Source organism: Culex quinquefasciatus, chromosome 2, assembly GCF_015732765.1.
Source record: "Culex quinquefasciatus strain JHB chromosome 2, VPISU_Cqui_1.0_pri_paternal, whole genome shotgun sequence".
In the NCBI taxonomy this organism is placed as follows: Eukaryota; Metazoa; Arthropoda; class Insecta; order Diptera; family Culicidae; genus Culex; species Culex quinquefasciatus.
The window spans coordinates 66,859,335-66,920,282 of NC_051862.1; the positions used below are offsets into that span (position 1 = coordinate 66,859,335).

The following is a 60,948-nucleotide window of genomic DNA, read 5'->3' on the forward strand; positions in this document are numbered from 1 at the left end:
ATTCCATGACGTTTGATATGTCGCATGATATGCTTTCCTGCATACTCCGGAAGTGTCCCCCAGTGGCCATCGGTAACTGGTTCCGGAGTGACCAGGTTGGGTCAGAGGATATCGGAATGACCTCAGATGGTCATAATTTTCAATTTCATGAAGTTTGATATGCAACATGACGGGTTTCTAGCGATACCATTATTGGAACCGTTTTGGTGGTACCCTGGAACCGGTTCCGGATTGGCCACAGTTGGCCGGAACGATCCCAAACAGTCAGAGGTAGTATGTAGTGTGCGTATGTAATGATTTACAAAAATCCGGTTGAAAAATTGACTAATGTGTTGATTTTATAACAAAAGCTGAAAAAATCATGTTTTTCGGATGTTCCGGGTTAACGGAACCGGTGTCCACTTTTGACAAATTATCTCTACGGGAGCTTAAAGTTGAGGTTATTACCCGTCAAATGCAACTGGAAGCAACCCGCTATGTGTTATCGTTCCGGAGATACAGGTCCTCAAAGTCGGGGCCTCAAAAAGGACTTTTTTCGGTTGTAGCAGGTTCCCGGTGGCCACAGTGCCCAAAACCGGTTCTGCCAGTCGGAATCGCAAAGTAGACATTCTAACCTTTCATTTGCGGCCAAGACATCCAAAATCGATCAAGATTCCGAATTTTGGCAGCCAAAAACATTTCTGGGTCATATAGACCCGAGTACCATAAGTGTATGTACGAAACGAAGACCATGGCCAGGTTAAACCAAACAAAAAAATATAAATAATAATGTTTAAATATTGTATTATGACCAATTACCAGCTCTTTAGCCACAAGCAATTAATATCGCAATTTAAAATGTATAATTTTTACTTATGTGAAGATTTGATGATTTGAAGATTTGAAGATTTGAAGATTTGAAGATTTGAAGATTTGAAGATTTGAAGATTTGAAGATTTGAAGATTTGAAGATTTGAAGATTTGAAGATTTGAAGATTTGAAGATTTGAAGATTTGAAGATTTGAAGATTTGAAGATTTGAAGATTTGAAGATTTGAAGATTTGAAGATTTGAAGATTTGAAGATTTGAAGATTTGAAGATTTGAAGATTTGAAGATTTGAAGATTTGAAGATTTGAAGATTTGAAGATTTGAAGATTTGAAGATTTGAAGATTTGAAGATTTGAAGATTTGAAGATTTGAAGATTTGAAGATTTGAAGATTTGAAGATTTGGTTTGAGGGAACGGTTCATTCTGGGGAATGGGAAACAAACAAAAAGCACCTTGTCAATCAATTTCTTTAAATGAAATTATTGCATATAAAACAAAATATTGATTTCAACTTCATAACCCCGCCATCACCAACCAAAGCCCATAATGATCCACTTTTTACGAGGCCAATAAAATTATCATAAGTTTCATTCAATTCTCAAAACACGCGGACCTCATACCCAGTTTTAATAGATCACATCGTTTAGAAGCCCAACAACTACGACATCAAATACAAAACGAATGACAACCAACCATCAGGCAGGCGTTTTGGTCCTAAACCTGCTAAACGGTTCCAGTCCCTGGCCATGCCAGAAGATAGAGAACTCACTCTCGTCGTCGTCGTCGTCGTCTTGAAGCAAATAAATACGACTCGTATTGGGTTTCGTTTTCCCATCAATATCGTGACATTTACGACTTCCAAATTATGACAATTTCAAATCGCCGTCGTCCCGTTTCATCGGGGCCACAATCCGGGCTCCGGGGTCCAAAACGGCGACGACAAGCGGACAAACAAACGGCCAGGTCGTCAAAAACTCACGCGAGTTGACAACCTCGACGGAGACGAAGCAGAAAAAACTCAAAACTATAACAACTTTTATTCCGAATAAACGGTAAATATATTCATAAATTTAAATCGAAATCGTATCCGTGTGAAGATCGGAGCAGATCTGGCCACGGCGATCCGGCAGCTAGTCCTTCTACCCCGCTCAAGATCTGCCTCGGACCCTCGCTCGCGCACACCAGCTAAGGTGTGAGATGAAATCGATCGTTGATCACCTTTTATTCGACCTCATATCGCTCGAAAATCGATTATCGTCAATATTTCCATAAATTTCCATCACGCGCGCGTCACCGGCGAAGAGTAGCGCGCATCTCCGCGGTGTCGTGATCTGGCCGTAGTTACGGCCATGCGCGCAGACAGGGTCCGTTTTTGGTGGGTCCTCATGGCAGGCAGGGCAGCCAAATGTATATAGGGATCGGATGGCAGATGATGGTGGCTGCTGCCTGGTGATGGGTAACGCTTTTGGTTGAAGCTTCGTGGTCTCAATACGGTGAAGAATTTGGAGTTGGGGAATTCTTGACGAAATTTGTAAAATATGATAAAGACTACCGAAACATTTTTTTTTCTAAAAGAGCTGTGTTTTCTTTAAATTCTTTAAATTCTTTAAATTCTTTAAATTCTTTAAATTCTTTAAATTCTTTAAATTCTTTAAATTCTTTAAATTCTTTAAATTCTTTAAATTCTTTAAATTCTTTAAATTCTTTAAATTCTTTAAATTCTTTAAATTCTTTAATTTCTTTAAATTCTTTAAATTCTTTAAATTCTTTAAATGCTTTAAATTCTTTAAATTCTTTAAATTCTTTAAATTCTTTAAATTCTTTAAATTCTTTAAATTCTTTAAATTCTTTAAATTCTTTAAATTCTTTAAATTCTTTAAATTCTTTAAATTCTTTAAATTCTTTAAATTCTTTAAATTCTTTAAATTCTTTAAATTCTTTAAATTCTTTAAATTCTTTAAATTCTTTAAATTCTTTAAATTCTTTAAATTCTTTAAATTCTTTAAATTCTTTAAATTCTTTAAATTCTTTAAATTCTTTAAATTCTTTAAATTCTTTAAATTCTTTAAATTCTTTAAATTCTTTAAATTCTTTAAATTCTTTAAATTCTTTAAATTCTTTAAATTCTTTAAATTCTTTAAATTCTTTAAATTCTTTAAATTCTTTAAATTCTTTAAATTCTTTAAATTCTTTAAATTCTTTAAATTCTTTAAATTCTTTAAATTCTTTAAATTCTTTAAATTCTTTAAATTCTTTAAATTCTTAAAATTCTTTAAATTCTTTAAATTCTTTAAATTCTTTAAATTCTTTAAATTCTTTAAATTCTTTAAATTCTTTAAATTCTTTAAATTCTTTAAATTCTTCAAATTCTTTAAATTCTTGAAATGCTTAAAATTCTTTAAATTCTTCAAATTCTTTAAATTCTTTAAATTCTTTAAATTTAATTTTTTTTTAGCATTTGACCACCCAAAAACAAAAGAAAAAAAAATATTTCAGATTTCTTCAAGAATTCCCAAGCTGCAAGACGAGGTGAACCCAACAAAAATAAAGAAACAACACCCCAATCGCACACCCCGCCCAGAGGCACGCAGGCGCAGGTGTAATTTAATCTTAAATAGCTGTAATTTAATAATGAAAATGAATCGTAAAACTCGTCGTGGAATTTTAAAAAGTGATTTTGGAAACAATATTTGCCCGCTGTTAAACAAACACAAGGCCCGGGACCCGGGCCGAATCGATTTATTAGTCACGCTCGCGATTCAACACTTTCGAAGTCGTCAGGTCGTCGAAGGAAAAAAAGAACACAACCAGACTCTCATCAACGCGCGCAGCCTCTTTGGGCGGTAATTTGTATTAAATTATTCACGTTTGCTGGTTTGGTATAATTTTCAGTACGTTCCACATAAAACTTAATTACCTTTGGAAGTCCACGGGCCTCCTCCTCCTCCCCATCAAGCATAATTTATTCCATTCTCAAAATTTGAAACGTTTTCCTTCCCTTCAACGTTCGAGCTTGCACATTAGCCACAATTAGCGTGGGTGGGTTTGCTTGCTTGCTATTAGCTGGTCCAAATTTCCTAAAATCGATCGTAAAATGCGCCTTCGGAGTTTGGGAAAACATTCCCACATCACAGTTTTCAAATTGTGCTAGCGCCACTCGAAATTGTGATTTGGCGATTCCGGCCACCCACGCTGTTGGGTAGATGAGTTTTAAATTTTGGTGTTTATAAGAGCTCAGTCATTGTAATGGATGACATCCTAAGTCTGAACCATGTCCGAACTTTTATGTGAAAGGGAAATTTAAGTTTCTTCTCGTTATGTATCAAAACTCTAATGTTGTCTGATTAAGTTATACATGAAAAGTAGCATAAAAAGCTTCATCCTACTAATTGCTCTAATCTTTGAAAGTACCCTTGCAACATTGTAACCAAAAGTCGCTTCTATTTAACGACATGATTTTACCCATTAATTCCGCGATTATAACACTCACTTAGTCCATTCCAGATCATCGACACCCCGAAGCTGCAACCGAAGCTTTCCCGCGCCCGTCGGCGAAATGCTCTAAATTTTATCGCCTTATCGATGGGACTCGGTTTGTAGCTCCCTCTCGGGGAGGATGTTCGGAGATATCCCCAGAATTGCGACCAAGTTAAAACCGCCTTGTATACCATGCATGGGATCAAGCGAGATATTATGGCCCAGAAGGGGGAAAAGTAAACGGACATAACCGTAATTCAGCGATTTGCAAACAAAAATATGAATATTATTCCTAATTAGCATTATCATAATCGTAAAATATAACATCTATTAATTTGAAATCGATTTTATTACCCTGAGTATTTAACACAAATATCAAACAGAGCAGCGGAAGAGCCTCTTTGGCAGTCGTTGGGGCAAACCAAACCGTATGGGAAGAAATGCCCTGGGTGTCATCTGCAAGGAAATCGAGTAGTGTCATGCAGTGCATTGTGGGATGTTGGGTTCGAAATTTTCACATTGAAATTTCATAACAGATTTTTGAAAAAAAAAAACCCTCTCAATATACTGCCCTTGTTCGCATAAATGTCCCATATGCATTTTAATCACTTTAGAACTATTGATGCTGGTTGGTTCAAAATAAACTTTGGGCAGGTCAACTCAATGCATTTATTCAAGAATAATTTATCACCCTGATGGAATAGTAATCGAGTACCTGTTTCACTGAAAATTGTTGAAACAATTATTATTAAGATTCATAACATGATGTCTCACTAAAAAAAATCACAATCAAATCTCGAGTTTTTTTAAAAAGAAAAAAGGACCAATAAACATATGAAAGACAATAGCTTATAGGTCATTTTCAAAAAAATCTCCAGAATGTGAATGTGTTTAGACCGTTAACATTATTTGTTGAAGTTTATATCCCTCGGCTTAGACCAAAAAAATATAAAAAAAATCAATTGCAAGCGGAGGGTTACAACACTTGGATAAGAATAGTGTTTTAAAACGCATTTTACACCAGTCAAGTTGTTTTACAATCATTGATTTTCAAAATATCTAAGTATTTCCAAAACACTTTTCAATACATAGATCAAGCATACTTAATATGAAAATATACGCAGGAAAATGCTTTTTAAATAAATTTTAGGTGATAAGACTCCTGAGCAATTCTCTGAGATTTCAGTAACTAGATTTTTTTGGATTTTTTAATCTTGCTGAAACTTTTTTGGTGCCTTCGGTATGCCCAAAGAGGCCATTTTGCATCATTAGTTTGTCCATATAATTTTCCATACAAATTTGGCAGCTGTCCTTACAAAAATGATACATGAAAATGCAAAAATCTGTATCTCTCGAAGGATTTTTTGATCGATTTGGTGTCTTCGGTAAAGTTGTAGGTATGGATAAGGACTACATGGAAAAAAATGATACACGGTAAACAATTTCAAGACCATTTCTAATTTCACTTTTTGTCACTAAAACTTGATTAGCAAAAAAACACTATTTTTTATTTTCTGATATGTTTAAGGGGACATAAAATGCCACCTTATCAGAAATTCAAAGAACGGGCAAAAATCTTTGAGCGAGTTATACATTTTATTTTTTTAAATCGAAACATTGGTCGCAAAATTTTCAACTTCTTTTTTCGATGTAAAATCAAATTTGCAATCAAAAAGTACTTTAGTAAAATTTTGATAAAGTTATAGCCGTTTTAAGATAACATTTTTTGAAAAAAAAATCGCTGTTATTCATTTTTTTTAAATTAGTGCCCATGTTTTCCCACCTTTGAAAAAAAAATTGAAGGGCTGAGATAATTCTCTTATTTTGTTTTTTTTTTTTAACTAAGTTGATACGAACTTGTGTTGCTGAGATATTGCCTTGCAAAGATTTTAAAACAAAAAAAAATGTTTTCTTAAGGGGTTACACAAAACTTCATATTACAGAAAATTTATTGAATCCACTAAAAAGATGATTTTCAATCACTCCTGAAAGTTTCATGAAGATATTACATGATTAAACTGAGTTAGAGACGATTTTAAGCTCAACATTTTGCCGTGCGCAAACCGGACTGTCAAACTTTTTGAGCGATTTTCTCGAAACAACGAGTTGACACGATATCTCGAGATGGGTTGAACCAAATTGGCTGAAATTCGGGGAGAAGATTCTCAAGGCATATCCCGTGTACATGACGAAGCCCGATTTTGAAATTTTGCTTTTTTAAAAAATACAAAAATCCAAAACTGGCGATTTTTTATATGAAAAACATAAAAATATTTTTATCTTTTTTAAAATAAACTTTTTGAAAATCGGCCTTCGTCATGCACACAGGACCGGTTTAACGAGTCTTCACCAAAATTTTGAGCCGATTTTGTCAAGGCAGTGTTAAGATATCGTGGCACCCGTTTTTTGAAAATGCTAACTTCAAATTGCTTTATCTCGGCAATGATACAACCAAATGTCTTCAAATTTGTTTTGATAATAGATGAAAATGTATATTTTAATGCCCTGAAAACAGATTTTAAATAAAATTAATTGTGTGCTCACACCAACCTCTCATTTTTTTGTCGATATACATGTATGTAACCCCTTAATCTCACCCAAACAACACAACATTTTCTAATGTCGATATCTCAGCAACTAATGGTCCGAATTTCAATGTTAAAATATGAACCAATCGTGATATACTCCGATTTTTTCCAAAACAATATTTTCAAAAAAAAATAAGTCAAGACTAACATTTCAAAAGGGCCAAACATTTAATATTACGCCCTTTTGAAATGTTTAAAATATTGTTTGGCAAAATATCGATCAAAAATATCGAAAATCGGCCAGAAGAAAATCTTACAGTTCTGGATTGTTAGATAAATATAAATTAGTTCAAAAATTTGTAGAATTCTTTAAGAAAGACACATTCGGGATCATCCATCAAGTATCACGCTAAAATCCGCCAAATACTTGAAAAATCTGGCATTCCCAGATTTATCTGGTAACCGGGCAACCTGGCAATCCTGCCCTTGATGACGGTTAGTACACAAAAAAAATGTGTCAAAAAAATGAATAATTTTTCATCAGGAATTGATGAATATCAGGTTCACATTTTTACACATTTTTAGGTAATATTCCACAACAAAAGAGGCTATATTCAACCAACAAAATTTTCAACATTCCAAAATTCCACGTTTTTTTGCTGTGTAGAAAGTTGATGCTTTGTTGTATGAATAAAAATATTCTATCGGAGAAAATCACGTTTTTCCTAAATTATTGGGGTTTTGTATCTATTTTTCAGATTTTTTACTAATCTGGCCATACATTTTTTCTCGTTACACAGAAGAAAAAAAATCATGGTTATATTCATCAGGAAATGGTGACAGATTTTGGGTCAAAAAATGTGTAATATTACATCAGAAAATGATAAATTTTCATCAGTTTCTGGTGAATATTCATCAGGTTCACATTTTTATACATTTTTAAGTAATATTACTACCAAATTTTTTGCGGTGAGTCCGGATTTGAAGAGAAAATTCCTATCTTTAACACCTTTCTATAGTTTGTAAATCCGCTTTGATTGTCAAAAGATATTCCAATTTTAACACAATCATGTTTAAGCTCTTGTTTTTGAGTGACACATATGGTACCAGAGAATCGTATGACACTAAATGAAACAAAAACTCAAGCTTTTTGCCTTTTTCATCTCACTGCTGAGTAATACCTCGAAAAATGAAAATTAAATAAGTAATGCAGCTGTTGAAAGGTAATCCATATATCAGCTCAGGGTAACAACTGCACCAATATATTTGTTAAAGCAACCAAATAAATGAAATGAAATGAAAAAATAAGTAATGCCTAATTGGAATACCCAAAAGTAAGCATTCTTAAAAAAAAATTATCCAAATCAATTAATAATTATAAAAAAGCAAAGAATATGAGAATTGCTCTTCTGATATTTTTAAAAAAAATTCTTGTCTCAAATAAAATTTAATTTAGAATTAGGATTTTTTTTTATAAATTGAAATGCTAAATACCGAATATAAAATCATTTCATACAATTTTTTTTTATTAATTGTGACCACCTTTCCAAAAACAACCTGTAATATCAGTCCACTGTGCGACGCGGTTCTCATGGCAAATCCACCACCTTGCCAACGATACCTTATGGGCTCATGGGAAGCAACAGGAACACAGTAACAGTTGCCTGGTGCCATTCGTGTGCATATTCTGGGTCCACCACTGGCTGTGGTGTGACATAAAGAAGGCGATCAGTGCATGAAAAATGTGTCCCCCGCTCGTGTGAGACTGCTGCAAGCAAGCAGGGAGCCCAAAGCTACCCCTTTCGGGGATGGCACTTGTGGCGTCTGTTTAACCCTTTCAGAGTTTGAGGTTTGAAATTAATTTTGAAGAGAATTTATTTGTAGTTGTAGATACAAAAAAAATATTTACAAATAAAAACTAATTATGAAATTTTTTATTATCAATTTTCAAAAACACAGAGTAAAAGGGTCAACTCAAGAAGCAATTACCGATCTTACGGAACGGTCAACGCGGCTGAAAACAACGACAACGGGGATGACAATATGTCTCTGCATCGGCAGATCCACTAAATCCCATCCTCTGGGGGTCCCCCCAAATGAGCCATACTTTTTCCCCCAAGGAGCCCCCGCCAGAAACAGGATCACATTATTTTTCATCTTGATGACTTTTTCTCCACCGGTGAGCCCGTTTTCGATGTTGTTCCAGGGCGGCTTAAGGCTCATCATTGCTGGCATAATATGCTATCGCGCAGTCCAGCCGAGTAAAGGGGCACTTTTATGTGTCCGATATGTTTCGATAAATAAAAGCTATTATGCCTGTCATTACAGATTAAGCCACCTCCTGGGGAATTGGAAAAGAAGCTGAATCGTAGCTTATCAAAAGTAAACGATCATTAGCAGAATCAAATAAGTATTTGGAGCTATTCTTCGGTTTCAAAATCGATTTCTTTGTTATTTCAAATGAAAATTTGACCGTCAATGTCTTAATGCCACTACTACCAAGGATTTTTTTTTTGTTTTTGGATCTTCCTAGTGCCAAAAGTAAATTTAATTTTAAGATTTCACCAGTTCAACCTGGACAAATGCAGATAGTGGCAGTTATTTGCTGAACACACCCGCACACTTGCAGCAGGACCCTTCGAGATAACTTCGTGCAAAACCCAGCTGTAATGCACGAGTGCTTGCGAATAAATATTTATGAAGATGATGAGCTCGCCGTACGACGTCTACGGTCGCAATGGTGTTTATAAATATGGGCACACAAGTTCGAGGTCATTTTAATAGTGACCTTTCATCCGCAAAGTCATCGCTACGCATGAAGCCTGGATAGTCTGGGCGCACTGCTTTATCGGGATGCACAGCTTAAGCTGCTAAGATTTGCAGACTCCTATTTTTCGCGTGACTTGAATGAGGGTTTGGGCAGACCATGGGCGCATAGCGATTTTCAATTTTATTTGTTAGAAAATCGTATATTTTACAATTGTCAACACTTTTGAGAAATTAAATTATGTATTTCAAAAATTTCTTGAAATCAAGTATTTTAGATGATTAAAGAAAAATACTTTGTTAATGGTCCCTTAACAACGCCAATGCTCAGCAGTGCTTTATGGGAGCGCCACCTAGCCTCGTGAGAAGAACTTCCAAAGGTGGCACAATTTTTGCATTCCTGAGACGCGCACCGCTCTTCCTTAGAGTTTCCTCCTGCCGACTTCGGGTTGGACATAAGGAAGTATGTAAAAGGAAAAGTATTAAAAAAAACATTTTGAGTGATAGCATTTAGAACAATCCTTGGAAAAAATAGGTTTTTTGTGAAAATTTTAGTATTAAAAAAACTCTAATAATATGAAAATTCATAACCAGTTTTGCTTCTTTTGATACCCATATTGCAAATTTTCGTAATTAGAGTATTTTCGAAAAAAATACGGAATTTTGTGAAAATTTTAGTATTTTCCAAAAACTTTGAAAAGGTAAAAAAGCATACAAAATTTCGATAAGTTTGGTACCCATATTGCAAATATTGAAAATTTTAGTACTAATTCTGACAAAATACAAATTTTGTGAAAACTCTAGTATTTTCCATAAAAAACTTCAACAAGGTGAAAAAGCATACCAATTTTCACTTCGTTTGATACCCATATCGAAAATTTTGAAAATTTGAGTATTTTCGATAAACACGGTATTGTGAAAATTTAGGTATCATAAAAAAAACTTTAATGAAGTGAATAAGAATAAAAAATGTTGCATCGTTTAATACCCATATTACAAATTATTAAAAATTTGAGTGTTTTCGAAAAATAAGGTATTTTGTGAAAATGTTAGTAGGTGTTAACAAAAAAAAACTCTAATAAAGTGAAAAGCATACAAAATTATGCTTTGTTTGATATCCATATTGCAATTTATTAAAATTTGAGTATTTTCGTAAAATACGATATTTTAGAAAATTTAGAATTTTCCAAAAATTCTAATAAAGTAGTAAGGTGAGAAAGCATACAAAATTTCGCTTAGTATTTTCGAAAAAAAATACCATATTTTGAGAAAATAAAAAAGACTTCGTTCCAAATTATGAAAATTAGAGCATTTAAAGAAAAATACTTCAACATTTTCAAAAAATATTTTCTGTGAAAGTATTGAAAATTTAACATGATATGGTTGAATTAAGTCGATTTTAGAAAGATTTTAAAAATGTGTTATCGTCCATTATCGGCGATAAGATTATTGCCGATAGAATTATCAAAATAACGATAACGATAGAACTATCGTTATCGAGCCTCGATCATTTTATCGTTAACAACCTTTACGAACATATATTAAAAGAGTTCATCTCCTTCATACGAGCTCTCTAGTTGGACAAGGTCAAGAGAAGAAGAGCCCGATCTTCGTCGCCTTCGTCGTCGATCCGTTTGACCAGGGCGCGATAATCCTTCCCCCGCCGAAAGCCTGACCAAGTGCGAACTTATTGTGCGAGTGGAGAGAGGATCAGACTGATAAAAAATATTCAAATTACCTCGATTCCAATAAGCATAAAGATTGGGACTGGTACATGGCGTTTGTTGCACGGCCCCAGCCAGTTCCTGCCTCTGCAGCCTGTTGTGAATTATTTATGACCAGGGCAGGGATTGAACTTTTCTCACCGGCTTATATTAAACTTATGTTTAATGCTAGTATGCATTACATGTTCCATTCAAATTTGTTAACGTCCACTTTTGGAGGGATTAACCATTTTTGAACCAATTTGTTTAGCGGAATTGACTTTTTGCGCGAAGCCAGCAGAGGTATTTTTATGATAATTGATCATTATTCAAATAAGTGGTCCACGATAGCAAATCTCGCCAAAAATCCCGCCAAGTAGGAAATGAATAAGCCTTTTTCCTGCCAACTTTGGCGATTTATCTAATTTTCTCGACCGAGCTCGCGAGCTTCGAGGAGTGCATTTCTCTTTCGATGCAGCAGCAGCCTCCGGCAGGCGGCCAAACGATGGCCAATATGCGCTTAGACAATGGGTCCCTGGTCCAAGTTGTTGCTCATATCAGACCAAATCGATATATAAGTGAGAGCGACTAAGCTGAACGTTTCTATTTCGAGAGGAGGAAGAAAAAAGGGCGCAATTCGCGGCGCTGCATTTCCGTGATAATCGCCTCAAGGGAGGAAGCAAAGTTTATCTGCAAAAGTATCCACCAGGGCCAGTTCAGGAATGTGGATGCTGCTGGTGCTACTAAAATGTGGCACTCTGCTGAAATACATCGCGAAAACAAAAGCAGCGTCGATCGTGAGAAAATGAAATCTAGCTGCGGTGACGTTGACAGGGTGTGATGATGAGATTTGTGGGGTGATATGATGAGGGGCAGTCGATCAAGAGACAATGTTGCAACGGAGATAGTGATGATGACGAAATAGAGTAGGAGAAATTCTCATGTTGGACAAATAGAGGATTCTGTGTTTTATCCAATTTTACGATACTCACTCTTTTAAATAATTAAATCTCCCAGACATATTTTATTTTATTTGTCTGAAATTTTGGAGAACCACTTTTTTCATTGGCTCTTCCATACTAGTTCCCATATAGTTTTTTCATCTGCCCTGTCCATACCAAAATTATATGTTTTTATTGAAAAATCTGTAGCTAGAGCAGAAATTATCTGATCGATTAGGTGTATTCCGCAAAATTGTAAGTTTCAGTAAGGAGAATTAATAAAAAAAAATAGGTATTTACTCCCTCTGGTCCCGCCCGTGTGGATCAATCGGACTGCGCACTGGACTCACGATCCAGAGGTCGCCAGTTTGAATCCCGCGGCGGGCGCTCTAAAATTCTTTGTGTAAATATGGGTATTCGGCGCCGTCGCTCCGTGCCATACTTTAATACACTTAGGAGCCCAGGGCGGCGAAGTCCTAGTAGATAAAAGGAAGACACTAGTGGTTGGTACTAGCAATGATGGCCAACAGCTATAAAGTCAACTTCGTTTTTATTTACTCTCTAAAACACATTTTTTTTAGTTTTTCATCTCCAAAATAAAATATATTTTTTCAAATTATTTGCAATGTTTTAGCAGCCATAAAATGGCCACTGTTGAGCTCATGAACATTTTTTCACAAAGTGATGCCTTCGTTACTAAAGAGAAGCTATAAAATAACTCGATGAATGAACTTTTTAATTTGACCTCTTAGACCCACCTTTATCTATACTTATCGAATCAAATTTTGAGCAAATGTCTGTGCGTGTGAGGGGATGTTGATCAAAAATATGCACTTGATGTCCTCGGTTTTGGCTGAAAGAATTTTGTCCAAATGAGGATTCCTCGGTCCATTTTCTGCAGATCTGCAGATAACCTTAAATGGTCGCTTTTTTTTCAAATGGTCACAACGAATGAGTTGTTTAGATAGCCCTTTTTATCAAAAAAAAAACAAAATGTATGCCGTTTTACGAAATCGGAATATATCAATTTCTGACGAAATTTAAAAAAAAAATTATAAATATGAGATTAAGGCACCAAGTAACGTTTTTTTTTAAACCGGCTAAAACTTTTTTGGTGCCTTCGGTATGCCCAAAGAAGCCAGTTTGCTTCATTCGTTTGTCCATATAATTTTCCATACAAATTTGGCAGCTGTCCACCCAAAAATCATTTATGAAAAATTCAAAAATCTTTATCTTTTGGAGGAATGTTTTGATCGATTTGGTGTCTTCCGCAAAGTTGTAGGTATGGATAAGGACTGCACGGAAAAAAATATGATTTTTAATTTCACTTTTTGTCACTAAAACATGTTTTGCAAAAAAAACACTATTTTTATTTTTTTTATTTTCTGATATGTCTTAGGAGCAGTGATGTCAACCATCGCGACGCTCATTTTTGGTTCGCGGCACATTTTTCGTTTGTAGTGCCTTTCAGTTATGGAATTCGACAAAATGGTGTTTGAAGCACTTGTAGAACTCACCAACAGCAACATTTCTTCAGAACATTGTATAGCTGTAAAATTCATACGCAAAAAGTTACAAGAAGATTTAAGACCTCAGGACCAATGGTTCGCGATGCTTTCGTTTGCCTAACGCATTTTTGGTTGTAACTTGTTTTGTATTCATCAAAAATCAATACTATGTTTAGCAAAGTTGTACGATTTGGTGTGTTCTACAAGCCCTTCATACACAACTTTGTCAAATTCCGTAACTGACTACAACAAACAAAAAATGTGCCGCGAACCAAAAATGAGCGTCGCGATGGTTGACATCACTGCTTAGGGTACATCAAATGCCAACTTTACAGAAACTTCCAGAACGCACACCACGCATGCCTACTGCGGTGCACTCCCCTGTTCAACTTTTGTTGTGTTTGGTCGTCTTTCGAGCTAGCTTAGCGCGTTTTTGACGGTGTTTTGTTAACTTTCGCCGACGGCCATGGCGGCGGCCGCGACGGTGGAGAGTGAGTGGACGGAGCACAGGGCTGAGAATGGAAGGACGTTCTACTGGAACGCGGCCTTGAGGAAAAGTGTGTGGGAGAAACCGGACGGGTTTCAACCCAAGACGCAGGCGGCGACGGGCATGGAGGTGGAAGACTCCGAAGGAGGAGGAGAGGACGGGGGCGAATTTCGTCCCGTGGTCAAGGTTCGCCGCAGGAAGGCTAAGGAGGAGATCAACGTCGGCGATGGCGGCAACGACGGCGATGTGGAGAAACTGCTCAGCAACAACAAGTTCAGCCCGCTAGCGGAGGAGAGCAACAACAACAACAATGCGAACCCAGCAGCAGAAAAAACCATCCCCGTGGTACCAGCAACCGGCAAGTCGGCCGGGGAGAAGAAACAGCCGCCGCTGGTGGTGAAAGAAACGAGCTTCGCCCGCCTTGCGAAGGTGATGTCGTCATGTGATGTCCAGCCGGAACACAAACTGACGCGGTACGGCACCAAAATTACGTGCTTCTCGAGCGACGACTTCGACACGGTGCAAGCTCACCTGAAGAAGAACAAGGTGCAGTTCTACACGCACGGAAAGCGCAGTGCGAGACCGCACCGGGTAGTAATGCGAGGTCTCCCGAACGTGGAACCGGATTACATCAAGGAGCTGCTCAAGACGGAACATCAGCTGGACGTCTTGGCAGTACACGCCATCAGGCGGAAGCAGCAGCTTCCCGCCATCGATGAGACGCCTTTCATCGTGCTCTTTCCCAAGGGGCACACCAGTATCAAGGAGTTGAGTAGCAAGGTGAAGAAAGTGGGACCAGTCGTCGTCCGGTGGGTGGCCTACCGTAACAAAGAACCGCACGTGACCCAGTGCAAGAACTGCTTGCAGTTCGGTCACGGAACCAGTAACTGCCATCTCAAGCCCAGGTGCAGCAGCTGTGGGGGTGCCCACAACACAGAAACGTGCAAAGCAGAAGAAACGCAAGCGAAGAAATGTGTCAACTGTTCTGGATCCCACGAGGGTCTGGACCGCAGCTGTCCCAAACGTGCGCAGTTCATCCAGTCGAGGCAGCAGGCGTCCATGCCGAAGCCGCCAGCATGGAGGAAGGACAATCAGACTCCGGCAGGAGCCGCGTTCACCGCGGCGGATTTTCCTCCGCTACCTGGAGCGGTACCGGAAGAGAAACATCCTCGTCCCGCAGGAAGAAGTAGCGAAAATACTGGCGCCGGCGCCGGTGCAACCCCGAAGGAGCAACAAGGTGAACGGAAGCTGTACAGCGAGTCGGAGCTGTGGACCATTTACCGGGAATACAGAGTTCGCTTGAGCCAGTGCAAGACACCCGAGGAACAGATTGACGTGATCGCACACTTGCTGACACATGGCACGAGAAAATAATCATCTTATTCAATTACGGTTTTTATTTTACTATTTATTATTTTTGTACTAATGATCCTCGGTCCTAACCTGGTCACAGCACCTAAAAGGACCTAATAAAAATAAGTTATGAAGAAAAAAAAAAAAAAACTTCCAGAACGGGCAAAAAAATCTTTGAACGAGTTATGAATTTTTGAATCAATACTGATTTTTTCAAAATATCGAAATATTGGTCGCAAAAAAAATCAACTTCTTTTTCGATGTATAATCGAATTTGCAATTAAAAAGTACTTTAGTGAAATTTTGATAAAATGCACCTTTTTCAAGTTATAGCAATTATTTAGTAACTTTTTTGAAAATAGTCGCAGTTATTCATTTTTTTTTTTTTAAATTAATGCCCATGTTTGCTCACTTTTGGAAAAACATATTTTTGAAACGCTGAGAAAATTCTCTATATTTCACTTTTTTGAACATTGTCGATACAGCCCTTAGTTGCTGAGATATTGCCATGCAAAAATTCTAAAACAGGAAAATTGATGTTTTCTAAGTCTCACCCAAACAACCCACCATTTTCTAATGTCGATATCTCAGCTACTAATGCTCCGATTCTAATTGGATTCTGATGTCAAAATATGTAACATTCGTTAAATTTTCCGGTCATTTCGAAAACAATATTTTTTTTTGAATAAAGGCTAATATTTCAAAAGGGTCAAACATTCAATATTACGCCCTTTTGACTGCATTTTTTTTAAGCAGTACTTCTCTATGGCTCACAAGTTGCGGGGTTTTGTCCCCTAAAAATATTTAAAAAAAAATCCAAAGTTAAAAAAATGGAGTAATTTAAAGAACTGCAGTCAGAGTCGCCAAATGTTCAGAAGCCGAAGTCAGGGTCAGAGTCGGTTTTGGAGTCGTTTCAAAACTCCCGACATCCCGAGCAGACGGAAATAACGTGGGAATAACATTTTTTGATATTTGAAAATACTAGGCTAATAACATTTTATGTTATTTATAACAAGATTTGTTATTCGTCGTTATGATTTTTTTGTTATTGGATTGTTATTGTAATAACAGACTAATAACATTTTTAGTTATTCTTCGAACAAATCTTTGTTGTTATTTTTTGTTATTTTAACAACTAATCCGATCATCCCAATAACAGTTGGAGTTATTCCTCCATAACAAAAAATGTTATTCCAAAGTTGTTTTGGCTTTCAACCAATATCAGACCAATAACAAATTTTGTTATGATAACATGAACTGTTATGAAAACCTTATGCAAAAATGGATTTTTCAAGAAGATTCCATAACACTTTCTGTTATTTTAACAGTATTTGTTATTGAAATGACATGAATTTTGTTATTACCGTCTGCCCGGGATTGCAGTCCTAGTTTTAAGAAACAATTTCTAAGTTTTCTACCGTTATGAATATTTGTTAAAGTTTCCTTACACGGAACAAAATCCGGTTTGCGGAATCGCAAACTTTGCTTCCGATTTGCTCTACCAATCGCAAACCTCCGTTTACACCCGTCAGCAGGAAGCATTGCTTCCAATATCGCAAACGGTGATTTCCGATATCGCAAACGTAACGCCGTAACGCATGCCTGCCAAAAGCACGCAGCACGCAGCCACTACAATATTTACTGTTTTGAATTGACCGTTGCTTTTCATATTTTGGATGGAAATAAGAAGAAGAAGAGGTTTCAATGTTTTTATTTATTTAATCATTATTCAAAACCAAATCAAAGCAATTCTGTGAGCGGTTTACTACGGAATTTTTTTTATGTGTTTTGCCTTTGAGTTGTGAAGGTTCGAACGAGTCGATTGTTCTGATCTGGCCGTCCTCGATGTCCGTGGGGCAGCAGGTTACCGCTGGGCGTCGGTGCCGCCGTTGGAATGTTACTCCCCGTGTCGTGAGTCCCGGTGCTAGCAGTAAGAAAAGAAGGTGCAGCGTGCTCGGGTCGTCGATCTGGCTGAATTCCCGCGTCGCGCAGCGAGCTGGCTCGTCCTGGAGGTTGACCGCCGATCTTCACCTCGAGAATCGACTTGAGCGGAGTGGCCTCCACTAGAAGACCGTCCGTCTGGAACAAGTCCCCAGAATCTCCGCCAGCAGTCGGATCTGTGAAGGTGTTCGCCGAACTAACGCTGCAATTGCGAAAGAGAACACCAAATTAAATTTCAATATTATCGTTTTTCGATTTTTCAAGAATAAAATAAAATAAATTTAAAACTTCCTGAAATTCTAAAATTTGTATTTAAAAAAAGGGAATCAACGTTACACCTCTAAAAAATTATCTACAATTCTCTACCAATATCTAAAATTCTACAAAACTCTCAAAAATATTCTCAAATTCTTCAAAATTCTTCAGGATTCTCTGTAATTTTCTAAAATTTTCTAAAATCCTCCACAATTCTCTAAAATTTTATAATTTCTCTTGAATCCTCTAAAGTTTTCTAAAATTATCTAATTATTTTTATTAAATTCTCAAAACTTCCCAAAATTCTCAAAGTTTTCAAAATTCTCAAAAATTCTCAAAAATTCTCTGAAATTCACTAAAATTCTCTAAAATTCTCCAAAATTCTCTAAAATTCTCACAATATCTCAAAAAATCTCAAAAACCCTCTGAATTGATCTAAATTTCTAAAATTCTCAAAACTCTCAAAAATTCTCAAAAATTCTTAAAAATTCTTAAAAATTCTTAAAAAATTATCAAAAATTCTCAAAAATTCTCAAAAATTCTCAAAAATTCTTAAAAATTCTCTAAAATTTCAAAAAAATTCAAAAATTCTAAAAAAATCTCAAAAATTCTCTAAAATTTACTAAAAATCTCTGAAATTCTCTATAAATCTCTAAAATTCACTAAAATTCACTAAAATTCACTAAAATTCACTAAAATTCTCTAAAATTCTCTAAAATTATCTAAAATTCTCTAAAATTCTCTAAAATTCTCCAAAATTCTCCAAAATTCTCACAATATCTCAAAATCTCAAAATTCTCAAAATTAATTTAAAATTCTCAAAAATTCTTAGAGATTCTTAAAATTCTCAAAATTCTCAAAAATTCTCACAAATTCTCAAAAATTCTCAAAATCATTCCAATATTCTCAAAAAATATCAAAAATTCTCAAAAAGTTCTCTTAGATAATCCATTTTTTTTATTTAATTCTCAAAAATTCTGAAAAAAATCACAAAAATTCTTAAAAATTCTCAAAAATTCTCAAAATTTCTCAAAAATTTCCAACAATTCTCAAAAAAATTCAAAAGTTCTCAAAAATTCTCAAAAATTATCAAAACTTCTCAAAAACTCTCAAAATTCTCAAAAAATCTCAAAAAATCTCTAAAATTATCTTAATTTTTAATTAAATTCTCAATTCTTAAAAAAATTCAAAAGTATCAAAAATATATATATAATATTCTCATTTTTTCAAAAAATCTCAAATTTTTTCAAATTTTTTTTTTCAATCTAAAAATTTCAAAAATTCTGGAAAATTCTCAAAAAAAAAAAAATCAAATATTCTCAAATATTTTCAAAAAATCTCAAAAAATTCTCAAAACTTTATTAAGTTTCTCAAAATTTCTCAAACATTTTCAAAAAATCTAAAATTCTAGACATTTTAGAAAATTTTAGAACTTTTGGAATTTTATAATTTTGATTTAAGATTTTTTTTTATTCGAATTTTAGAATTTTAGAATTTTAGAATTTTAGAACTTTAGAACTTTAGAATTTTAGAATTTTAGAATTTTAGAATTTTAGAATTTTAGAATTTTAGAATTTTAGAATTTTAGAATTTTAGAATTTTAGAATTTTAGAATTTTAGAATTTTAGAATTTTAGAATTTTAGAATTTTAGAATTTTAAATTTTAAATTTTAGAATTTTAAATTTTAAATTTTAGAATTTTAGAATTTTAGAATTTTAGAATTTTAGAATTTTAGAATTTTAGAATTTTAGAATTTTAGAATTTTAGAATTTTAGAATTTTAGAATTTTAGAATTTTAAATTTTAGAATTTTAGAATTTTAGAATTTTAGAATTTTAGAATTTTAGAATTTTAGAATTTTAGAATTTTAGAATTTTAGAATTTTAGAATTTTAGAATTTTAGAATTTTAGAATTTTAGAATTTTAGAATTTTAGAATTTTAGAATTTTAGAATTTTAGAATTTTAGAATTTTAGAATTTTAGAATTTTAGAATTTTAAATTTTAGAATTTTAAATTTTAAATTTTAAATTTTAGAATTTTAGAATTTTAGAATTTTAGAATTTTAGAATTTTAGAATTTTAAATTTTAGAATTTTAGAATTTTAGAATTTTAGAATTTTAGAATTTTAGAATTTTAGAATTTTAGAATTTTAGAATTTTAAATTTTAGAATTTTAGAATTTTAGAATTTTAGAATTTTAGAATTTTAGAATTTTAGAATTTTAGAATTTTAGAATTTTAGAATTTTAGAATTTTAGAATTTTAGAATTTTAGAATTTTAGAATTTTAGAATTTTAGAATTTTAGAATTTTAAATTTTAGAATTTTAGAATTTTAAATTTTAGAATTTTAGAATTTTAGAATTTTAGAATTTTAGAATTTTAGAATTTTAAATTTTAGAATTTTAAATTTTAGAATTTTAGAATTTTAAATTTTAGAATTTAAGAATTTTAGAATTTTAGAATCTTAGAATTTTAGAATTTTAGAATTTTAGAATTTTAGAATTTTAGAATTTTAGAATTTTAGAATTTTAGAATTTTAGAATTTTTTAGAATTTTAGAATTTTAGAATTTTAGAATTTTAGAATTTTAGAATTTTAGAATTTTAGAATTTTAGAATTTTAGAATTTTAGAATTTTAGAATTTTAGAATTTTAGAATTTTAGAATTTTAGAATTTTAGAATTTCAGAATTTTAGAATTTTAGAATTTTAGAATTTTAGAATTTTAGAATTTTAGAATTTTAGAATTTTAGAATTTTAGAATTTTAGAATTTTAGAATTTTAGAATTTTAGAGTTTTAGAATTTTAGAATTTTAGAATTTTGGAATTATAGAATTTTAGAATTTTATAATTTTATAATTTTATAATTTTAGAATTTTAGAATTTTAGAATTTTAGAATTTTAGAATTTTAGAATTTTAGAATTTTAGAATTTTAGAATTTTAGAATTTTAGAATTTTAGAATTTTAGAATTTTAGAATTTTAGAATTTTAGAATTTTAGAATTTTAGAATTTTAGAATTTTAGAATTTTAGAATTTTAAATTTTAGAATTTTAGAATTTTAGAATTTTAGAATTTTAGAATTTTAGAATTTTAGAATTTTAGAATTTTAGAATTTTAGAATTTTAGAATTTTAGAATTTTAGAATTTTAGAATTTTAGAATTTTAGAATTTTAGAATTTTAGAATTTTAGAATTTTAGAATTTTAGAATTTTAGAATTTTAGAATTTTAGAATTTTAGAATTTTAGAATTTTAGAATTTTAGAATTTTAGAATTTTAGAATTTTAGAATTTTAGAATTTCTGGATTCCAACATTCTAAATTTGAGGATTTCTGATCTTGTGAATTTCTGAAATTGTGGATTTTTGAATTTCTAAATTGCTGAATTTCTAAATTTTTAAATTTCTGATTTTCTCAATTACAAAATGTCTGAATTTCTAAATTTTGGAATTTTTAGAATTCTGAATTTCTATGTTTCTGAATTTCTAAATTTTTGAAAATATGAATTTCTGAGTTTCTGAAGCTCTGAAATTTTAATATTCTGAATTTTTTAATGTCTCAGAATTTAAATTTTTTCGTTTTAGAATTATAAAAAAAATAAAGTTTTTAAAATTTCAGATTTTTTGTTCTAGAATTTTAGATATATGTAAAATTTTAGAATTCAAGAGTTTTAAAGATTTTTTTTTAATTTTCAAATATAAGAATGTATGAATTTTAAAATTGATCGGTGTTTTTACAGTTATGTTTACGCCTTTTTTCCGATCAAAATTGTGAAAAGATTAAAAACCTTTTTTAAATTAAGCTTTATAAACGTAATAAAATGTATTCTAAATAGTTTACAAACGCTTTTACATGTTTTTTTTTTTCAATGAAAATTTAGATTTTCAGCAGTAATTTTCTTGTCCTCTGATTTTTTGTGGAAATCGTAAAGGAAGGGCAGAGAAGAATTCCCTGGCCGGGGAGAAACCACTGTAACATCCATACATTCTTTCAGCAAGTAAGTAAAAGCAGAACTTATTAATCGGTAAGATTCAAATCATCCAAATCCCACCAAATGTGGTTTACAAATGCCTGCACAGAAAATACCCAACGAGTGCGGAGCCTTGCTTGATCGCATCTCCGACTCGTGTGCAACAAGCGAACTGCAAGTTCTACACAACGAGCACCTCACTCGAGCCGTTCACTCCGGACCGTCACCAGAAGCTCGCAAAGTTGTATCTGAAGGACCTCGCAAACGGGGAGGATCACTGAGAGAGCACAAGGTCAGACGGAAAAGCCCGACATACCGCGAATCCCGATCACATACACCGATTGGCAACCTGTCCAAAGAGCGTCCCCAGAGTGTAGGCGTGGCGCGACGTTTGGCTCGAGGAGGGCGATCTTGAGCACCGCCAGTTGCAGCAAACTCACGACGCGAGCAAGAGTGTCCAGACGGTCCAGATGCACGCGGAGACACACCGATGACGCGCCTGAGTATGATCCCAATCTGGATCCGACGGATGAGGCCAAACTCAAGAGCGAAGGCGGCGGAAGAAATGTATCGCATGCCAAAAACCATCCTAAATTCCGGGTCACCACTACACAGCTGGAGCGCGACCCATGTCGTATCAACTTCGCGTTGTTTTGGTCATAAAATCGCCGCCGGTTGCACCAAAGCAGGTGCAGGTACCCTTGCCGGAAGTTTGTCTAGTCTAGTCGTTTGGTGAGCAGCTTCGATGCGGATTACACAGGCGTAATCGGACGGTAATCTTCTTCAGCTGACTGGTTCGCACAGATTGTCCGCCCACTGCTCTGCCGGGCGATACTTTTTGTTCTGTAAGAAAGAATGTGAATGTGAATTTTAATAATTAAAACGAACTAATTTAACTTACCAATCAATTTTTGGCAAAAATATTGGCCTTCACGACGGTTTTTTCTCTTTTGTTTATGTTTTGCTTGCGGTGCTCAGAGCAACCTTACCAGCGTGAGTATTAGGCCGGTTTTAGGGTTTTGTAACGCGTGTTAGTAACTTTGCTTCCACACCGGTCGTTGCTAAATGGGTTGCTAAACTAAAACGTAACGCGTCGGTTGGGAGCGAGTTACCAAATCTAGCAACGCGCTAGCAACGCAACTAAAACTTGGAACTGTCAAAGTTCAAAACAACAATCTGCCGGTTTGCTCGGTTTCATGTGTTTAGAATGTTGCGCGGCAATTCGATTTCTTGATAAATGTTATCAGGACCGAAAAAGTGGAATACGAGGGCCTTCCTGAGAAGAAACCGATACTGGTCGAAGCTTTGGCCATATTCTGCAGCTAGTGTCGTCGGTTTTGACTACTGCGTAGGCAGCGGAATCGGGAAGAGGAGAACGGTGCGATGGAGGTGCTGGTGCTGTGTGGCAAAAAGTGGGTAGGAAGTGGCCGGTGAATCGGAATAGTGGCCAGTTGAGCACGGATTAGGGGGTGTGTTTGAACGTTGTTGGTAAAGGAGAGGTGTTGCTGGAAAAAATGCCACGAAAGAGGAGTTTAGTGGCGAGATCGGATCGGGGTGGATTGGGGAGAACGCTGATCCACCAGAGCAGTGGTAAAAAGATCGAAGAACGGGAGCTACCGAGCAATCAGATGGAAAGATTGGATTCTCGACCGGAGTAGTCAATGTAAAATTCCGCCCAGCTCAACTTGAAAAGGATCCAACACGAAAGTTTCTTTAAAATCTTTCCCGGTTGCGAACGCGTCCGCATCAAAACAATCGGAGGTTTGCCAGGTTCAAAATCTTTACCAATTCCAAATGCTTCCACCCGTGGTCCCATGGTGTAGGGGTAAGCGTAGTTGCCTCTCACCCAGTCGGCCTGGGTTTGATCCCAGAAGGGTCCCGGTGGCATTTTTCGAGATTAGATTTATCTGATTACGCCTTCTGTCGGACGGGGAAGTAAATGTTGGCCCCGGTCTAACCTAGAGGTTAGGTCGTTAGCTCATTCCAGGTGTAGGAGTCGTCTTCCTGGGTCCTGTCTCGGTGGAGTCGCTGGTAATGCAGTTGGACTCACAATCCAAAGGTCGTCAGCGGTTTGCAACAATCAAGTCTTCGGACACCTATTTTCGAGTAAAAATCTCGCAACCGAGAACGCCAAGGCAATGCTGTAGAGCGAATAATTAGATTTTGAATGCTTCCACAATCGGCCGAAAATGAACCGCTGCTCAGACCAGAAATTGAACCAATTCATTTTTAAACTTTCTATCAGTAATACTACTAAAGCCAAAAATAGAAAATAAAAATAAACTTGAACAGAAAATGAAAATAAACATTGACATTTTATAAATACCAAGCAGCCTTGCAAACAAAAACAAATGAAAATTTTAAATGTATTCCGATTAGCTTCAACAAAATTAGATATTTCCGGGTAGGTTAAGTTTTTGTCTAGTTTTTAAGGATTTAGATTTTATGTGTTTATTGAACATTCTTATAATAATTATAATGTATACATTTCTTTTATATGTCAAGTGGTATGGTTTGATGCTCTTCATCTTTGTTGTATTTTTCGTTTTATTATTAACTGATTACATTTATTTTATTTACTTCAAATCGTTTTACATTATTGCATTGAATAGAATACATTTGGGCTAGTTCTGAAGGACTTTTGGGTTGTGGCCAAAATTCTAATTGTTCCTTAATTTTCCCTTGGTATTAAAAAAATCACACATAATGTATTGGGGTCCTTTTCGACCCAAAACTTTAAAAAATCGCCAAAAATCCAGTTTTTTATGAAATCCGGTTCTCTTAGTCTCAAATGAAAACTTAGGATGTCCCCTTTCCGAAACCACTGTGGCCACGTGGAATCTACTACAAAAGAAAAAAGGCCTTTTTGAGACCCCAACTTTGACGACCTCTATCTCTGGCAAATTTCAACCAATCAGGATGCTCCGGGTTGCATTCGCCAGTTATTTACCTGTACTTTGATCACAAATTTAATATCAGGGCCAGGTGATCTACCGGTTCCGGAAATCCGGAACATCCAAAAAGTTCATGTTTTACCGATTTTCACGAATATGCGATACCATTACACTCATGATAGTGTCCTATCCCTCGGTTTTCCCGCATAATGTCATTTGACGTTTAGTGCTATCAAATGTTACCAATACCAACACATGTAAGAAACTTATAAATAAAGAAGCGAACATGTATCGCGCTCTCTTTCCTATTTGGACAACTAGCTGAACAACACTCTCTTTATTCCAAATCCGACGTCTACGCAGATACAGTATATTTTAATTAGCGACGAGGAATTAAAGAACTGCGCGGCGATAAATCGGTGATTTTCTTTCGTTGGAGTGACGGTGTGGACGGTAATAAAAGTTCTATCTTCCTCACGGGGGATTAAGTCGTTCACATTTGTGCTAGCGAAAAATCGCTGAGAAAACAAAAGCTGCAAATTCACCAGTGTCGGGACTGCTAGCGTCTCCGCGGCAACCATTTTGTTAAGTCGAGCAGCGAGCAGCGACGCCAAGTGAGCAGAGGTTGTTAAGCCAGTGATTGAACCGGAGTGCTGTGGTTTTGGGAGCAATTTTTACGTCGTTTGTTCTGCTGGTCGCGGTGGGCGATTCCCGGCGTGGTTTTTTGTTTGGAACCGGCACGTTATCGGCGAATTCGTGTGCTAAATTGATCTGACGGTGTGTGCGGTGCATTTTTGGCGTAACCGGCAGGAGGCGAGCAACTAGCGAGGAAAATCTGCGCACGGTTCAGGAACCGGCATCGGGAGTGTGTCACGTCGATTGGTGAACAAAAGGGACTGCGGAAGTGCGGTAGTCGGTGGAATTTCATCATCGGACGCCATTTTGGACGCTGACTGGTCGGCGACGCGACGCGGCGAGCGTTGATTTTCTTTTGTTGTTGGAGGAGCTGAAACGCAAGTGGGGCTTATTGGCCACGGCGGAGTTTCTTCTGCTGTTCCGGGTACTGACGATTTTCGGTGCTGGTGCGCTGGTCGAAGGACGAGTCATCTACTGGGGGTTTGTGTTGCTTGCTGGCAAAGGCCGGGACGGAGATCGGTGAGTAGAAAGCTTTTTTTTGTTCGATCCCTGGAATTTTGGGTAGTTGAGATTTTTTTTTTTTTCTCCATTTTGCTTTCTTTGGAAATTTTGATTTTATTTTTGATTTTATTAAAACATGGGTTCGAACGGGATTGCTACTTCCATTGAGATGTTCAGAAAAGGCACGTCGTTCACGGACTGGTCCGATCGACTAGCCTATACCTTTCACGCAAATCAAGTGCCGGATGATCGTCAGAAATCGCATTTCATGACGATCTGTGGTCCGTTTCTTTTGACAAAGAACTTTGTCCTAAGGGCTCTATTCTGGTGAGGTGTCAATCCAGAAAAACGAAAAATGTCGCGCGTTACGAAAATGTTGCATGCTTGGTACTGCGGAAGGGGTCAGCAACGAATGAAGTGTGGCAACAATGGTGCAACATTCTCGCGTGACAGTTCCAAGAAAGCAGGAGACGAGGCAACATTTGCACCATGTTGCCACATTTCATGCGGGCTATATAAGCTAACAGATAGCCTCTGAACAGTTAGTTTTGACCGAAAATCCGTCAGAGACGGATCGACGGTGGTAATTTTATTGCTCACACACACATACACACATTGAAAGACACAGGTTGAGCACCACCTTGGGAGGAATTCTGTTCTAAAGAACATTGTTAGAACGGTCACTCGGAAACCAGAATGATTCAAGGTAACGGGGTTGGGACCAAACTGGTAGGATATTGGCCACACCCGGAGTGACCATGGCCCTGAGGGAAGGTTCTACCGGGGGGACATTTATTGAACCATACGACTTGGGGCAATATGGGTATCAAAATTCATGGTTTTTGATACTGGTAATGAAAATGGCCATTTTGACAGGATTGGCCACACCCGGAGTGGCCATGGCCCTGAGGAAGGTTCTACCGGGGGACATTTATCGAACCATACGACTTGGGGCAATATGGGTATCAAAATCATGGTTTTTGATACTGGTGATGAAAATGGCCATTTTGACAGGATTGGCCACACCCGGAGTGGCCATGGCCCTGAGGAAGGTTCTACCGGGGGGACATTTATCGAACCATACGACTTGGGACAATATGGGTATCAAAATTCATGGTTTTTGATACTGGTAATGAAAATGGCCATTTTGACAGGATTGGCCACACCCGGAGTGGCCATGGCCCTGAGGGAAGGTTTTACCGGGGGGACATTTATCGAACCATACGACTTGGGGCAATATGGGTATCAAAATTCATGGTTTTTGATACTGGTGATGAAAATGCCCATTTTGACAGGATTGGCCACACTCGGAGTGGCCATGGCCCTGAGAGAAGGTTTTACCGGGGGGACATTTATCGAACCATACGACTTGGGGCAATATGGGTATCAAAAATCATGGTTTTTGATACTGGTGATGAAAATGGCCATTTTGATAGGATTGGCCACACTCGGAGTGGCCATGGCCCTGAGGAAGGTTTTACCGGGGGACATTTATCGAACCATACGATTTGGGGCAATATGGGTATCAAAAATCATGGTTTTTGATACTGGTGATGAAACTGGCCATTTTGACAGGATTTGCCACACCCGGAGTGGCCATGGCCCTGAGGGAAGGTTCTACCGGTGCCATTGATTGAATAAATTTATTTAGAATTAATTATTCAGGATTAAATAAATAGGCAAAGAATTAAAAAATATAAATAAAAATAGAGAATTTGCAGCAAAGCTAAAAGACACATGTCGCCACCTATGAACAAATAGCGTAAACCTATGATTTTTTGAAACAATGTGTTTTTTCCTTCATAATCAACATTTTTATAAAACTTATGCCGGATTCGGATGAGAAAAATTATTTCCAACAATTTGGTGTATAACTTTCAAATATTTGTTTGATTTTTCTATGAGAAAACTGTAAATTTAGAAAAAGATAGTAATTTGGACTATTTGGCAAGAAAGTCTGTAAAAAATCAATAAAAATTGTTGAATATACGTTAACACATCTGTTATCAACTATATAATTGTTTATTTCATTGATATATACGAGGAAACTAATTTTTTCGTGTTCCAAAACATGTTTTTAAAAGAAAAAGGTCACCAATTTTTGCGTGCCCAAAAAAAGATGTTCATTATTTCAAAGCAAAAAATTTTTCTCGTCTTTTGCAACCAGTTTCATTAAGATTGATGCAGGGAACCATGAGAAATAAGCGATTTTGTTCTTGAATCCAGCAGAAAGAAAAACGATTTTTGGCAAGTAACCTCATTTTGGCGCCACCTACATTTGAAACACAGGCGCGCTGCAAAACCTCAATAGCATGATTTTTAGAGTTTTGTACAAAGTTCTTTGTCATATTGGTCATGTAGAACATAACCACCTGCACCTTTTTTCTCAATTAAAATTGCACTACAGCAAAGATGAGCTGGATAAGGCCTCTTATGCTGACATTGTGTTGAAACTGAAACAAAAATTGGACAAAACGGAGCCTGACTTAGTCCAGCGCTTTCGTTTTAGTCAACGGAACCAGCAACCTGACGAATCCAATGAGGATTTCGTGCAGTCGGTCAAGCTGCAGGCGGAATTCTGTGGTTTTGGGGCGTTTAAGGACGTGGCCATCATGGACAGAGTTCTGGCGGGTCTTCTTGACGGGAATCTCAAAGAGAATTTGCTGAAGGAGGAAGGTTTGACTTTGGACAAGATGGACAAGTTCATTACAACATGGGACATAGCAAAACAAAACGTTAAAGCATTAAACAATCAATCAGGGGGATCTCAATTGGGACAGTACAATTACTTTACACCAGAACAAATTCATTACATTCAAAGACAACAGCACAAAGACAAGGGTCTTCGCGGTACGGAAATTACAGACAAAATGATGGGTTGCAACGGCAAAATTATCCAGAAAGGCAAAACAATTCAAGATTTCAGCCCTATATAAACTACAATTCTAATTCCAACCGAAGGTTCAATAACCAAACACAACAACAAAGGTATTATGACAAAAGCTATGATAGGAGATATCCTCAGACTAGAATTTCGTGTGATTTTTGTGGGAAAATGGGTCATTCTAAGCAAAATTGCTTCAAACTTGATTACTTTAACAGACAATTTGTGAATTTCATGGGTGAGAGTACTGCAGATGATTATTCCTGCAACGAAGGTGGTGAAATTGAGTACGCAAATGCGGAAATGTTCAACCAAATAGAAAACCTTCAAGATAATAACGATCAATGCATGAAAATTTTTACTGTTTTGAACACAACTTATGTTAAGTTTGATGAAACACAAATAGAGGACCAAATGGTTGATTTGGAAATTGATGATAGTTGCTTGTTAAATGACAGCACTTTTTCCTTGCATGATGTTGATATTGATCTAAATTGTTTATTTACCCCAAATTGGGAGGATGATTCGTTTTTTGATTTAAACTGTTTGTTTGATAAAACTTTTTGTGATATTGATGTAAATTGTGATAGTGCCCTGGATTGGGATGATAAACTGTTTGGTGGTTTAAGAGATTTAAGTGAAATTAAGGTGGAAGGCGAAATTGTGCATGCCCCGGATTGGGAAGAAAAATGTGATTTTAATTTGGGTGAATTGTTTTTGATTCGTGATGATTTGGAAAAGGAGCAACATTTAGCAGTGAATAATACAGTGGGTTCGATTGAACAAGATAAATTACAGGATACAATTGAAGCTAATTTTAAACATACCCCGGATTGGGAGAATGATGAGAATCTTGTTTTGGAGTTTGTTTTTGAATCTTATAAAAACATGGAACATGTGCAATTTGACAGTTATGAAAGTTTTAAGGAAAAATTGTTGATTGGCAATGATTTTGATTGTGCAATTGAGATAAATGTTGATAATAATCATGAGGATTTAATTTTAACTCCAAATTTGGATTCAATTAATGAAACTTTAAAGTGTGTTAGTTTAGATTACATTTTATTTGACAAGGTTCCTGATAATTCAGAGCGGCAATTTGACAGTAACAATTTGAGTTTAATTGAACTTATGCTATGTAGGCAAAATTTGGATAACGAATACACTATGCCAAACATTGATTTAATTTTAACAATTTTAATGATATTTTTTGTGATTTTAGGCCGAGTTGGCTTTAAAGCGATGGAAAACACGTTGTTTCAGTACACAAAGATGGTGACATTTTTGACGAGCATTGCAAACTTGCAATCTATTTTGATTTTGTGTAAAGGATGTGCTAAAAATTTGGACAATCGCTTTGTTAACATTTTTTGTGGTCGGCATGATCTAAAGTTTGTGGACGATTGCTGGTTGTTAAATGACAAAGTGGTAGAATCGCTGGATTTTCAAAGAGGGAATAGGAAATGCTTACAAGTCATCTATGCCAGATCAATGAAACTGTTTTGGAAAACTCATGGTTGGTACTATATCAAGAAACAACAAATGTTGGACATAAAATTGTTTGGCTGCAACAACACATATGTCATCGTATTATCAAAATGTCTGCTTGAAAATCTATTTATAGAGCCGATTAAATTGACGAATGGAGAATTCCATAATTTGTTTTTGTTGATAAATACTGTAAATACCGAGGTAAATACTTTTAACTTTGACGATGGTGGTCTATCAAAAGCGAAGCTGTGTTTTATAAAATTGCAAAGGCATCAAATAATGTATTATAACAAAATAATATTTAATAATAAAATTTTGGTAGAAAACCTGATATTTGAGAAAATTTTCTGGCATTGGTTGCTGAAAGTAAAAATATTTTGTTCCTTGCAAAGGCAAATTTTTCGAAGGGTGGTGAAAAAGGTGATTGCCAAGACTGGAATTAGAAAAGTTTCTTTTGCTTGTTTGGTGAAACAAAATATAAGTATGTGCTACAAATATAAACAACATTACAATTTAAACACCTCTAAAACTGGTATCGTGATGAATGACGGATTGTCGAAATGCCTAGTTAATAGACTATGCACTTGTAATTCTGATTGTTTCAGTATTCAATGTTTGTTATTTAATGTTGGAATTTTGATCATTATTATTAAATCTTATTTCTTATCATTACAACAGAAATGGAGCACACTGCAACCAAGAAGCGTTACCGTTGGAGTGGTGAATCATGGAATGTCGATGGGCATGAGGCTGGCCATGGCTGGTCGGGTGCAACGTTCGGGTGGTTGCATTGGATACAACACGGTGTCGAGTCAGGCTGGATGTGGCCAGGAATATCAGTTTCGACGGGTGGTCTCGGCGAACCGATACAAGTCGATGTTGATGAATGGAAATCGATCAAGGAGCAGTACGGCGGTTTATTTGCTGGTGACCTTCTTTCGAAGAACTCATAATTGTTTATTCTTAATTAATAGTGAACATTCAGGACTGTTTTGTTCTTCCAAACATATTTAATTAACTTTTGATTTTGTTGTATATCTTAAATTGATAAACTCATACAAACTGTACTTATTGTATTTTCTTATTAAAGGGTGAAGGAATTGTCCTATCCCTCGGTTTTCCCGCATAATGTCATTTGACGTTTAGTGCTATCAAATGTTACCAATACCAACACATGTAAGAAACTTATAAATAAAGAAGCGAACATGTATCGCGCTCTCTTTCCTATTTGGACAACTAGCTGAACAACACTCTCTTTATTCCAAATCCGACGTCTACGCAGATACAGTATATTTTAGATAGTTCAAATTTATCCAAGAATTTATCCATAAAACTTACTAAAACACAATACCGTAAACTGGGGTCAATCGGGACACATGGGGCGAATTGGGACAGCAGTTTTAACCATGTTGGAGCACAATATTTTGATTTTTCTTGTTGGTTTCGGTTAGAACAGACTCAGGCCAACAAAATGTGTACATTAGGGTGTAATATGGTTGTATGGAAAAAAATAAAATTGTCCAAATTTAGCGAGCACAGCAATTTTTCAGTCCCTTTTGGGGTCTTAAACAACTCCCCAAATTTTGGGAACGATTGGTTTAGTCCTCACTTTGCGCAAAGCGATTCAATTTTCCATATAAATTTGTATGGGAAAAACCATTTTTTTGGATTTTGATATTTATAAAATCCACGTTTCACGCTATATCAAAACTGGATTCATATTCGGATGCTCTGGAATGTGCTCTACTACTTTCCCGAAGAAAGTATGGTGCTAACTTGCTCCTAAAAAAAGATACAGCGTGTTCAAAACTCGTCTAAAACGTGTTTTTTGCTCGAAAATCACGTTTTAGACGAGTTTTGAACACGCTGTATCTTCTTTCAGGGACAAGCTAGCACCATACTTTCTTCGGGAAAGTTGTAGCACCTCCCAGAGCATCCGAATATGAATCGGTTTTAGTACAGCGTGAAACGTGGATTTTATAAATATCAAAATCAAAAATGGTTTTCCCATACAAATTTATATGGAAAATTGAATCGCTTTGCGCAAAGTGAGGACTAAACCAATCGTTCCCAAACTTTGAGGAGTTGTTTAGGACCCCAAAAGGAAGTGAAAAAATGCTGTGCTGGAAAATCGATTTTGATATTACACCCTAGTGTACATCCATTTCCAAATTTAAAAGCTTTAAGTCAGGGGTGCCCAAAGTATGGCCCGCGGGCCAAACGTGGCCCGCGAGATGATATTTTGTGGCCCGCGGACCCATTTTGAATGATCATGTAAAATGGCCCGTTGACCACTTGTAAAGTGATTTTATACTTTTTCAAAACTAAGGTTTATTTTAAGTTTTATATACTAATCTTTTTTAATTTTTTGTTAATAAAAAAAACTTATATTTTGATCCTCACTTTAGGATACAAACAATTTGTTCAAAATATTTTATAATTAAAACAATTTTACACGTTTCAATGTGAGTGAAACTAGTAAATATCGTCAAAACTTTTATCAAACATTTTTAGAAATATATAAAAAAAGTTCAAGTTTGACTTAGGTAGAATTCTGTAATAGTTGCAAAAATAAAAGTTTTATTTATTAATTTGCAAGTCATATTGACCCTTTTATGAACTGACCCTCAAACTTACTTTGCACTTCCTTAGGGATTCGAACTCATTACAGTTAGATAACGAATCTGATTGACTATCAACTGATTCAGGCAGACAAAATGTGGAAATCGGAGGATCAAGTTTGCAGCAAATATTTTACAAAGCTTTCGTCGATCAACTCACCCCTCCACCATTATTAAAAAATTGGCTCGAATAACCAGGAAAAAACTAAAAAAAAAAATGAAATTTAGATGCATTCAGCTGAAATTAATCAAATATGCATTCCTTTGCATTTAAAATCATTTGAGCATGTTTGGGTTTTAATTTGAATTTTAGTGAATTTCGTGACCCCTTGGGGACACTTCCGGAATATGAGAGAAACCTTTCATCGGACATTTCAAACTTCTTGAAATTGAAAGATGGTCATGCCGATGTTCTCTGATCCATTCTGGCCAATCTGGAACCGGTTACCGGTGGCCCCTTGGGAACACTTCCTGAATATATGAGAAACCGGAGAAACCTATCATTCGACATTTTAAACTTCATGAAATTGTAAGATATGACAATCTATGCTCATTAGGGTGTAATATCAAAATCGATTTTCCAGCACAGCATTTTTTCACTTCCTTTTGGGGTCCTAAACAACTCCTCAAAGTTTGGGAACGATTGGTTTAGTCCTCACTTTGCGCAAAGCGATTCAATTTTCCATATAAATTTGTATGGGAAAAACCATTTTTTTGGATTTTGATATTTATAAAATCCACGTTTCACGCTGTACTAAAACCGGATTCATATTCGGATGCTCTGGGAGGTGCTCTACAACTTTCCCGAAGAAAGTATGGTGCTAGCTTGTCCCTGAAAGAAGATACAGCGTGTTCAAAACTCGTCTAAAACGTGATTTTCGAGCAAAAAACACGTTTTAGACGAGTTTTGAACACGCTGTATCTTTTTTTAGGAGCAAGTTAGCACCATACTTTCTTCGGGAAAGTAGTAGAGCACATTCCAGAGCATCCGAATATGAATCCAGTTTTGATATAGCGTGAAACGTGGATTTTATAAATATCAAAATCCAAAAAAATGGTTTTTCCCATACAAATTTATATGGAAAATTGAATCGCTTTGCGCAAAGTGAGGACTAAACCAATCGTTCCCAAAATTTGGGGAGTTGTTTAAGACCCCAAAAGGGACTGAAAAATTGCTGTGCTCGCTAAATTTGGACAATTTTATTTTTTTCCATACAACCATATTACACCCTAATGCTCATGCCGTTAAACTCTGACCCATTCTGGCCACTCTGGATTCGATTACAGGCGGCCATTTGGGACACTTCCGGAGTATGAAAATTTGATAAATGCCAGATGATAGGGTTTTTTTTTTTGCATATTCCGGTAGTGTCCCGAAGGGACCACCGATAATCGGTTCAAAAGTTACCAGACTGGGTCAATGGCATGACCGTAAATTGTCATATAATTCAATTTTATGAAGTTTAATATGTCGGATGATAGGATTTCTATCATATTCCGGAATTGTTCCCAAGGGGCCACCGGTAACCGGTTCCAGATTGGCCAGCATGAACATAAACATTGAAAAATATTTGAAATGGCCTCATTGAAAAAAAATATTGCAAACACTTTCATCAAACTGCCGAACAGAATAGTTCAGCAACCACCGGTAAGGTTGCCGGGTAGTAAATTGACAACCCAATTTGACAACGACCGGTGTGCGGGTGGGTGACTAAACTAAAATAGAAGCGTTACGGGTTAATAGAATAGCAACAATTTCCGCAACGCACCGGTAATGATGCTCTCAAACAGCTGAATTTGACAGCGTAACGCATTGGCTGCGGCAGGCTGCACAGACAAAAGGACCGCAAACATGATGTTTGCGATTTTGGAAACATTTTTTTTCAATATCGAAAATAATTCTTCCAATATTGGAAGAATTCTCGATGAATTCGGAAACGAGCATTGTTTTCGGATTCATCGCAAAAATTTTCCGAATCCGCCGGCCGGATTTTGTTCCGTGTAAACTTGCATTATTACACGGGTTAATATTGGATTTTGAACATGGATTTTTAGCAACATTTAAAAATAATTTTAGATCATCAAAATATTTTCATTATTTTTCATGAATATATACAAGACTTTCTTTGATTGTGTTGAGATCGGGATGTGCGCGTACGCACGTCCCGGCTTCCAAAAATAACACACACGAGATATCCACATGAGGGATATTCGCAGGGGTCAACCCGACCGGAATGTGCAATGGCCGAGCCTCGCCCTGGGGAAACCGCCTTGATGATCACGGTAACCCTGTGCCAGGTAAGTATGCCTTCTGGTGGTTTGGGGGATGTCTTAGCTCGATGAAGATATGGTTCGGTAGCGATTTTTAGGGGATTGAGAAATTTACCTGTGCAAAAAGGTAAAATTCTAAGCAGAAAAAGGTTCGAAAGATATTCTAATGAGAAGTTAATTCGAATCAGAAATTTTTAAACTTTGCCCAATTGTTTAAAGAAGTTTCCAATACGAGCTTTTAGTATCGATTAAACGCTCTCCCGTCGTCAACAACTGGGTTGAGAAATGATTAATAAATTGACTAATTGGTCGAAATCAACGCTCGAACGAAATCAGATCACGACTCCGCGATATGGGTGCGCTTAAATCGATGATTAAGAATGGAAACCTCGAACAGCTGGCCAGCTGGGACCACACACGACGGAACCGTCCACATCTGGGGGTGGAGAGTCTCGTCTTGGTCCGTGATTGACACGGATCGGTCTACTTTCGACAAGATCACGTCAAGCTGGGACGGCTAATTTATTCACCACGGCCATCAAAAACGAGCATCACTCACATTAATTTGGCTTTAATTATCGATCCGTATCAGCATATCTAAAAAAAAATCCTCTGATGAATTTATTATTTCAAAATTTGGTTCCTTATCAGCGTCTGCCATCCAAGGTCTAATTTTCGGATCTGATAACCTAACGACAATCTTGGAGGTTGGCCAATCGGAGAATCCCACCAAGTTAGAGACATCTTGCGCGGTTTGCTTTTACGATCCCGTCTAAATTACCCCACAATTTACGATCGTGTCATCGGTTCTATAAATACAATCAACAACCATCGGAATCACTTCTCGGGACTCCTCCGGCGACCTCCTCGCTAGGGTCTCAATCAGATAGACCAGGGTCCCGTCGGTTGATGTATGATCCGACGATCTCATACGGATCACCTCGAGGCGGGTGGTATCCGATTCTTCATAGATGCGGTGAGCGATAAATTTTACAGTCACCACTCGGAATTGCTCTTGTTTTCGGCAAAACAGATCATGGGAAGATGGCAAGTGATTTTTGTAGATAAAAAGGAAAGCTTTCATGGAGTCACCAATAAAGAGTTGTTAATCGTTAAGAACATTCAAGATTTTAATTTGCAATTTAACATTTTAGGAAGTCGATATTTATTTATATAAGAATTTATTTTGGATATCTGTTATCATGTCCAAAATAAGCCATTGAAACCCTTTTTAAGAGCGTGGCTTATAGTTCGTGGGTGGTCATGGCTTGCAAACGACACACCCGCCCAGGGTTGCCTAATTTCTGCTGTTCGAAAATGTCCGAGCGATCACCCCGCCAGTCAGCCGGCAGTCGGCGACGGCCATCGTTAATTAATTTATGCCCGCGATAAAACAAACCGTCAACGTATTTTCACAGGATCGTAAAACGTATTGATTTACCGAATTCGGGCCTGGGCTGATTGACGTGCTTTACTTTTGACTCATTTCGGTGATGGATCAAAACATTCGCGGTGACACATCACCCATGGCCTGGAATCTAGGGTGGGTGGGGCTGTTATTGACTTGAAAGGGTTGAAATATTTTTTTTTGATTTCAAGTTGACATCGGTTGGCAACCACCCTTGATATGCATAATCAGAGGGGTTTGGCGAGACGAAATAAAACAAACAAATCGGCGGCTCGTCTTCAAAATCAATCTGAGCTTAGGGAAATGGTCGCCTGATTTATGTGTCTTTGGAAAGATTTCCCACTCCGAACGCGGCGGGTGGCCTCGTGGACGAAGATTCACATTTGGCGGCGTGGTTTGATGTTGTTCCACTTTGTAGAATAGTAAAAATATATATAATGCAATTTAAGATAAGCAGCGAAAATGGTTTTATTTTCTCTATGAGAAATTTAGAAGCAACCAAAACTAAAATGCAATGCTTTCAACGTTTTGTACTGTGACTGTTTCTATTTTCTAAATAGTCCGGAAAATTGATAATATAGGATCGGGATGTGCGCGTACGCACGTCCCGGCTACCAAAAATAACACACACGAGATATCCACATGAGGGATATTCGCAGGGGTCAACCCGACCGGAATGTGCAATGGCCGAGCCTCGCCCTGGGGGAACCGCCTTGATGATCATGGTAACCCCTGTGCCAGGTAAGTATGCCTTCTGGTAGTTTGAAGGGATGTCTTAGTTCGAAGAAGACATGATTCAGTAGTGATTTGTAGAAATTCTTCAAGAACCAGGTAAAATCCCGTAATGAACAAATTCAAATGAGATATCTATTCAAATAGGAATAACTCAAACTGTACATCAGCGAATTTTCCCCAACATTTTCCGGAAGCCAAACCCTCTTTCGACCTACTTCCCAGCCCAGGGCCCGTTGAACAATCCCCCGTTCAAACATGTGTTTTCCCTCCTTCCAGCGATGAATCATATCTCACTCGACATCCATCCCCAGTGCCCGGCAGTGTCTTCGAAGCCGGTGCCAGCAGATCCACTTGCCACGATACGTTCGTCAGCTCGGGCCGCATGATCTGATGTACGACCTGGAGATTTTTCATTCAACCCTGGACCCCGGACCAAAGACCCCACGGCGATGATTCCGTTGAGGAGCAGCACGTCGCTTTCATTTGGCATGCCGCCACATTGTATTCAAAACTTGCTGCCCTCCCCTTACCGGCGGTTCCGCGCAAATTCCCCGGGACCCGGAATGGCTGAGAAAATGCTCTCACTCGGAAGAGAAGAAATGAATTGGCCAATAAAACACTGAAACATCAGATAATGATATCAATATAAGGCCAAGACTCATCGAACAATTTCTGCAGAGGATCTCGCGCTTCATCCTGAAAAAAAAGTTAAAGGAACGAGGCAGTGCCTTGCAGCGCGGAGCAAAGTACGCTGAGCCCATCAAATTGTGCAATACAAGAATACGAGTTAATTTGTGGAATGGAACCAGCCATAACAATAACAGGTAATGGCAGCAAACGAGCCGAGGATTCCCGCCACGAATAAATAGGCACTAGGCCGAGGTCGCCACGATCTCTAGCCGATCTGGCGGAACCGTTGGATCCACGTGGTTGGAAAGGGCTTGCAGTTTGGTTTGATAATCCAACAGGAAATTTGCTTTTGCAGAGTTTAAGTTTTCTCATTCGAATTTCCTTTTTGCACAGGTAAAATTCTGAAACTCCTACCAAATCACTACAAAACCATTTCTTCATCGAACTAAGACATCCCTCCAAACCACCAGAAGGCATACTTACCTGGCACAGGGGTTACCGTGATCATCAAGGCGGTTCCCCCAGGGCGAGGCTTGGCCATTGCACATTCCGGTCGGGTTGACCCCTGCGAATATCCCTCATGTGGATATCTCGTGTGTGTTATTTTTGGTAGCCGGGACGTGCGTACGCGCACATCCCGATCCTATTCTGGAATAATAAAAAAACCTATTTGTTCAATCTTTATTCAGAATAAACCTAAAAAAGTTGAAGTTTGCAATATATTGTTTTAAATTAATTACCCTGTGGCTGGATCATCTTTTTATTTGATTAGTCTTTAAAAGTATTGTCTTTTTTATTTTTTGGAGAAAATTATCAAATGTTCCAAGATCCTTTTCTTTAATTGGATAGATCTGGCATGCAAATACTCATATAATAAAATGGATACATAATGAATTAGAGCTGCATTAAACTTATTAGTGCATACAAACACCCATAATAATAATCATTTTTTGATCATCAGTTTGGCTAGTGTTTTCTCACGGTAAAAATATCAATACTTCGAGGCATGCTAATCACAAAACAACCAAATTTCATGGCATCCTTAAAACTGTTTCAAAAGAACCCAATATGTGTCATTTCAACACTTGTATGTAGAGGCAGGGGGCAAAATGGTCCGCCTAAGTAAAATATACCGAAAACCTTACAAAAACATACAAATTTATGAATCCAGTATAGTAGGCCTATGCTTTGGAATGTTCTCTTCAATGTTGTTTACTTGGCTGATGAAAAATACGACTTAAAACTATTTTTGATGCACTTTAAAAAAATGTGTATTTTCGACTAACTTTCCAGGGTGCGGGGTAGAATGGACCACCCTGCGGAGCAGAATGGTCCACCTTAGAAAACAAGCTATTTCGTCTAATAAAACGTTGAAGGGAGATAAGAATTTACTTAAGGGACCTTTCTAACATAGTTTTCATGAAGTTTGATCACTTTTATAAAAATAGTCACTTAACAAAACAAACATTTTTGAAAATAGTGTAAATATATCGAAATAAGACACTATTTTTACAAATAAGCATCAAAATGACTAAAAAATCAACTAATTTTGCATTAAACGTGATTTGTGAAGCTACCAGGAGTGTAATAATCCATTTAGCTCGCATTTCGTAACTTTTGATTGTTTTTATAAGGCAGGAAAAGGGTGGTCCATTCTGCCCCCAAGTGGATTTTAATTTAACACTTCCACCACCAAACCTCTAAATGATTTTAAGGTTCCGTTGTTGTTTGTTTACCTTGGTAGTAACATCTAGTAACATTATAAGCATTGAACAAATTTTTTCAAACAAACCAACTTTTCAGAAAGCTTATTTAAGAACCTCGAAATAAACAACATTTGCGTGGTTTTGTCAGTAATTTACATTTTTGCTCATAATTCTAAACATACAATGAATTCAAACGTCGTTTTCGGTGTGGTGATGTTATTTGACGTCCTTTATAAGACCCTTGCATTACAGTTGGTCTAATTCCATCCTAAAGCCCAAAACCAAGGGTGGCCCATTTTGTCCCCATGGTCCATTCTGCCCCTACTCCAATATTTGGAACAATATGAAAAGATTTTTTTGGACACCAAATATTCAATAAATACTATTTTCTTGGCTTGAGTGTAGTAGAAAAACTATAAATATATTTTTTCATGGGAATTTTAGCAATCAATTCTGCAAATTGGGTTTTATAGACAATTCAGTAAGTCTAGTAGAAAAATAGTTAAACGTTTTACTAAAATGTATTCTAAATAGTTAACAATCGATTGTACATTTTTTTCTTTTCCAAAAGTAACATTTAGAAAAAAGTTAAGTTACTTTCATATTGTTTCGGGAAAAAATGAAGGGGAGTTTGTAAAAAAAACTGCTAACAAAATTCTCATTGGCTTAATTAAATATTCTGGTTCATAAGATTAAATTGCGAGAAAACTGAAACATCTAAAAAGTTAAATTTATTAAAATAAAAGTGAAGCAGAATGGTCTGTTTTACTTATTCGCATCAAAACAGATTATCTTAGTTTTGGCATCTAGGTTCAAATTTATAAACTAAACATTTAAATCAGTTTTTTTTTCATTTTTAACTTGACTGCGTTATTTCATTTTCAACTTGACTGCGTTACTTGACCAAATTTTCTTAGTTTTTTGTTTAATTGCTTTTAAATAACCTTCTGTTACCAAGCGGTTAATGAAAGAGAAATAGTTTCAAGGAAAACCAAATTTCTATTGATCAGTTAAGATTTTGGTGAGTCAATACATACAATAATCTCGAACTCAGAGTTATTTAAAACATTTCTTTGGCGATTATTTAAATTTAAAAATAAAATTAATAACCTTTTCTGCATGATTTTGCATTGTTTTCGAAACAAAATTAAAATATTTTTAAAATACAAGTTGAAGTTAAAAACAAAGACGACCAAAAAAATCAATGGAAATTGAAGTGAAATCAGCTGAAATCATTTTAAAATGTATTCCTTTTGCACATTTTTTAGCATGATTGGGTTTATAACAAATCATTAGAATCATTTATCATCGCAAAAAAAATATTTCGTCAAATCTAACGTTTTATGAAAACTAATAATTGCAGAACAACTGAACTATTGTAAAAAGCATTTTAAATCACTTTTTTCATTCAAATTTTGAAACTATGGCTTGCTGGTTATTTTTTCTTGTCATGTGTAGTTTTTTTGGTAACAGTAAAAAAAAACGTTTTTTCAAGACTGATGGAATCACAATAATTTAAAATTCAAAACCCGCTGGTATTTTAAAAATGTTGTTGTTGTTTATTTTATTAACATAAATTTTACCTTGAGATGTCATTCGTAACTTATTTAAAAAATTAAATGAAGATGTTTTTTTAAATCAAACATTTTTTCAATAAAGGATTAGAATCGGGATGTGCGCGTACGCACGTCCCGGCTACCAAAAATAACACACACGAGATATCCACATGAGGGATATTCGCAGGGGTCAACCCGACCGGAATGTGCAATGGCCGAGCCTCGCCCTGGGGGAACCGCCTTGATGATCACGGTAACCCCTGTGCCAGGTAAGTATGCCTTCTGGTGGTTCGGGGGAATGTTTTCACTTCCAGAAGACATATTTTGTTAGCGTTTGCAGTGATTTTTTTAATAAGACGTTTACCTGACTAAGGTTACATTCTTACCAGAAATATATTATTGTTTTAGAACCATTTGTAGGGTTCTTAACGATCGCAATATTCAAATAAGTTATTCAAGTTGGAACCCGTACACAATTTATTTATTTTTCAGTATTCCTTAAGCTCTTATTAGAACATGTTGTGTCTTTCAATCGAACTCTGAAAATCCAACTCGACACTTCTAGCTGACCGAATCATTCAACTCATCTTCCTTTGAGCCCATTGTGCCGCACGAGCCCGCGCTATCACAAAATTTCCAGCGCACACATGAATGACTTCTCGGTTTGCCGCCCGGTTCCGGCGGAATATTGAAACAAACCGCCAATCCCGCTCATTGATACTACTTCATCTGTGTGGCTAGAGGTAGATACCGTCAGTGTGTTGTATGATCTCCTCCTCCGACTCAGTCCCAGGATCGAGGCATTTCATTTTTGCTCTTATCAGGCCGATTCGATCAATGGCAATTGAAACGAAGAGCTGTGTGAATTGTGCCATTTCCCGGAGAATATATAATTTTCCTATTGATTGCCAATTTATAAATTATTTCGCAAACATTCCAGCGCGTTGTCGTTGGTTGAGTTGATACTCAATGGAGGTTTTTGATAAATTCTCAATTTTTTGTACGACATACGACAAAAAAACACAAAATTCAGTTTAAAAATTGGTTCAAATTAAATCTAACTAAATGCCTAGCAAATATTGAATTAATATTTTTCTGCCAGTGGTCCTGGTTCGTGATGCAAATGCTTAAAGTCATGTAGATGAAACTTATTTATATGTTAAGAGCATTTTTTAATATCAATATCAACAGACCAACGAGGTTCACATAAATCACGGTGCTCAACACTTGCATCTGAAAGCTTATTTTATGGCAGTTATAAAATCCTGCAAATAGCCTAATAGACCGTTAAAATTGCTTCGATTAGCTGAAAAAAAAATCTCCCCATAATGTTTGAATTTGATACTGTTGCGGTTTTTCCTCCTTCAGTCCTGTCTCTAACCAAAGCTGCTCTCAAAGCAGCTTTCTTACGGTAGCACCGCGTCAAACGATATAGGTGGTATAATAAAGCACGAGACTGTCTTTTTTTCCTCCACCCCAAAACACTTTCCAACATACAGCCAAGCGAATCAGTCTGATTTTAATTACAAATTTTTACGATATAGGAGGACCCCGTCATGAAAATGCACATTCGTACTCCCGCCGCCGTCCAATAAATCTTGCTTTTATAGTGTAATCCCGGCTCGGATCGATGGGCTTTGAATGGAAAATGATGCTCTTTAATTTCTCTTAATTCATTCGGGACGATTGCCGCCTCGAAATCTTATGATTTATCACTCGATCTGTTTTCATGCTCTCCTCGAAATCGAACCATTAAACGGGCACGCTGATGATTCAGGGACGGACTTCTTGATCTTCTTCGGCGGGAATCGTTAAAAGTGAATAATATTTTGATATTTCTTGTTGAACTCCATCAAATGATGAGCTCGCCCGAAAGAGAGAGAGAGAGAAAAAAAACACATTTTGGGGAGGAATTTGGATCGACCCTTGTGTGCTGGATGGTACAACCTGATTTTGGGGGAGCTCTCGTCAGGTGAGAGAATCGTAACTAGGGGTTATTGTCGTTTAGGGTGGTGATTTATGGCCGCAAAGGTTATGAATCAAAACTAGATTGGCCAATTTAGAGGGGGATGGTTTCGATGTTAGCAAGAGTGGGGAAAGAATAAAATTTACACCTGAAAATGAGTTTTTCTTTGTGGAGCTTTTTTTTTAATTTTCAACGAGTTTTGACTCATCTTAAAATGTTGCTCGATGCAATAAAAAAGTAAACATAAATAAATCATGAGCAGTCGAACGCGATGGAAAGAATTTTGGAGGGGAAAATTGCACCAAAACTAAACCCAAGGATTCTTTCAGGCATCTCATTATTTGTAATATTTAGCGATTTATTAATATATATTAGAATAAAAAACAGGTTTTTCTTGAAAAACGCATTTTGAATACACAAATCACGGTTAAAATCTTGCCTCAATTAATTTTTCAACCCTCTACTGCCAAAGCCACATAAAATAAGTGGAATTACCAAGCCTATTTTTTTTCTTAAATTTAATGAGTTCTTCTATCCAAACATCAAAAATTGGTTGAAAAATTGATTTTTGGGGAATTTTTAGATCGAAGCCCGCCAAGAGCCTCTTTGTTGACTATCAATTTATTTCAGGTTTCGGTCCGTAAATGTAACAATTTTGTAGGAAGAATACAAAAACTTCTACGGTTGCTGTGCACCCTTAATTTGCAGTGTAATCACTAATTGCAAATTCATTCAAATTACGTCTGATGAAGGAGGCATCGTAATGTAGACATATCGTAGGCATTTTTTCAACCTAAATTCAGTAAGAAATATACACAAAAAAAAATATTTCCGAATGTTACATAATTTATGATGTATCACTTTTGCACGTCATTAAACATTTAAATTTAAATGCAATTTGATGTAAATTTGCAGCAAATTATACGTAAAAACATGATTTTACGTGTGATTCGACCGTTTACGTCGAATTTCAAATTTACATCAACTGAGTTTACATGTGATTAGTTTTTTCCGTGTCGAGTAAATTCACATTTTTTTTTCTGTGTAGCTTAATAGAAAGTTATCAAGTTTCCTTAGGTAAATTGCCTATCACAGTAGTATAACATCAAAGAATTCAAAAACATTTTTCATTAGAATAAGTAATTAAAACTACCACTGAATATGTATAAATTTACAACTTTTAATCTGTAATTTATAAAAAGTCCATATGAATCCATGTGAAAGTCACTGAACATTCCAAAATAAACCTTTTTCCAGTGTAGTAAAATATGCAAAATTGATGAAAATGTCAAACCAAATTCAAAGATACGTGCTTCAATCAAAAACAAAAACTTTAAAGAAAGTTTTGATTTGCTGTAGGAACGCAAGGAAAAATATATTTTTTTTGTGATGTTTTGGTATTTACTTTATAATTTAAATAAATAATTGCTGTGAATTTTTTTATAATTCTTGAACGATCATATTTTCAGTTAAAAAGCCAAAAATTCAAGAGGGTTGAGGCCAGAAGGAACAATAATGTTTAAAATATGTATATATTTCAAAGTTAATATTAAATTTATAGAAAGTAAAAATCGGAGGATAATAGTTCTTTTTCGATGTAATTTTATCTCAATTCCTGCGGAATTTGTAGAATCACATTTTTTACTGATGTAGAACATCACATTTTTCGGACGCAAAATCAACATTTCTAGAGTTAATATTACCAAATTTTTTTAAATGTGTATTAAACCTAAAACCAGACGAAATATGTTTCTAGAAGTTTGAATTTTATAGAAATTTGGTAACAAAACTTTGCAGCTGATGTAATGACATAATTTCAATATTTTTTTGCGAATTTGCAGTGCGGGTTGGGGCGCGTACTTAGTAAGATGGATATGTCTATCGTCGGATTGATATTATTTGGGATTGATGATATTTTTTTTCTAACGTCTGTCAGAGGTAAATTTACATATTATTAGAGGTAGAATTACCTTTTTCCTGACATAAAATATGTACCCCTTGTGCGTCCATTCCGGGAATTACCGGGATTTTTTCAAAACCGGGAATTCCCGAATCCCAGCAATTTTTATATTTTGTCCCGGAAATTTCCGAAACTGAAAAAAAAATCATATTTTGATTTTGGTCTAGAAATTCAGATTTGGTTGTAAAAATAAATCAACAGTTCAGTTCTTATGAATCGATAAGAAATTTAAAGTATTAAAATTTGTATTGTATGTATAATATTAATTTGACTTATTAGAGAAAATGCTTAAAAATTTTAGTTCACAGATCCTCAAATTGCCTAGCCCTTTTAATATTTTCTTCAAAATTGTATATATTTATGAAAAAGACTGATCATGATCATAACCATAACACAAGCATCTTGGCAACGGTATGAATCTTCAAGCAATTTCAATATGGCGACTTGTATCAGAAGAAAGTTAGGCATTTTCGCTAGTTCTCACTGTTCTGTGTTCTGCGTGCACGTCCGCAAACATCGACCACACACATACTAATATAAAGCGCCACCAAGAGGCAAAAGGTAATTACGAATATTTTTGGCAAATTTGTTAAAAAACATGCGGTTTTGCAAAAACAAATGACAAAACTAACTTTTAAGTGTAGTTTGACTATCAAACTTGTAAATTCTTGCTGGTTTGTTCGAAAATTTGATAAAAAATAATAAGTTTTTTGCAGCACCCTTTTTGGAAGGACATTTTTGTTGCCACCTTTTGGTTCCTTGAATTAGTCATGGCTAATTTTACAGTGTAATAAACAGGGCAGCTACCGTTTTGATGGAGGGCAGCGCCACCGTTTTGATGGAGAAAATGATACAGGTTTTGCAGACGAGTTTCAATAGAGCTTTCTAATCCCGATCTCACACACACTAGCGCACAATTTGTTTTGCTGGCTGGTACAAATTTTAACCTCACTTTTTTTCGTGTACGTACACGCAATACAGACAGCTTTTCAAGCCAATTTTTATTTTATTTTTTTATTGATTTCGATTAAAACAGGAACAGAACAAAAAATAGTACTCCGTTTTTCAATTTCATTGCTCTCAAATCTCCTATTGCCTATTCAGACTATAGTCCCGATTTTCCCCAGATGGCGGTAGTGCTTAAAGATAATTTGTAAAGTATGTTTTATGTATAATATGAAATTCTTTGCTTATCTAATTTTACACTGACTGGTATAATTTATTTGTTGTCGTTTCTTGTTTTTTTTTATAATTATTTGCTTATATTGGCAATTAGCGGCGAGAAATATTAAACTAACCTAGGACAGAAAGAGGAGAGACAGAATTGAAGATCGCGACAACAGTTTTTTCAAACCTTTTGTCACATGGTGGATAGATCCAGACAGGGCGCTGGCAGTTATAAGGGGAAAGGAGGTGAAGAAGCTAAGGACCATTCATTCTAAGTGTAATATTTGGTTGAACTAGCTTTTTAGGGCACGGAAAGGAGTTCCATCTTAAATTTAACAATTCAAATTAGCTGGCTTCAAATTGGTGGAACAGTGATTTTTTTGGTTAAATTAGCTAAAATTACAGGTAAATTTACCAACTTGGGATTGGTGAAACAGCTAACCCTGATTGCTGATTTGCTATCCAAAACTGACAGCCCAAATCAAAATGACAGGAGAGATTTCACCAAAAATAATGGTGTTTCAGCACAATTTTGCCTACTTTTTACCGAAAAACTAGCTGGAACCGGCAGCATGGATTTTTTGACAGATCATCAGTTCGAGACCAACATAAAGCAAGAGAACGTCTCGTATCGTGTTTGATCCTGTTTAAGCCGCTCAGTACGCGGAGTTTTGTGACGATTCTGTGTTTGAAAGTCGAAAGTGCAAGTGCGATGGTGGTGCCTGAGTGAATGGATTAAAAGCCAGGAAGACTTTCTGTTGGCTGAGATCTTCAGTTGATTAGGTGAGAAGTTTTTTTTTTTGTGTTGAGGGAAAGAGGTTAGAAGTTGAGCCTCTAATTTTTGTTTGGACGATTGGTGGCATTCCTTTATCGTGAACCCTTTGGCGGGGGAGGTGGAGGCTGGCGTTTGTCCACACTCCACTTTTTTTGTATGGACATCTGTCTACGTGGGGGGAGGCTGCGGGTACAGAGTGTCTAGATATAGACTGGCCAATGTTTGACAGATCCGTACGAGCAAGGCACTTTATGCATTTGAAGCACATCAAAAAATAGAGTTAAATAATGTTAAATTACTTTAAATCAAGTGAAAGTTAATTTGAATTACATTTGGTTGAATTTAGAAAAAAAAGTAGAATTCAGTTAAATTAAGTTAAATTGATTAAATTTTGTTAAAATCAGTAAAAATTAGATAAATTTAATTAAATTTAGTTAAATTATGATTAATTAAAAATCAAGTTTACATAACTAAAGTTAAGTTTAGTATAATTAAACTGAACATAGTAAAAAAGAAATAAATTTAGTCAAGTGTGGTTATATCTAGAAATTTTTGTTAAATTTAATTAAACTAAGATACATTTTTTGAAATTTCGTTACATTTGGTAGAATTTAGTTCAATTGTTGTTAAAAGTTGTTTGGTAAAATTTAGTAAAATTAAGTTGAATTTAGTAAAATTTAGCTGAATTAGGTAAAATTAAGTTAAATTAAGTTGAATTAAGTTAAATTAAGTTAAATTAAGTTAAACTAAGTTAAACTAAGTTAAATTAAGTTAAATTAAGTTAAATTAAGTTAAATTAAGTTAAATTAAGTTAAATTAAGTTAAATTAAGTTAAATTAAGTTAAATTAAGTTAAATTAAGTTAAATTAAGTTAAATTAAGTTAAATTAAGTTAAATTAAGTTAAATTAAGTTAAATTAAGTTAAATTATGTTAAATTAAGTTAAATTAAGTTAAATTAAGTTAAATTCAGTAAAATTTAGTTAAATTCAGTTAAATTTAGTTAAATTCAGTTAAATTCAGTTAAATTAAGTTAAATTAAGTTGAATTAAGTTAAATAAGTTAAATTCAGTTAAATTAAGTTAAATTAAAGTCAATTATGTTAAATTAAGTTAAATTAAGTTGAATCAAGTTAAATTCAGTTAAATTAAGTTCAATTAAGTTGAATTAAGGTAAATTAAGTTAAATTAAGTAAAATAAAAATAAGTTAAATTAAGTTCAATTAAGTCAAATTATGTTAAATTAAGTTGAATTAATTAAAATGAATGTAAAGTTCGATAAATTAAGTTGAATTTGTATTTTTGTATTTTTGTATTTTTGTATTTTTGTATTTTTGTATTTTAGTATTTTTGTATTTTTGTATTTTTGCATTTTTGTATTTTTGTATTTTTGTATTTTTGTATTTTTGTATTTTTGTATTTTTGTATTTTTGTATTTTTGTATTTTTGTATTTTTGTATTTTTGTATTTTTGTATTTTTGTATTTTTGTATTTTTGTATTTTGTATTTTTGTATTTTTGTATTTTTGTATTTTTGTATTTTTGTATTTTTGTATTTTTGTATTTTGTATTTTTGTATTTTGTATTTTGTATTTTTGTATTTTTGTATTTTTGTATTTTTGTATTTTTGTATTTTTGTATTTTTGTATTTTGTATTTTTGTATTTTTGTATTTTTGTATTTTTGTATATTTTGTATTTTGTATTTTTGTATTTTTGTATTTTTGTATTTTTGTATTTTTGTATTTTTGTATTTTTGTATTTTTGTATTTTTGTATTTTTGTATTTTTGTATTTTTGTATTTTTGTATTTTTGTATTTTTGTATTTTTGTATTTTTGTATTTTTGTATTTTGTATTTTTGTATTTTTGTATTTTTGTATTTTTGTATTTTTGTATTTTGTATTTTTGTATTTTTGTATTTTGTATTTTTGTATTTTTGTATTTTGTATTTTTGTATTTTGTATTTTTGTATTTTTGTATTTTTGTATTTTGTATTTTTGTATTTTTGTATTTTTGTATTTTTGTATTTTTGTATTTTTGTATTTTTGTATTTTTGTATTTTTGTATTTTTGTATTTTGTATTTTTGTATTTTTGTATTTTTGTATTTTGTATTTTTGTATTTTGTATTTTTGTATTTTTGTATTTTTGTATTTTGTATTTTTGTATTTTTGTATTTTTGTATTTTTGTATTTTTGTATTTTTGTATTTTTGTATTTTTGTATTTTGTATTTTTGTATTTTTGTATTTTTGTATTTTTGTATTTTGTATTTTTGTATTTTTGTATTTTTGTATTTTTGTATTTTTGTATTTTTGTATTTTGTATTTTGTATTTTTGTATTTTTGTATTTTTGTATTTTTGTATTTTTGTATTTTTGTATTTTTGTATTTTGTATTTTTGTATTTTTGTATTTTGTATTTTTGTATTTTTGTATTTTGTATTTTTGTATTTTTGTATTTTTGTATTTTTGTATTTTTGTATTTTGTATTTTGTATTTTTGTATTTTTGTATTTTGTATTTTTGTATTTTTGTATTTTTGTATTTTGTATTTTGTATTTTGTATTTTTTTGTTTTTGTATTTTGTATTTTTGTATTTTGTTTTATTTTTGTATTTTTGTATTTTTGTATTTTTGTATTTTATATTTTTATTTTTGTATTTTTGTATTTTTGTATTTTTGTATTTTTGTATTTTGTATTTTTGTATTTTTGTATTTTTGTATTTTGTATTTTTGTATTTTTGTATTTTTGTATTTTTGTATTTTGTATTTTTGTATTTTTGTATTTTTGTATTTTGTATTTTGTATTTTTGTATTTTGTATTTTTGTATTTTTGTATTTTGTATTTTTGTATTTTTGTATTTTGTATTTTTGTATTTTTGTATTTTTTATTTATTTTATTTTTGTATTTTTGTATTTTTGTATTTTGTATTTTGTATTTTTGTATTTTGTATATTTTGTATTTTTGTATTTTTGTATTTTGTATTTTTGTATTTTTGTATTTTTGTATTTTTGTATTTTTGTATTTTTGTATTTTTGTATTTTTGTATTTTTGTATTTTGTATTTTGTATTTTTGTATTTTTGTATTTTGTATTTTTGTATTTTTGTATTTTTGTATTTTTGTATTTTGTATTTTGTATTTTGTATTTTTGTATTTTTGTATTTTGTATTTTTGTATTTTGTATTTTTGTATTTTTGTATTTTTGTATTTTTGTATTTTTGTATTTTTGTATTTTTGTATTTTTGTATTTTTGTATTTTTGTATTTTTGCATTTTGTATTTTTGTATTACTGTATTTAATTTTTTTATTTGTCAATAGAATATCGCAACAAAGCCGTACTATTATAATGTAGTTTAAAAAGCCTGGAAACTATTGAAACATCAAAAGAACTTACTCTACCAAAAAACGTACCAAGAATAGCGGAAATACACCAGCAAAAAGTTTTTTTGAAAATTAAAAAACAACTTTACAGGCAGCAAGGGATTTATAAAATGATTTCGAAATTACCAGTTAAAACAGTCGAAAAATTAGCTGGACTTACCGAAAACGAAGCAAGAACAAAAAATAAACGAACTAAATCAGCCAAAAGGTTGGGTGAATAATGCGTGCTTTGCAGTCAGCAACGGAGGCTTTTGAAAGAAAACTTGTAGAAATAGTGGAAAAATTAGCTATTCCAACCAAAACACCTACCAAGAATAGTGGCAAAGTTAGCTAAACTAGCTAAAAAGATGTGTGAAAATACCTGGCTTCGCAGCCATCAATGGAAAATTTTTAGAATGATTCCAAAAAAACTAGTTGAAACAGCCTAAAAACACGCTGGGCTAACTATAAAACTTCCTAGAATACCATAAAATCTAGCTAAAATAGCTAACAGACCTTCTCAAAACATACAGCTTTTGAGACTGACAGCATTTTTCCAGCTTGCAAATTAGTAAAATTTACTAAAAATTTAGCTGGATATATCATTTTTAGGACCTGGATCCAGCTGTCAAATCCAGGATTTATTTTTAGGATTTCCAGCTAAAAAAATTGGTGGTTGAAAAAACAACCAATTTTTTTAGGATTTTTAACCGAAATTTAGTAAGATTCACGATAAACCTTCTTTCCGTGGGGTCTTCCATTAACCGACACAGAAGGTATCGGAGAATGTCCCACATAGTTGACACACGATAATTTCTTTTCGTGTTTCGTCATCTATGGGACGACCCCAATCTGGAAAATCTAAGCAACTCAAAACTATTTAAAATGCCTTTTCCTGCATTGATAATCATATTTAGCTTGTTTGCAATGTTCAGCATCGCAAAAACTTTTTTTCTCACAAAAATAAAATTTTCGTCCATACGTCCATTTCGTGATTGTAAAACAACTGGACAGGTGTATAATGTATTTTAAAACACTTTTTTATTCAAATGTTTTGTTTAATCTTTTTACCTCCTCCCCTGCCTTGTCAGAGTCAAAGACGAGGGACATAAACTTCAAAAAATGTTCGCAACGGCTTTAAGGAGTTTTGAGATTATTTTTTTTATTTTCGGACCCAATCCTGCTGGCACATCACATGGTTTAAAAAAAATATTTTTTTCTCAAAACTAGTCTATTTTTGCCTTTCTTACTAAAGAAAGGTATAGGTTTTACTTTAAGCCAGGACGTCATTTCCATCTTCGTAAATATGTCGATTCAGCGTGAATTTTAATCGGAAAAATCGTCAAAAAATCACACTGCATCGATTTTCGACGCTCTATCGATTCACCTTGACAGAACTCGTCTATCTCGAATCCTCGAATTTTGAGAAAATAAATTCCGTGGAGGTCGAGTGATGTTCGTATGTGGTAAAATTTTGCAAAATTTTGTGTCGCGCCGTTCTCAGCTCCCATAAATCCGATTTCGATTTTTCTGAGTGCAGATGAAAGCTAGTGTGCTGAACCTGGGCGAGTTGCCACGCAAATTTCAAAATATCCATCTGTTTTCGGATGCGGCCAGACTTTTCAACAAAATACACAGTTTTCAAATGAAAATATGGTCAATTTTTTTCATTTTCATATTTTTTTTTATCTCAAAAATTGCATTTTTCGAGCTCTACAACCTCCCAAATTTTCATCCAGATCCATAATCTGGTTCTGGAGTTAGAGCCATTTGATTAACCTACCAAAAGAAAAAAATCCTAAAAAAGGTAAAAGCCCACCTGGTGACCTTCACCAACGTTTTTCATTTCTGACTTTATTCAAAATTTCTTGCTACATTCATAGTACAGACCATGAGTGAGCATCTGAAACAAATTCGACATCGATCGGCAATCCCGATCAAGTTTTAGAACGATTTACTTTTTGCCTTTCTTACTAAAGAAAGGTATAGGTTTACTTTAAGCCAGGACGTCATTTCCATCTTCGTAAATATGTCGATTCAGCGTGAATTTTAATCGGAAAAATCGTCAAAAATCACACTGCATCGCTTCGTCGCCAAGGCGACAAGTTGTCAAGTTGAGCTTCGAATGCTGGCGCGAGAATGCTGGCGCATATATTTTGGCTCGACTTATACTCATTTTGTAGTAGCTTGTCTACCGATGTTTCCTTCAATATGTAAGATATCGTAGCTTTTCGGTTTCTTTTGCCCTGTCCGTTTTTGCATATCTGTCCAATGTTTATTCAAAAACTTTTGTGACATAGGACATTCATCCGGCTACAATCAATTTGTTTTCCGTGCGCTCTTAAAAACGCCTAAATGTAGACTTCATTTGTCGTAAGTTTATCTAACAGGGTTCATTGGATTCCAATAGGAGCTTTCCAAGCTTTCATCGTTTATATCGTTTTCAAAGTTTTCAATGCTGGCGACGCCAATGGCTTTCTACCTAAGGTTCTCGCTATTGAGTGTGTAGTGGTGCGGTTGTTGAAAATAGCTATCTCTGACTCTGTCACTTTCTTAGAAGCTTCTTAGGCTAGCTTCCCTGCGGCACACGCGTTTCACCGAAGCTAAAAAACCAAAACCGCGGTGTGCATTGTCAATGGCGCATGGGAAGCTTGCTATGATCGCGTTTGGCATAAACGCTTGTTTGATTACAAACGTACAAGCATATTGTACGATTGAATATTTTCTTTTGGTGAAAATTGCGTTTTTATTTCTTTTGGAAATCATATCATTTATAATACTTTGCTTTCATCATAAGACTTTCTTTTGTGCTGACGTTATAAATAAACAAAGTCGATGTTATGAATTGAAAAAAGTTCTACCATTGTTATATTCTTTAGTAAGAAAGGCTCTGTCTCACCCCAGGTGGGATTAAATCGGGTTTTTTCATTATTCTTTAATTAACATTAATTAAAATTAAAAGTGGTAAAGACAGCTTGTTTGCATCCAAAGATACGCCTTATCGGAAATTCACTACGGAATTAGTAAAAATAGAGTATGTTCAAAGTATAAAGTCAGTATGAAATAAAATAGTTATTTTTTATGATAATTAATCTCTCCAGATAGCCAAGCTAACCCATACCAAAATCATCATGATCTGCCCCCCTCGCCATTCCATCACCATTCGATAGATCAAAGTCAATCAGTGCAGTCGCGTCCAGCCGGTGGCATGTCTCGTCTAAATACCGCATTAAATTAATATTCTCACAATGGGATACTCCACACAGATTACGGCCGGAGCTACTGTCGGTACGGACCGAGGGGCGCGACAATAGTAAAAAATTAAATAAATTAATTAATTAACTGCCGAAATTAACAAATTAACGAGAAATTAATGATTGTTTACGATCAAAACATCGCCACCTCTTTTAACACCACATTGATTTGACAGTTCGACATTGCGCACGATTGTTGTTGTTGTTTTTGGAGTATTTTTTTTTTTGTCGTCGAATAGTCGGTCTACGATTATGGCGGAGATCACTCCGGTGGACATTCCGGCGGCGGAGATTACTTCAATAGTTGAAGCGGCGACGGTAGCCGGTTCATCGATCGCAAGAATAAACATGGTGGTGGCTACAACAATCTCGACGGCGATGGCGGTGGTGGACACCCAGATCAGCATCTGCAACTGAAGCAGGAGCTATCTTCCCAGGTGAGCGTTTGGTTGCAACAGGTGATTGTGTCACCAACTTCTGACTAACCAACTGAAACATAGCACAATCCGGCAGGTTAACCTCCTTTTGTGTGTACAAAATTGAAACTCGTTTCAGGATCAATTGCCACCCCATAAGTTTCCGGAAAATGGTGGTGGCACCCTTGCCGTTGGCCTGGTGATCAGTTTAACGATGATGTTCCGCAGCAGCACCACCACCAGTAACTGGATCAATGACCCTCGAGAGATTTTCGTGATAACCGTCAGTCGGAGAACGACCGTTGGCAGGAGCCTCCGGCCAACGGAGGTGGAGGTGATGGGTGACTGTTCCTACACGGTTAAACCGACTAGATGGCATGCGCCCGGACAGTTCCGGAAATACGGTCGCGTTCCTAGTTCCGATCCCAAATAAAATGTACAAGCATTACATCACTCCACTGTCCCAGAATCTTCCCTTCAACAGATCGACAGTCGATAGTATGCTGGAGTGCTAATAATAAAATTGTGAAATTGTGCTTTGAAATATAAACTAAAGTCTAAATTACTTGTATTTGTTAAATAATGACAAATTGCAAAATAAATTCAATTTTCAACAGCAGTTTTTTTTTCGCAAAAAAAGAAATCGTTGTTTGTAGTAAGCTGTGAATCCCCAGCCATCGTTGTCCCGCTGTCCCGTCGTACTCCCCGGAGCGATTCACTTGCTATGATGGTGTTGGCAATTTGCGGTTTTTTGCTGTTGCGGATTTCGATTCTGACCCTGCTGCCGTTAATGATAACAGTGGATGATTTTGCTGATCCTCCTGTGCTGCTGGTTAGAATTCGAGTAGCTCTCCCATCCCTAGATGAAGAAATTGGGGAAACTGTTGGGAACTTCCGGCGGCGGGGCATCGAATGCTGCGCCGTCTGTTTGTTCGTATTCAGATCGAACCATCTAAAACAAAGATAAAATTAATCAAAAATCTCCCATCGTTCAAAAATTCCCTTCTTACTTGTCCCCCCACCCGCATAGTCATGAACTATATAACTACTTTATGACAAATAGTTACTTAACTATTTATCAAATGGTCTCTACTATTCATTAAATTGTAACCCAACTATATATGTACGATATATCAAACCATTAATTCCATTCCCAAAATAGTTTTGGTCGATTTTACTATATGAGAAATTAGTTGTTAGGCAGAAAACTATATGAGGTTTTCATACATATGTAAATATTTTTATAAACTTGGATTTTACGTCAAATAGTCATTGCCCAAAAATTGACTATTCCCTATATAGTTTCTGAAAAACTACTTTACCGACACTACTTTGCCGACACTTTAAAAAGACTGCAAAAATGAACCCTACAATTGTTGTGATAACTACTTCGGATATAATCAAATTTGATTTTTAAGTTCTATCGATAGTTGGTGAATGTTTACCGCCATTATATGTGATGTTATTTACGTTGCTGCCGAACTGCTGCCGCCTTATCCGATTGATCTATATCTGTTGGTGGTTTTTCAGTGGTTTTGGTGACATGTTGTGTTAGAAGGAGCAAGCTCGGGGGCAAGTATTTTCGATAAGTCCAAGTAGTCCAAACAATTGACTCATTTTATAGTGAACAGTAATAGTCCACCATGTAGTACACATATTTTTGGTGTATGGTAAGAACAGCATGCCTACTTTTTCTGGAATAGTGAAAGTCAATTTCATGAGCCCTCGTAACATTTTTCTTCTTTTGGGGAGTTTTCTGATAATCTGAGGAGAAGTGGGGGTGTTGAAGGTTCTCTATCATCCAGAGGAATCGACTGTGATCAATTTACTTGATAAAAGTTGAAATTTTTGTACCAATCGTTTAACATATAGTTGGATTATATAACAAACTGTAATTGTACTCCATACTGTTGAAATATTGTTTGAACTATTTGGACTTATAGAAATTTTTAATTCAAAATAGTATGGTGTATAGTAATTTTACTTCATGTAAGTTGACAAATTATTTGGATTATACAAACTTATCGAAAAAAATGTGGCCGCCATCAATTGTGTTCTACTATAGCATTTATAGTAGGTTTTTAGTTCTTACAGGTTCTGACTATAAAAATCTAAAATCTGTGGAATTTTGCTATATTGTTCTCAATAAAGTTGATAAATTGTTTGAACTATTTGGACTTGTACATTTTTTCGTTGAGTCACGTTGTCTAAACAATCCGAACTGTTTAGTGTAAGGTTATTGTACCCCAAATAGTTCAAAAATAGTTAGAATCATTAGATTTACTTCAATAAAAACGTCATCATTTGACGATCAGTTTCGTTATGGTTTTGTATAGTGCCGTAACTATATGATAATGGTTAAGTATGTGGTAACTACATCTCTTTTAGTAGTAATATAGTTTGGACTATTCCCCCGATGGTTTTTGATTATGCGGGCAACCTATCCTCTGATGGTGCTGTTGCTGCTGCTGTTGCATCGTCGCCATCAACGAACTCTGCGAATGAAGCTGCTGCATCGCCGGACGTGGCACCAGATGCTGCAGCCTCGGCTTTTTCGGCATGCTTGGCATCATCCACACGCTCAGATCCAGCTGCAACCTCGCCTTCCTCTGCTCAAACCGGACCAAATCCCCCGAGTCGTTCAAAGCGTCGTACTCCAAATCATCCGGCGTACCGCCGATGTATCCGTTTCCCCAATCCTCCACTGGAAGATGCGTGTCGAAGCCAAAGAATTGTGTCCGCGACATCGAAAATGCGTCGCTGACATTTTCCCCCCCTGAAACTTAATCAAAACACAAACACTTGACACTCTTGACAGTTGTGCGAACGAAAGCGACACGAGGCAAATCAATGTTTTCAAAGCAGGTGTGGAGCTGTCAAATATCCAATAACGCGAGGAATTTAATTCCTTAATTAATTAAATGCAAAAAATAATACATTAAGGCCAATGTCACGCCCCTCGGTACGGACCAATCTGTGGCCGACCAGCAGCTGTGACCGACAACCATTTGCTTTTACATGCACGTTACACACACGCGATGAGATGACTTTACATATTTCAAGTGTCAGTCCGGCTGACAGGCGACTCCCATATAAGTGCGCGCACTCTGGGCTGAACTCTAGGTCCTTTCTCGAAGCAGGGTGTCCATTTCAATTTTGAAATTATTGATTTTCAAAATAGACTTCACCCGGATTATTTTCAAAATCAAACTTTAGCTGACACCCTAACCATTGGCGGGTGCACTATGCGGTCCAGCTGGATCAAGTCTCTCTAGAGTACCCTGCATTCTACTTGCAGCCTGCTGCTGTGATAATCGGCAAATCCCAGGATTAATATCAGGTCGCCGGTTATCCATCAAAAGCCCATGGAGTCCCTCTGCACAGACGACTGACGGCGGCGAATTGTACCTTGTCTGCTAAATGAACTTCCAGCGAGATCGGAGGCGAGTCGGAGCGGGCGATCGGATACAATTGTCGACAGAAATATTTCAAGCACGTTGTTCGATTATTCGGCCTGCAGCAGGCAGAGGGATGCAGAGATTTGCATATGCCATAAATCATTACTCCCGGGAGCATTGGGATGAACAATTTCTCCGCGGATGCGTTTTGTGATGCAGTAAAATCAGGCATCACAGTGAAAGAGGGCTCAGGAGATTGAGTGATTCACTCTTGAGGATATAAAACGTTTCTTAAAGTTGTGCTGGTAAAATAGGTGCTGTGAAAAAATAGTTATTTAAAAATGATATTTTTTTTTAAGAGGTTTTTACAGATTTAAAAAGTACATTAAATTTACCATAAAATGAAATATCCCAAAAAATTTACAATCGTGTAACGAAAAGTGGCAGAATTTCTGAAACTATTTTGTATTTTTCCCGATAAAAAGAACGTTTTTTCGGAGTTCTGAGAACGCCATCAAATTGGGCTTTCAATTTTGACACCAAATTTCCATCTCATCACCGTTTCAGGCTGCAAATTATTGAAAAACACGTATTTTTTCAAATGTTCAAAAATGGAAGGGGTCGTACCGCCCCTCCGTCAAGCGATATCAAAAAACGGACCTCGGTTTCGTAATCAGGGACAAAAGTTATCCCTCAAAACAAAGTTTCACGCAAATCGAAGAGGGGTCGGGACAACTTTTCCGATATCGTGTGAGTTGGCTTAGAATGACCCATTTATAATCCAATATATATCATGGTCTATTTCGTATTACAAACTCAAGCAGTGTTGCAAATGAGTGATAAAAAAGCTATCAATTGATTATCTCTGCACCAAAAACATCCGAGAGTATAGCGGCCGTCACTATAGCTTGTGAGATCTCTTCTTGTGTCTCGTGATTCACAGCGATGTTCTTCTCTATCTATCACTCCTCCCCTTTTCCTCGACTATGCGCTCCGATTAGGAGCCGACCACGCAAGACGTCCCGTTAAACTGGCTTTGGCGAAATTGGTTTTGTGGCGGCTTTTGTGGTTAAACGCTGTTGCGGTAGGATGATCGTGGAAGCGGGAATGAGAGAGAAAAGGAAAATGTCAATCGCGAGTGGGTAAACACGAAAACGTGTTCGGCTATGTTCGGCGCTGAGAGTTTTAATGAAGAGAGAAGAGCAGTTGTATTTGAGGCATGAATATTCAGGCGGGATAATTGTAGTTGCTGAGAGCTGATATTTTGATATTTTAACAACCCTGAACTCAAGATTAAATAAATTGACAAGTCTGATATTTGGCACTAGGAAAAAGGGTATCTTTCCTGGCATTTTGCGGGGTGAATTGAAATTTTTGTTGGAGGCAACTTTTTCAAAAATATGGAAAAAAAGAAAATCTTTTTAAAAGTCTAAAAAAGTCCCGTTAAGTTTCTCATCAATTATGAAGAATTCAAATGTCACATTTTGCCAAAATTTCAGACCAACAAAAGTTTCCTAACCCAAATTTTCCAGTTTTATTGCTTTGAAATGTCCTACACAAAATCAAATAATATTATCAAAATTACCCATTAATCTTAAAAATAATGTAATGTTTTTGGAAAATCGTTCTAACTATTAGATAGACATTATAAATCGATTTTTAAAATGCATGTTAAACCTATGTTTCTAAGCATTAAAGTACACGGAAAGAAATCCAGTCAGCGGATCCGTCGTCTATTCACATTTGCAACAAATTTGTTTACAAATGTAAACGGATTTGCCAACATAATGCCCTTCCTGTTTTGGTAATGTGCTGCATACTTTCAGGTGTTTCTGGTGGTTCAGCTACAAAACTCCTTCCTTTTTTAAAATCTCAAGTTTTTTTTTAATTTAAACGTTTTAAAAACTTTAATAATTCAAAACAAATAAAAAAATCTAAAAAAATAAATTTCAAAACTTTCAAAAATATCATAATTTTAAAAAAATTCCAAAAATTGTTGACAGTTGACATTTGAAAGTTTTCCTACATTTCATGACATTTGAACATTTTCTGTCATTTTCGCTGTTATTTTTGACATTTGCTGGCATTTAGACATTTTCTAGCTTTTGTTGACATTTTTGGCATTTGCTGACTTATGTGAAATTTCTGACATTTCTGACATTTTTTACTCTTGTTAAATTGTTTACATTTCTGATTTTTATACCTAGGGGAACAGCATCTAATTCCAGCGTGCCTCTAATGTTGGCAGGTCAGAATTTTGACAGTTTAAATAGTGAAAATCGGCAAATTTGATGGAGTTAGGAGCGAGTGCTTAACCTGCCAAACATACGAGAGTTTCCCCTATTTGACTTCTGGTGACATCTTTTACATTTTTTACAATTGTTATTTGATTAAACTTTTAATATTTGCTGGCATTTTTTGAAAATAGATCAGTTCTCTACAAAATCGGTAGTTTTTCATTAATTTTAATTTTTGTGTTTTTTAATCCGGCTGAAATTTTTTTGGTGCCTTCGGTATGCCCAAAGAAGCCATTTTGCATCATCATATAATTTTCCATACAAATTTGACAGCTGTCCATACAAAAATGATTTATGAAAATTCAAAAATCTGCATCTTTTGAAGGAATTTTTTGATCGATTTGGTGTCTTCGGCAATGTTGTAGGTATGGATACGGACTACACTGGAAAAAAATGATACATGGTAAAAAAAATTTGGTGATTTTTTTATTTATTTTTTTATCACTAAAACTTGATTTGCAAAAAAACACAATTTTTATTTTTTTTTATTTTTTTATATGTTTTAGAGGACATAAAATGCCAACTTTTCAGAAATTTCCAGGTTGTGCAAAAAATCGTTGACCGAGTTATGAATTTTTGAATCAATACTGATTTTTTCAAAAAATCGAAATATCGATCGCAAAAATTTTTCAACTTCATTTTTCGATGTTAAATGAAATTTGCAATCAAAAAAAAACTTTATTGAAATTTTGATGAAGTGCACCGTTTTTAAGTTATAGCCATTTTCAGGTAACTTTTTTTAAAATAGTAGCTGTTATTCATTTTTAAAATTAGTGCCCATGTTTGCCCAATCTTGAAAAAAATATTTTTGAAGAGCTGAGAAAATTCTCGAATGGCCGAAATCTCTGAGAATTGCTCAATATTGAATTTTCTTACAGTTTATGACATTTGCTGCCATTTATGTTATTTCTTGAATTTCTGGCATTTTAGATATTTCGACTCTTGCTGACATTTTGAACATTTCTGAAATTTCTGACACTTTAAACAATTTTGGAATGAAATTAGAGGATTGTCGAAAGATCTAACTGATTTTTTAACGTTTTGATGGGTTTTGACGAGCATTTTCTTAGCTTATTGAACTTGCTCCACCTTCACCTATTTCACCATAAACTACTTATTGCCCCATGAGATTTTCATGATTCATTTATTTTTATTGGTGTTCAACTATTGCCAAAATATGCAGTGACAAAATATGGTACCAGAAAATGCAAGTTGATTAGAAACTTGATGCAAATTTAAAATTTTCTATCAATTTTCAGTAAAAGAAAAAAATATTGTAAAATTGATAAAACTATAG

The 60,948-nt window shown here is 35.1% G+C and overlaps 1 protein-coding gene and 4 non-coding genes across 5 annotated transcripts; 2 read left to right on the forward strand and 3 right to left on the reverse strand.

Annotated features, from left to right (window-relative positions):
- Positions 1-34,901: 34,901 nt before the first annotated feature.
- Positions 34,902-35,066, reverse strand: LOC119768192. The gene has a single exon (XR_005278003.1). It is a non-coding gene; the product is annotated as a U1 spliceosomal RNA (small nuclear RNA).
- Positions 35,067-37,022: 1,956 nt separating this feature from the next.
- LOC119768190 lies at positions 37,023-37,188 on the reverse strand. Its single transcript, XR_005278002.1, has one exon. It is a non-coding gene; the product is annotated as a U1 spliceosomal RNA (small nuclear RNA).
- Positions 37,189-38,279: 1,091 nt separating this feature from the next.
- Positions 38,280-38,445, forward strand: LOC119768189. The gene has a single exon (XR_005278001.1). It is a non-coding gene; the product is annotated as a U1 spliceosomal RNA (small nuclear RNA).
- A 2,732-nt stretch (positions 38,446-41,177) lies between these two features.
- On the reverse strand, positions 41,178-41,343 carry LOC119768183. The gene has a single exon (XR_005277995.1). It is a non-coding gene; the product is annotated as a U1 spliceosomal RNA (small nuclear RNA).
- Positions 41,278-54,563, forward strand: LOC119766047. The gene is made up of 4 exons (XM_038250407.1): positions 41,278-41,335; positions 53,553-53,574; positions 53,863-53,977; positions 54,096-54,563. The coding sequence occupies exons 1-4, from the start codon at positions 41,278-41,280 to the stop codon at positions 54,387-54,389; spliced, it is 489 nt and encodes a 162-aa protein (XP_038106335.1). The 3' UTR covers positions 54,390-54,563.
- The last annotated feature ends 6,385 nt before the right edge of the window (positions 54,564-60,948 follow it).

Bases quoted from the DNA above. Each gene is read 5' to 3' on its own strand.
- LOC119766047 (XM_038250407.1), top strand. From the start codon at position 41,278: ATGGCCGAGCCTCGCCCTGGGGGAACCGCCTTGATGATCACGGTAACC. The intron at 53,575-53,862 runs GTACGGACCGAG...CGGCGACGGTAG, and splicing joins TACGGCCGGAGCTACTGTCG to CCGGTTCATCGATCGCAAGA. The intron at 53,978-54,095 runs GTGAGCGTTTGG...AACTCGTTTCAG, and splicing joins AGCAGGAGCTATCTTCCCAG to GATCAATTGCCACCCCATAA.